This window comes from Carcharhinus amblyrhynchos, chromosome 28, assembly GCF_965287045.1.
Source record: "Carcharhinus amblyrhynchos chromosome 28, sCarAmb.v2.hapA, whole genome shotgun sequence".
Taxonomy (NCBI): domain Eukaryota; kingdom Metazoa; phylum Chordata; class Chondrichthyes; order Carcharhiniformes; family Carcharhinidae; genus Carcharhinus; species Carcharhinus amblyrhynchos.
In genome coordinates, this window is record NC_137351.1 from 22,469,434 (window position 1) to 22,530,381 (window position 60,948).

The window sequence follows — 60,948 nt, forward strand, 5'->3', positions numbered from 1 at the left end:
CAATAGAAAATGCGTAGGTTAATAGTACAAGTAAAGAAACAAGTGTAGTGGGAGGGAGTTTACAGCCTCACTTGGGTGAGAATGGAAATTCCCACCGGAGGTTAATGGAGATTTCCGATGTCAGACCCTTGCCTGTGCTGGTTCCATGGTGGGCGAGGTTGTAGAGTTCTGGTCGGCAACTCTAAATGTTACTCTAGCTGTGAACATTTTAAGTTGAATTCAGGCCTTCTCTAGAGCTGAAGAGACATATATCTCTCAAAACGTGAACTCTGTTTCACTCTGCAATGCCGCTGTCAGTCACACTGGGTGGGATTTTCTATCCACCCTCGCCATAAACCAGAATATTCCACCCAAGGCCAATGGACCTTTGCATCGTCTGTCCCCCCTCATCCCCTTTCCCCACCCCCCCGCCCTGCTATGACTCCCATGGTGGGTGGGACAGGAAAATTCTTCCCACTGCCTTTTTCCAGCAGTTAGTGACTCCCCTTCCCCAACTGCCTGCAGCCTTGACGAAGACATGGAGGGTTGTACAATGTTATCACTCCCACAGAAGTTTCCAGAATAGATTTTTAGGTTAATTTGAGGAAGGGCGTTGTTGAGGACAGGGTGGTTGGGTGGGGGTGGGGGGGGAGGTGGCGGGGAGCGAGGAAGAGGGTTAATGGGCGAGGATTGGCAGGATTTAGATACGTAAAAATGTGAAACTCCATCTCCACCCACAGCAAACACATCCACTTCCAGTTTAACCAGGGCATTTGGGGCTTTGTAAGAAACTTGCTCCAGGGAGAAGTGTCAGTGATTCTAACATTTCAATGAGGCTTTATGTTTCAGATTTTTGCAAAATGCACACCCTGTGAAGCAGCATGGGCAAGATTAGTCACTAATTTAACTGGCCAGTTAAATGTTTTGAATATAGAAACATACCTTTAAGGAGACTCCAGCCAGTTGTAGGTGAAGCATTCTTTGCTTACAGATAGTGAGGAGGATTGTCAGTGGATACAGCAAGGTATAGATAGGCTGGAGACTTGGGCGGAGAGATGGCAGATGGAATTTAATCCGGATGAAGGTGAGGTGATGCATTTTGGAAGGTCTATTGCAGGAGTGAAGTATATGGCAAAACCCTTATAAGTATTAACATAAAGAGGGATCTGGACATTCACAGTTCCCTGAAAGTGGCAACACAAGTGGATAAGGTGGTCAAGAAGACATATGGCATGCTGGTCTTCATCGGTCAGGAGATAGGGTATAAAAATTGGTAAGTCATGTTGCAGCTGTACAGAACTTTAGTTAGAGCACATCTGGAATATTGCGTACAGTTCTGGTCACAACGCTACCAGAAGAATGCGGAGGCCTTGGAGAGGGTACAGAAAAGGTTCACCAGGATGTTGCCTAGTTTGGAGGGAATCGGCTATGAGAAGAGATTGATCAAACTTGGTTTGTTTTCACTTGAATGTCAGAGACTGAGGGGTGATCTGAAAGAAATTTATAAAATTATGAGATGCATAGCTAGAATGGATAGTCAGGGTGTTTTTCCCAGGGCAGAAGTGTCAATTATAATGGGGACATAAGTTTAAGGTAAACGGGGGAAAGTTTAAAGGAGATGTGAGAGGGAAGTTTTTTTTTTACATAGGGTGGTAAGTGCCTGGAATTGAGCTGCCAAAGGAGGTGGTAGAAGTAGATACAACAGCAATGTTTAAGAGGCATCTTGACAGATACATGAATAGGTAGGGAATAGAGGGATATGGACCACGTAGAGGCAAAAAGTCTTTACTTTAGAAAGGCATCAAGTGTCAGCGCAAGCTTGGTAGAGCCTGTGCTGCACTGTTCTTTGTTCTGTAAATGCAAATGTACACAAAGGTACAGTAGCATGATTTTTTACAGAAGATTATTCTGTCCCTTTTAAGTAAAACATATTCACTTTTGAACGTTGATTGGCCTGAATCCTTAAGAATGCAAATTAATAGAATCTGGACTCGAACCCTCTTTCTGTCACTTTAAATTAAACATATTTACTTCTCAGACCTAAATTTTGATCCTTATGAATGCAAATTTATATATTTTGGATTCAAAATAGGTTTCAAAATGATGACTGTGGTAATTTAACAGAATTTTCTGCTATTTGCAAATAACAGCTGCCTAAATTCCCAGTTCGAACATTCCTGTCAAGTCTTTTTGCCTCTCATCTTGAACAGCTGCTGGATTAGCCAGATTATTTTGGCATTGAATAAAAGTGAATTCCTCCACCGAACTCGGAACAAATCCATCCTGCGTTTGAGGGAGCCAGATGTTTCACACACCCATTAGATCGTTTGAGAAAAGTAAATACCGGAAGTGAGACTGTCGCCAGAACTCTACCACCTCGTCCAGCACGGGTTTGGAGCAAGTGAAAGTCCGACAATGGAAATCTCTGTTGACCTCGGATGGAAATTTCCTGTTCTGCTCGAGCGAGGCCGTTAAATCCCACCTTGAATCTCCAAATGACTGCTATTATTGTGAGAAATTTGGGTATTGGTAAGACCATGCAGATGTTATTTGATAAGCAGGACAAATCCCAGAGGGAAGCCTGATTCACGGATCATAAACCCTGTTACTTGTATTCTGGAAACAAGCAGAACCCTACTCACCGCTGTGTCTGCAACAGAATAGGAAGGGGTGAATGGAAATGTCTGTTGATCTCGGGCGGTGTTTTCCAGTCTCGCTGAACCGGGGCAGTAAAATCCCCCACACTGATCTTAGCAGCATAGAGTTCCAGTAACACTCCTAAGATTTTGAAATTGAAAGATGCATTCACAAGAAGAGTTTGTGAGACCCCACCTGAGGTCAATGAACCTTTGCACAGCCTTGTCTCCCAAAGCAGGCGGATCAGGAATATCCTGCCCCCCAGAATCCCAAACTGTATTAAAGAGTTGGGACTACTTGGGATGGGAAATAGAAATTGGGACTGTTTTTGTGTCATGAACACACTCCTGGGCGTGAGGAGTTTGGGGGGGGGGGGTGGTGCAACAGACACAGGCCTCAATTTTCAGAGGGGTATTCATGCTCCCCAATTAAGGATAGGAGATGGAGTGGGAGGGTCAATCTGAGTGGAGAGGCGCAGCAGATTACAACAGAGGGTAAGGATGCTTTAGGATGAGGATGCTGCAGTACTGTGTGTCACTTTAGTATCCTTATCTGAGGAAGGGCATCCTTGTTATGGAGGGAGTACAGCAAAGTTTAACCAGGCTGATTCCTGGGATGGCAAGGTCTGTCACATGAGGAGAGACTAAGTGGGTTAGGATTATACTCTCTGGAGTTTTGAAGAGTGAGAGGGGATCACATAGAAACTTATAAAATTCTAACAGGATTAGACAGGGTAGATTCAGAAAGATGGTGAGGGAGTCCAGAACTGGAGGGGGGCGGGGGGGGATCATAGTTTAAGGTTAAGGGGTTAGGACTGAGGTGAGGAGAAATGTCTTCATCCAGAGAGTGGTGAATGTGTGGAATTCACTACCACAATAAGTAGTTGAGGCCAAAACGTTGTCTGATTTCAAGAAGAAATTAGATACAGCTCTTGGGGCTAAAGGGATCAAGAGACATGGGGGGAAGGAGGAATCAGGATATTGAATTTGATTATCAAAATAAATGGTGCAGCAGGTTTGAAGGGCCAAATGGCCTCATCCTATTCCTGCTCCTATTTTCTTTTCTCGATGTAACAATTTTCAACTTCAGTTAAAAAATGGATCTTGCAGCCAAGTAATGATTGAGGTGGTGGGGGGTGGTGACAGGATGTGAGGGTGGGTGGTGGGGTGGGAGGGGGCCTCTATTAGGCAGCCTGCAACTGCTGCCCTACCCAGGAAGGCATGGGAGGGCCTCAGGGTCAGTCTCCTTAAAGGCCATCACTTGACATTGAAATAGACTCCTGCTGCCTGCGGATATAGGAATAGTCAGCCCCCTTTAACTGGTCTCAATCCCCCCATCCCCATTCACCCTAATGGTTGGCATGGTGGCACAGTGGCTAGCATTGCTGCCTCACAGCGCCAGGGACCCTGGTTCAATTCCGGCCTCGGGTCACTGTGTGGACTTTACACGTTCCCCCCCCCGTGTCTGTGTAGGTTTTCTCCGGGCGCTCCCATTTCCTCCCACAGTCCAAAGATGTGCGGGTTGGCCATGCTAAATTGCCCCATAGTGTCATGGGGGTTAGCAGGGTAGATAGATAGGGTTGGAGGATAGGGCCTGGTTGGGACTGTTCTTGCTGCAGGCCCGATGGGTCAAATGGCCTCTTCCTGCAGTGTAGCGATCCTAATTCTAAATGACCATGAGCCGTGGGCACGTCACACTGGCTGGCAGGACTAATCTTAAGTCCCACCCACCTTTGCCCCTGTCTCTGACAGAAACTCAAAACCCTGTCACCGGTGCACAAGGGGGAAATTTTGTTAAAGAATAAAACATCAAGTGTAGAGGATAGGTATAATCTACAAAATAATACCAATGGGATGGTGCAGTGGGTGGTAAAGTGGCAGATGGGTTCTAACATAGAGGAGTGTGAGATAATGCAGTTTGGGATATCATACAGCTACAGGAAATGCGCAATAAATGGGAATATGGGAATAAGTGGGAACGCTAAATGTATTTAAGTCACGGGTAGATAGGTTTCTGATACACAGGGGAATTAAGGGTTATGGAGAGAAAGTGGGAAAGTGGAACTGATCCACTTCAGATCAGCCATGATCTTATTGAATGGCGGGGCAGGCTCGAAGGGCTAGATGGCCTACTCCTGCTCCTATTTCTTATGTTCTTATGTTCTTATATACTAAGAGGCATAGACGACGTGGGAAATTTTGACATACAAGTGCACAGGTCCCTAAGATCAAGTCAGCACAGTTGTAAAGAAGGCATACAGAATGTCTTTCATTGACAGACATATAGAACATAAAGGAAGGATATCGGTCGAATTCTACCACCTCACCTGCCACAGAATCGGCACGGGCGAGGGTCCAACAACGGAAATCTCCGTTGACCTCAGGCAGGAATTTCTGGTCTTGCCCAAGCGAGGCTGTAAAATCCCACCCTGAATGTTGGAATTGTGTAAACCACTGGTGAGGCTACAGCTGGAGTATTGTGTGCAGTTCTGGCCACCATATTACAGGAAGGATGTAATTGCTCTGGGGAGAGTGTAGAGGACATTTACAAGAACGTTACCAGAGTTAATAAAGTGTAGCAATGAGGAGAGGTTGGATATTTCCCAAGAAACAAAGAAGCCTGGGGGTGGGGGGGGCGTGGTGGAGATGACTTGATAGAAGTGTACAATGTTATGAGGGGTGGCACTGCTGTTTCATAGCTCCAGGGACCTCGGTTCGATTCCCAGCTCGGGTCACTGTCTGTGTGGAGTTTTGATGTGGAGATGCTGGTGTTGGACTGGGGTAAAACAGAAAGAAACCCCACAACACCCGCTTAAAGTCCAAACAGGTTTATTTGTAGCAAAAGCCACAAGCTTTTGGGACAGGCTGTCCCTTCGTCATGTGGCTGGGAGTTCTGTTTGGAGTTTGCACATTCTCCTCGTGTCCACGTGGGTTTACTCCAGGTGCTCTGGTTTCCTCCCATAGTCCAAAGATGTGCAGGTTAGGTTGATTGGCCATACTGAAATTGCCTCTTAGTGTCTGGAAATGTGTAGGTTAGAGGGGTTAGAAGGTGGATACATGGATAGGGCCTGGGTGGGATTGTGGTCGGTGCAGACTCAATGGGCCAGATATCCTCTTTCTCCACTGTAGGGTTTCTGTGACTGACAGGAATGCTTTCTCCTATCTGACCTTGGTGGAGAATTCTAGAACCAGGACACAGAGATTCTAGATAAGTGGCAGTCAGTGTTGCGGGGACATGAGGAAGAACTTATTTTACACGGAGGGCGGTGGATATCTGGATTTCCGAGCTGGTGGCAGAGACCCGCAACTCTTTTATAAAGTACCTGGATCTGCACCTTGTGTGCTGTAAGCTACAGGGCAATGGGCTGGGTGCAGGAAGGTGGGATTGGAAAGGGTGTCCTCAGGCTGGCATGGATAAGATGGGCCAAATGGCCCCCATTTTTTTGCTGCAACTTTACTGTCATTCTAACTGTCTTACCTGCTGGAGATTCATTGGGAATTGCAATGTCTTTCGTAAAAGGGCTGGGGATTGAGTGGGAAGATAACTGGAAAATCTGCAGCATAAAACCAAGCAAACCCTGACCGTTATTTGATCAAGTAAATATATGGAATTGTATCTTCCTCTGTGTGTGACATCAGGCATTCAATCAATCCTTCTCTCTGTCTCTCCAATACAGGATAGATCAATGTACTGTTGAACGTTGGTTCCTTAGCTCCAGTTTGTTACTGGGTCACCGGACACACAGTGCTTTCCACCGATAATCAAGAGCCGGCCATGCGAATAATCCACAGGAGAGGGAACATAATCTCCCGTCGAGAAGAAACAATTATAGCAACATGCTGGGGAGCTGGATTTATCAGTCATCATGGTTGTAGATAAAGGCTATAAGAGGCGATCCACAAATATTAATTGATGCAAAGAAGTTATTCGACTGGATTCTGAGCACGATGAACAATTTCAAGCAAGACAAACTGGGCTACTCCACGGGGAGTTAGCATGAACATGATGGGCTGAATGGTGCCTTTTATGACTCTACTCAACGACACTAGTCAACAAACTTCACACAGGGCGGCACGGTGGCACAGTGGGGTTAGTGCCGCTGCCTCACAGCGCCAGGGACTTGGGTTCAATTCCGGCCTCGGGTGACTGTCTGTCTGTGTGGAGTTGCACATTTTCCCCGTGTCTTTCCTCCGGATGCTCCAGTTTCCTCCTCACATTACAAAGGTGTGCAGATTAAGTTGATTTAGGTTGTCTCTTTAGCAAAGTAAATATTTGCAGTTACAGGGATAGGTGGGATTGTTGTCAGTACAGGCTCAATGGGCTGAATGGCCTACTGTGGGGATTCTATGATGCTAGGACTCGACTAAATAGGATTTCCACTTCAGTGGTGTTGGTTGCAGAAAGTATGTGCTAAAAAAGTGTTTGTTGCCTTCTGTATACTATCACAAGTCCTTATTAGCTACTTCTTAGTATATAAAACTATACAGTAAGAGGCACAGACTTGGTGCTTTCTATATCCTTGGTCTCACACATCTCTAGTTAACACCACACTGATCATAGACCTTGATCACGTGCATTCTTACATCACTGTGTGAGCAATGCAATATTCAGTCCCACTTTAACCCTGTATGCATCAGATCCTTCTACTCCACCCAGACTACCACTCACTCACTGTGAGTATGTGCAGTGGGGCTACCTCTGCACACTCAGGGTGTTTCATGCTTTTCAAAGTGAAATGGTTCAATATCAAACCCAACAGATGAACACAAGATGCTGTGGATGCTGGAATCTGAAAGAAAAACAGAAAAATACTGGTCTGACAGAATCTGTGGAGAGAGAATAGAGCCAATGTTTTGAATCCAGAGTGGATCAATATCAAACTTGATTCCTGTTTTTGGCTCCCAAGTGGAAGGCATGGTCTTTTTCAAACCTGCTGACAAAATGGAAAGCGCTGTCCACTTTTTAAAAAATTCATTCAAGGCATGTGGGCATCGCTGGCTAGGTCAGTATTTATTGACCATCCTTAATTGCCCCTGAAAAGGGGGTGATAAGCTGCCTTCTTGAACTGCTGCAAGTCCATGTGGCGTAGGTACACTCACAGTGCAGTTAGGGAGCGAGCTTCAGGTTTTGTTCCACTGACAGCGAAGGAAGAGCGATATATGAGTGGCCTGGAGGGAACTTTCACATTGCTGTATTCATATTTGTCTGCTGCCCTTGTCTTTCTAGACAGGAGTGGGTTTGGAAGGTGCTGACTCAGAATTCTTGGGGAGTTCCCACAATGCATCTTGTAGAAGTACAGTTGGCTGCCACTGTGCATAGGTGGTGGACGGAGTGAATGTTTGTGGCTGGGGTGCCAATTAAATGGGGCTACTTTGTCCTGGGTAGTGTTGAGCTTCTTGGTTGTCGTTGGAGCTGCATTAATCCAGGCAAGTGGAGAGTTTTCCATTACACTGCTGACCTGTGCTTTGTAGATGGTGGACAGGCTTTAGGGAGTCAGGAGGTAAGTTACTTATCGCAGGATTCCTACTTTTGTAGTCATTTTATTTATGTGGCTAGTCCAGTTCAGTTTCTGTTCAATGTTAACTCCCAGCACGTTGATACAGGGGAGTTTGGCCACGTTAATGTCATTGAATGTCAAGGAGCGATGATTAGATTCTCTCTTGTTGGAGATAATCATTGCCTGGCACTTGTCTCGCTCAAACATTACTTGTCACTTGTCAGCAGATATGCATTTGAACATGGACTGCTTTGGTCTGTGAGGAGCCGTGAATGGTGTTAACATTGTGCAAGCATTAGCAAACATTCCCACTTCTGACCTTATGATGGATGAAAGGTCACTGAAGAAGCAGCTGAAGAAGGTTGGGCCTAGGACACTACCCTGAGGAACTCCTACAATGATGCCCTGGAGCTGAGATGATTGGCCTCCAATAAACACAACCATCTTCTGTTGTGCCAGTTTTGGCAGCAGTGAGCTTTCCCCCGATTCCTATTAACTCCAGATTCCTCGGTGCCAAACTCTGTAAAATACAGTCTTGATGTCAAGGGCAGTCACTCTCACCTCACCTCTGCAATTCAGCTCTTTGGACCCAAGGCTGAGCTGAGTGGCCCTGGCAGAACCCAAACTGAGCGTCAGTGAGCATGTTATTGATAAGTAAGTGCTGCTTGATTGCGCTGTTAATGACCTTTTCCATCGTCTTACTGATGATCAAGAGTAGACTCTCGGTGATTGGCTGGGTTGGATTTGTCCTGCTTTTTGTGCACAGGACATACCTGGGCAATTTTCCACATTGCCAGGTAGATGCCAGTGTGGTACAGGAACAGCTTGGCTAGGAGCACGGCAAGTTCTGGAACACAAATCTTCAGTATTATTGCTGGAATATTGTCAGGAACTCATTTATCACATGATAATAGGTCGATTCCACAATTAACTATCCAACTGAAAATTTTATAATATTCTTCTTTTTTTGCTTTGACTTTTGTTTTTTTTAATAGTGCCTAATAATTAATTTATAGTCTAAGGCTGGAATGTTATGCCCTCTGCACCTGGGAAGAAGCTGGCATGTAAAATCAGATGTCAAGGCAGAGGTGCTGGATCCATTGCCCACTTGCCACATTGGCAAGGCTACCAGGTATAGCTTGTGCCCCATGCAGGGCCTCCCAGAGGAAAGGACCACTCTTACTGGAAGATTTCCCTGCACTCTGAATGAACAATACCACCAACCCCCTACCAGGGCCTGCTGACTGTCTCTGATAAACCCGCCCAACCCACCTTACTTCCTATTGCAGCCAACGATGCTTCTGGTCCAGGGCCTACTGCATTCTGGAGTGACCAAAATCCACTGAGAGTGACATTAGTAATCAATGATAGCTTGCAAGCCTTCGAAATGGAGATAGTCAGGTCAGGCAACTTGATCTGAGGTCAAAGGATTTATTTCCAAACATTTGTTCCTATAAATCTGAATTCATGCTCTTTAGGTGTGTTTTTCCCCCAAAATAATTGCAGTGTTTAATGAAGTTTATCTCCAACACAAAAAAAAACATTTTTCACAGGGTTAGAAGCAATATTCTGAATAGTAACAAATGGTTGTGCCCTTTGTAGGCCATTCTTAGCACCTTTTTTAACGAAGCCAGGAATCCATAAATGGATTGACAACTGTTAAGATAACAAATATTGAAATTGTGGGTGGCACAGTGGCACAATGGTTAGCACTGCTGCCTCACAGCACCAGGGACACAGGTTCGATTCCAGCCTTGGGCGACTGTCAATGTGGAGTTTGCATGTCCTCCGGGTGCTCTGGTTTCATCCAACATTCTAAAGATGTGCGGGTTAGGTGCATTGGCCAACACTAAATTGCCCCTTGGTGTCCCAAGATGTGTAGGTTAGGGAGATTAGTGGTTACAGGGATTGGGCCTGGGTGAGACGCCCTTTTGCAGAGTTGGTACAGACTCGATGGGCCAAATGGTCTCCTTCTGCACTGTAGGGATTCTACGAATAGTCAACTCTCATTCAAATCTATCAGTTGTGCATCTGCCATTATTTTGAAATGTTTGAGATGTGACGGAGTTTAATCAGCAGCCAAAATAAAATGCTGGCTAACATGTCTGTGCGTCTCTTTCTCAGAACTTTGTCCTGGGTTTTTACTTTGAGCATTGGGCCTTATCCCTCCTGATGCCAAGGACTGAATATTTCTAACACTCCTCAGCAGGTCTGGCAGCATCTAGAGAGAGACAGAGATTTAAAAATCATGTTGATTTAAAAATAGTCGAATCAGCCTTTTACCAATTCAGTTGGAGACAGTTGACTCCAATTCCTTGGAGAGCATCCAGGACAGAAACATATTTAAAGGCAACTTAACTTCACCACAGGTTGTGATTATTGTCGGCCAGGCTGCAGCTCGCAAATTAACGTAAGGAAATAAGAAATCAGAACAGGAGTAAATCATAAGATCATATAACTCCTCAAATTTCCATGACTAATCTGCTTCCTCATCTCCAGCTTCCTCTCATTCCTCTTGTCCACCTATCGATGGGGCGGCACAGTGGTTAGCATTGCTGCCTCACAGTGCCCAGGTTCAATTCCTCGGGTCAGGTTATGTGGAGTTTGCACATTCTCCCCATGTCTGCATGGGTTTCCTCCCACAGTCCAAAGATGTGCAAGTTAGGTTGATTGGCCATGCTAAATTGACCATAGTGTCAGGGAGATTAGCAGGGGTAATTATGTGGGGTTACGGGAGTAAGACCTGGGTGGAATTGTGGTTGGTGCAGTCTTGATGGGCCAAATGGCTTCCTTCTGCATTGTAGGGATTCTATGATAGTGGAAGCAGATATGGTAGTGACTTTTAAGGCTGTCCGGACAAATACATGAATAGGATGGGAATAGAGGGATATAGTCCCTGAAAGGATAAGGGGTTTTAATTCAGTCGGGCAGCATGGTTGATGCAGGTTTGGAGGGCCGAAGGGCCTGTTCCTGTGCCGCAATTTTCTTTGTTCTTTATTCTTTGTTCTTTGAAACCATTATTTGCTATTTATATTGGGAGGTGGCGCAATGGTTAACATTGCTGCTTCACAGTACCAGGCACCTAGGTTCAAGTCTGGCCTTGGATCACTGTCTGTGTGGAATTTGTACATTCTCCCCGTGTCTGTATGGGTTTCCTCCAGTTTTCTCCCACATCCAAAGATGTGCAGGTTAGGTTGATTGGCCATGCTCAATTGCCCCTTGGTGTCAGGGGATTAGCTGGATACATACTTGGGATTACGGAGCTAGGGCCTGGTGGGATTGTAGTCAGTGCAGGCTTGATGGGCCAAATGGCCTCTCTCTGTACTGTGGTGATTCCATTCTATGCAAGGGAACTAGAAATGACAAGAGCCCTTTACGATTTCCTTGTGTGGAGTTGCTCCGCACACCCCCTGCAGATGGCTGGGCTGAATATGTGATGGGATCATCTTGCGCCTTCACTATCTAAATGGAGCTGTCTCACGATCTCGGCAGGGGGGTGATTACATACCCCATGGATTTTCCTTTTCATTCAACTGGATCACTAAGGCTCCTAAAACAGGTTTTGTTGAAGAACATTATAGGATGCGGACTGTTAGAAAGAGTTTGACTCCTGTTTGTTTTGTAACCAGAGTAGCTTTGAACATTGATGGAAGATATCAAAGCACCCTCTGTCTACCTCCTTTGTCCAGGCAGACTCATGCCATGTATACCATTGTGAGGATTAGTCTCAACAACATGTAACTTGGGTCTTGGACAAGAAAAGTGATCGAAACTGAATGTATCCCTAAATACTTGGATTAAAGGACAGAAGGAATATTAAATCCCGGCCAACAAAAATTGTAAAAAATCACTTGCTATGATTACCCCGGACATTCTCTCTTCCACCTTCTTCTGCCGGGAAAAAGATATAAAAGTCTGAGGTCACGTACCAACCAACTCAAGAGCAGCTTCTTCCCTGCTGCCATCAGACTTTTGAATGGACCTACCTTGCACTAAATTGATCTTTCTCTACACCCTGGCGATGACAGTAACACTACACTCTGCACTCTCCCTTTTCCTTCTCTATGAATGGTATGCTTTGTCTGTATATTGCACAAGAAACAATACTTTTCACTGTTTTAGTAATACACGTGACAATAATAAATCAAATCAAATCTAGTGTCTGCTGTACAGGATTGTGGCAGCAGATTACGCTTGTGCTGTCTCAGATATCACACCATAGCCCATAGCCCGTCTCCTGGGAAACGATCTGCTAAGCCGATAATATTAGCAGCTTCGCAGTGGATTCCAGGAAGTGTGCCAAGCAACTGAAATCACTGAGTTACCAGCAGTGCTGCATTAATGGTAATTTAATTTTAAAGAAATTGAAGTTGCAGCAGAAAAGCTGGTGCCAACACAGCAGCTTATCAGAACTCTGAAAATATGAGGCGTTGAAAGTTCTGACTATTCCTGATCAAGATTATAACATACAGAAGCAGAATTAGGCCATTTGGCCCTTCGAGTCTGCTCCACCATTCAATCATGGCTGAGAAATTTCTTAACTCCCATCTTTTCCCCATGATCTTTGATCCCTTCAGTGATCAAGGGCCTAAGTATCTCTGTCTTAAATACATTCAATGATCTGTTCTCCACAGCCTTCCATAGATTCACTATCCCCTGGCTGAAGAAATTCCTCCTCATCTCAGTTCTAAAGGATTGTCCCTTTATTCTGAGGCTGTGCCCTTGGGATCCTCGTCTTTCCTACTAAGGGAAACATCTTCCACACATCCACTCTCTCCGGATCTTTCAACATTCTTGAAAGGGTGCCTATGTAGAGGGTGCAGGGGAAGCAGCATAGATATTGAGATCATGAGTATCAGATTCATGTATCTGGATTTACATCCCCATTAGCATTCATCAAAAAGAGCAATCGATCTGGTTAAATCTTACAGTAGTGTCACAGACAGGAGTGGGATCAATTTAACCTACCCTGATTTCCCCATTTCCTACCAGTCTGCTGTGAACAAAGATTTCTTTAATTCCGATTTCCCCCTTGATAAATGGTGCCATATTTTCTCCAACCCTTGTATTTGTAATATCCCAAATTCTCTATGAATAACTCACAGGAAAACATGAGATAAGATGAAATCAAAAGGGTTGGTTTATTTAACACACACCCACACATACGCCAGAAGGTTTTTGCAGCTTTCACCCTTTTAGCACTCACACAATAAATGGGAGATAAGAAAAAAAGAGAGTTCAGAGCACGGCCAGCTCAGAAAGGACAGTAGGATTAGGGGGCACAGCCTCAAGATAAGGGGGGGGGAGCAGTTTAGAACGGAGTTGAGGAGGAACTTCTTCACTCAAAGGGTGGTGAATCTCTGGAATTCTCTGCCCGTTGAAGTGGTGGAGGCTACCTCGCTAAATATATTTACGACACGGGTAGATAGGTTTTTGACAGACAAGGGAATTAAGGGTTATGGGGAGAAAGTGGGAAAGTGGAACTGAGCCACTTCAGATCAGCCATGATCTTATTGAATGGCGGGGCAGGCTCGAAGGGCTAGATGGCCTACTCCTGCTCCTATTTCTTATGTTCTTAAAATATACTTTACAATTTTACATGCATCCAGCGTCCAGAATCAGAAGTCCACTGGAATGTTCCTTACGATGGGAGATTGGCTGATTGTAGAGTGATCCGTCTTTCCAGAGCGAGTCTTCCACGATGGGGGAAGGCATGTAGTGCGGGTCAATCTGGAGGCAAGTGTTCCTAAGTTCCAGCACTTGGCAGGTTTAATGAGTTCCTTCTGCTGCTTCTGGCCTGATGGCAGACAGCACAAGCCATTGCCTGGAGCTCTGTTCACATTGGAGGTCAAACAGTAACCGCGGCAGTTTGGTTCCACTGGGCAATATTACAGTGCAGTCTGGGGGGAGGTCATGCAACATACCTCCTCAATTTTGGACAAAGGATGCATGCTCCCATGGCTGGAATCTTGAGATGTTTGCTTGGAGTCAGGATTTATTTGGTTTTCAGTCACCTAAACAAAACCCTCTTCTCAAAACCATTGTTTTGGAACAGTTAATGGTTCGGCCATTAGCATCCAACATTGGCCAGAATAAACCCACAATTGTTCCTTTCAAACTGCTGGAAGACATTATGTGACCAGCAGGAGACATTCTTCTCATCTCAGTAATGATCCATGTTGAAAAGCGCAGAAAAAACTTTATAATTAGCCCAGCTGACAAATACATATATATTCATAGAATCATAGAATTCCTACAATGCAGAGGCATGCCATTTGGCCCATTGAGTCTGCACCAACTCTCCGATGGAGCATCCCACCCACACCCTATCCCCATAACCCCACGTGTTTCTCCCACTAATTCCCCCTAACTTAGCATAGCCAACTTGCACATCTCAGGAGCTTTTCAGCTGTTCATGCCAGCGGGATTCTCCAGCCCCGCTGCAGAGTACGGAGATTTGGTCCAGCGCCAAATTCTCCATCCTCGCTGGCAGCAGCAGTGGGGCGTGAGTGGCGGAAAATTCCAGCCATATTCTTTCGCGTCTGAATGGTAACAATACAGTTACACGAAACCTGCTTCAATTTTTGCCCTGCTTTTTCTCTGCCTCAAGTGAATCCAAAGGAAAGTTAATAAATGACCAACCTCCAAATATTCTGAAGCTTTTGAGCTTTTTTTAAATGCCTTACTTTGAGGCTTTTGTGTTGACTCCAGCTATGAGCTTCTGTGGTGCTGTATGGATTTTTCTTTTCCATTTATGCTATTTTTGAAAAAATGATATTTAAGATTTTTTTCTCTCCTGCGCTCGACAGTACTTGCTATTTGTGTGGAGCTAAAAATAGCCAAGGCCCGCCTGCTGAATTCACTAGGATACTGGCTGAGGTTATGCAATTTCTATAACCCGTGACAGGGTAGGAAAGGGCTGAAGGAAAAAGGGGAGGTCAAGAAAAGGAATTCTCATGGTGCATTTTCAGGGGAGATGAAGCAACACGGAGGAATCAGATAAAGAGTCCCCTAAGAACATAAGAAGTAGGAGCAGGAGAAGGCCATCTAGCCTTTCGAGCCTGCCCCGCCATTCAATAAGATCATGGCTGATCTGAAGTGGATCAGTTCCACTTCCTGGCCTTCTCCCCATAACCCTTAATTCACTTGTCTATCAGAAATTTATCTACCCGTGACTTAAATATATTCAACAAGGTAGCCTCCAACACTTCAATGTGCAGAGAATTCCAGAGATTCACCACCCTTTGAGTGAAGAAGTTCCTCCTCAACTCTGTTCTAAACTGCAACCCCCCCCAACCTTATTTTGAGGCTGTGCCCCCTAGTTCTGTTTTCCTTTCTAAGTGGAAAGAATCTCTCTACCTCTACCCTATCGAGCCCCTTCATTATCTTGTAAGTCTCTATTAGATCCCCCCTCAGCCTTCTAAACTCCAACGAGTACAGGCCCAGCCTATCCAATCTATCCTCATAAGCTAACCCCCTCATCTCTGGTCTCATGTGGCAAGCTGACTCAAGATAATGAATAATGTAGGTTGGGTTTGAAGCCAATGCAGTTCCACTTCCCCAAGGTGGGGGAACCATTCCTGGCAGCATACGGTCATCTTACAGCTCACCCCTGTGAGTCAGTGAGTCACCACAGTGTCGTTCACCTAGTTTGTGTTACCAGAATTCAAGGTGTGATGATGAGTGTGCCTGCAATATCAGTGGGAGATGGATAATGAATACACTCTCTGCTGGAGTACAGGCATATGTGTTAAAGCAGCAATGAAGCTAGCTTAAGAACACTTATAATTCTTCAAAATAACCCAAACCACGTCACTTTGAGTGACTTATTTTTGAAGTTCATTAACTATTATTAAGCAGAAGAATGCACTGTGGCAAATGAGATGAATTATCAGTTGAATAGTATTCCTTTGGCTAAGAAAGTTTTACAAGAGAACTCCCTTTCCTTCTTTAAATTGTACCACAGTTCACTAATATCCTTAAGGGAAGGAAATCTGCCATCCCTATCTGGAAAGTTCTTTCCACACGCCTGATGAAGGAACGGTGTTTTCGAAAGCTTGTGGGTTTACTATCAAATAAACTGGATGGACTTCAACCTGGTGTTGTGAGACTTCTTATAATAAATGCTGGCCAGCCTGCGACACCTATGTTTCATGAATGAATAAAAAGTGACATCTTTTATGTCTTTTATTTGCACGGTGGGACAATGGTTAGCTCTGCTGTCTCACAGCATCAGGGACCCGGGTTCAATTCTGAACTGAGCTGACTGTCTGTGTGGAGTTTGCACATTCTCCCTGTGTCTGTGTGGGTTTCCTCCCACAGTCTGAAAGATGTGTGGGCTAGCTGGTTTGGCCATGTTAAATTGCCTCTGAGTGTCAGGGGGACTAATGGTAAATATGTGAGGTTATGGGGATAGGGCCTGGATGGGATTGTTGTCGGTGCAGGCTCAATGGGCCAAATGGCCTCCTTTTGCACCGTAGGGATTCTATGAAAACTGGCAGTTGAGAACTTAGCTTGACATTTTAACTGAAACAAGCTCCTCTGACAAAGTAGCACTCTCCTTTTCCAGCGTGGAGCTAACAGCGGAGATTATGTGCACAAATCCAGAAGTAAACCTTAAACCAACAAACTTTTTGGCTCAGGTAAGTGTGCTACCAACTTATTCAAGGCAGTTTGTGTCTTGTTTTTATGTTCCAGAATGACCAATGTTAATATTGTGAACTAATTTTATTAAGAACAGAATATGGTCATATATTGTAAGGCCCATGCAGCCTGGCTTCAACTTTCATTGGCTATCTGACCTTCAACTTCCAGGTCAGGTGACCCCATGAAGTACAGAGGGCACGTATTACATCTAATACTGAAATCCACTACGACAATCACCTTAATATCATGACATTTGGCAGGCTTGGTACGGGTTACCAGTTAATGTGAGCCCGAATTCTCTGGTCTTGTACTCCAGACTCACAACAATGTGGTTGACTTTTAAATGCCCTCTGAAATAGCTTTGCAAACAAGTTCAAGGGGCAATTAAGGATGGGCAATGAATGTGGGCCTTGCAATGAATGTGGCCCAAATCTGATGAAAGAATAAAGAAAGTACCTCAATGTCACCAGTCTTGAGACTTTGGATGATTAGGCACTGCACCTTTTGCCCATTTCTTCCATTCATTGGACATGGGTATTGCTGGCTGGCTAACATTTGTTGCCCATCCCTATTTGCCCAGGGGGCAGTGGAGAGTCAACCACATCGCTGCGGCTCTGGAGTCACATGTAGGCCAGACCAGGCAAGGACAGCAGATTTCCTTCTCTAAAGGAATTAGTGAACCAGATGGGTTTTTCTGACAATTGACAATGGTTCCATGGTCATCAGTAGATTCTTAATTCCAGAATGTTTTAATTGAAGTCAAATTCCACCATCTGCCTTTGCCGGATTTGAACCAAGAACATTAGCTGAGTTTCTGCATGATTGGCATCATAGAATTCTATACTACAGAAAGAGGCCATTTGGCCCATTGAGTCTGCACCAGCACAATTCCACCCAGGCCCTATCCCCCATAACCCTGTGCATTTAACCCAGCAACACTAAAGTGCAATTTAACATGATGATAATACCACAAGGCTGTTGCCTCCCCACATTTCAGTATGATTTTGCCAGACCTCTTCTTTGTAAAGGATGAAAAAGACTTGAAAGAAATGTCTAGCTTTGACAGCTCCACAAAATGCCCCCAATCCCTTTAACTTTAACGAGAATTCTTTAAGAGATGTTTTGTACAATTTCTCATCTTTCCTTTTGTGAGCTTCCTGCTGCTAAGTTGCCCCCTTCCTTTTAAAGCTCATGAACCCTTGCTGAATTGAGAGAGCTGGTGCACGGGGTGTAATAAATTCATCTTTGATCTACCCACATGATTTGATATGATGAGACGCACTTGTGTAATTCACACCATTGCGTGCCCTGTTCAAAATGGCAGAAGGGACTGCTTGTTTATACGGTTTGGTGAGTATCACAGGGCCTCCCTTTTCTGAAGACCTGCAGTAAAACTAATCTTCAAAATGTTCAAGTAAAAATATCATAGTGTCCACTGTTCTGGGCTTGCAGCCTCATGATAGAGAACAACCAGACTACAAAGGACAAGAAGTTGGCAATCCAGTGACTAAGACACCATAGCACCTGCTTCCTAACCAGATGGTGATAAGTTCACAAGCTTGAGTCAGCCAGGTACTGATCCTCATCCGTTGCTGTTTGGCAGGAAATCTACCAGCTCTCTGATGAGCTGAAAGATGGAGAAGGACTATCTGTCATAGCTAGTTTGTTCCGCGGTGGAAGAACCAATTGATGAGTTACAGAGCAGAATGGCAGTGGCTTTGACATGGACCATCCTCGACTCTCTCCCCCGAAGAAAGCTTTGTGATGTAGCTCTGATGGGAAAACCAGGGTGAAATATCTCGTCTGCTCTAATGAAGGGTCATCCACACTCGAAACATTGGCTCTATTCTCTCTCCAGACGCTGTCAGGCCTGCTGAGATTTTCCAGAATTTTCTGCCTTTGGGTTAAATACCCGTCGAGCTCTCCTAATTGCCCCTCGTAACTTTGTAGAAAGATCCGCAGAAATCCTGGAGAAATGGCATTCCACTCTTACCCTGGACCTTAGGCTAAAATTATTGTGTTGGAATACATGAATAAGTAGGTAGAATTTATATGTATTGAGAACATTGTGCTTCAGAATTGAGAGAGTGGACACAGATTTATAGCCATTTTCACCCACAAGCCTTAAAGCATTTACATGGGGTGAGATTTTCCAGTGCTGCCTGCTGCAGGAATCCCAACAGGCAGGACAGAAATTTGGGTGGAACATTTAAAGGTCTGTTGACCTTGAGTGAGAATTTCCGGTCTTGGGGCGCATGTGGCTGGAAACTTGCACTTATTGACAGTTCTGTTTCAACGGGTCTTAAAGAGACCCGTGCCGCACGATTTCAAGTCCTCTTCATGCTGAGGAAAGATAGGGAAAAAGTCCTGAAGTCATTTTCAAAGGAACTTTAGAAACATTTATGATGGCATTGTCTCTCTGTCTATTCAAATTCTTAGAATTTACCTTGGCAAATTTGAAAAACAGACTGCAATAAGCCCTCAGAGGCGGAGGTCCATTCACCAGAATTTCTTTATTTATAAGATCCTACACTACACCGAGTGCTCTCAGTATACCTTATACATCCGGTGTGCCAGAGGAACTGACAATCGTGTTTAAGTACAGAGCATGGAGCTCCCTGATTGACCCTTCATCAGGGGGTTCATATCCATATAGGACAACCTCAATTGCCTGATTAAAGTCATTACACAGACTTTAATAATCTATATTCCTCTATTAAAAGCTTAGAATGCCTACAGTGCAGGTGAAGCCATTTGGCCCATTGGATCTGCAGCAACTCTCTACTAGAGCATCTTACCCAGGCCCCCTTCTTCACCCTATCCCCTTAATCCCACACGTTTAGCATGGTCAACCCACATAACCTGCATTTCTTTGGACTAGAATCAGAGAGCACAACCTTAAAACAGAGATGAGGAGGAACTTCTTCAACCAGAGAGTGGTGAATCTGTGGAATTCTTTGCTGCAGAAGGCTGTGGAGGCCAGGTCATTGAGTGTCTTTAAGACAGAGATAGATAGGTCTTTGATTAATAAGGGGAGCAGGGGTTATGGGGAATAGGGATGAGAAAAGTATCAGCAGGGATTGAATGGCGGAGCAGACTCGATGGGCCAAGTGGCCTAATTCTGTTCCTTTGTCTTATCGTCTAACGTGCGCACAGACAACTTAAAATTACTTTTGTTAAAAAATACAAACAATTGGGGGTAAATAGAATGGATAATAAGGACACATTTAAGCACCTGATGAGCAGATATCAAGCTCAGAGTGTGGATAATAGAACCACTTTAACAACTGAATAATAATGAATAATAAAGACAAATAAAGACACATATAAAGGGAGGAGTTGATCAAAGAAGCAAACTCCTTTATGCTAAAGAATGATGTTATCTGGTGTGGGAGGATATTATTATTCCAATTTCCTTTTAGAAAATCATAAATATTGTATTCCATTTCTTCAGGATTTTTGCGGATTTTTCTACAAAGTTACGAGGGGTGATCTGGAGAACTTGACAGATATTTAACCCAAAAACAGAAAACGCTAGAAAATCTCAGCAGGCCTGAAACTTCCTTAATATTTCGCAGGGTGTTGAGGGACTGGATATCATAAAGCAATCAGTTTTTGTTTGCAAAAACAAGTTTCATTTGTGGATTCAGATGCATTTACTATGAATACTGATGGGTATTCTGAAATTGATATTAGTTGTGGCACTGTATTTTTAAAGTTTCATTGAATTCTGTATTAGAACTAAAACTATGGTTGTGATTATCCCAAACAAATTCTTAGTGCCAAATTTGCAGAAAAACTGGAGTAACTCCCGTTGGGTTTTACAGCGGGATTTTTCAAAATGAATCTCCCACACTCTGGGCATCACAGAGTGCCTCAGGGAGATTCACACCGAAAATCAGGAGGTGGGGCCCATTCCTGCTGGAGAGGCCGGCAGCATAGTGCTGAGTGGGCCATTGCACATGCGCAGCAGCTCCACATTGCCGGTGACCCGATCGCGAGCCAGCCCGATCAGTGTCAGCCCCCCCAATCCTGCATCACTGCCCCTCCGATCCTCCCACCCCCCTGATCGCTGGACTCCTGAACGTATAAAGAGAACCTTGATTTCGTTAAAAACACAGTTCACAAATCATTTGTCCTGTTTGTACAAGACTTGATATTTTGAGACAGTTGTTAACCTGAATGTTGATTGTTTCTCTCCACAGATGCTAAAGTTAAAGTTTATTTATTAGTGTCACAAGTAGGCTTACATTAACACTGCAATGAAGTTACTGTGAAAATTCCCTGGTCGCCACACTCTGGGACCTGTTTGGGTACACTGAGGGAGAATTCAGCATGGCCAATGCACCTAACCAGCACGCCTTTTAGGACTGTGGGAGGAAACTGAAGCAGTTGGAGGAACTCATGCAGACATGGGGAGAATATGCAAACTCCAGACAGACAGTGACCCAAGCCGGGAATCGAATCCAGGTCCCTGTGAGGCAGCAGTGCTAACCATGTGCCACTGTGTCACCCATACCCTAGCTATGGGATCCATAGTTTGAATTATAAATGTATGAACAACTACAATCTCATGATTGTTATTTCATGAACTGCACCCTGGAGTTGCTGAGAACTGTATCGGTCACGGTTCAGTGGGTAACACTCTTGACTCCATTAGAAACCCTCTTCCTTGAGTACCAAATCTAAGCTGACTCTCCGGCATGGTACTGCGGGGACGCGACACCGTCAGGGATGTTGGGTGGGATTTTCCACCCTCACCCACATCACGTTTCGCTGCAGCGGGGGCAGCCCACCATTGGCGGTGGTGGGAATCTTCCAGTCCCACTGCTGTCAACAGGGCTTCTCATTGTTCACATCCCCCACTGAAAGGGGACCCATGACGGGTTGGATTACCATCAGCAAGACTGGAAAGTGAATGCTGCATTTCCTCAGCCCACTGTCTTCTGATGCAATTAATGCGACAAAGACTCCCATGACAGAGTGGGACTCCTGAGTAACACCAAGTGATGCTTGACAAAGAGTTGACCACCAGGCTGCAAAATAATACCTCACAAGGTGGAAGATTGTCACCGTTCTACAGTGTAGCATATGGAATGGAACAAAATGTTAAATCAAACCCAGCTGGAAAGCTCTTGTCTGTGCAGAGGGATCTGGGTGCCTTGTGCATGGGTCTCTGAAAGTGGGTATGCAAGTGCAGAATGTTATAAGGAAGGCAAATAGAACCTTAGCATTTATTGCAAAGAGTCTAGAGTATAAAAGTAGAGAAGTTTTGTTGCAATTGTATAAGGCATTGGTGAGACCACACTTAGAGTATTGTGTTCAGTTTTGGTCACCTTCTTTGAGGAAGGATGTGGTGGCACTGGAGACAGTTCAGAAGAAGTTCACTAGATTGATTCCAGGTTTGAAGGAGAAGTCATATCAGGAGTGGTTGAGTATCTTGGGCTTGTACTTGCTGGAGTTCAGAGGAATGAGGGGGATTTGATTAAAGTACATAAAATATTAACAGGATTGATAAAGCAAATGTTCCCCCTTTTAGAACAGTCTTGGACAAGAGGTCATAGTTGTATGGGGGAGGTTCAAGAGAGACAAGGAGAAGCTACTTCTCAGAAGGTTGTGAATCTAAGAAATTCACTGCTCCAGAGTGCAGTGGATACAGAATTAATCAATGGATTCAAGACAGAGATAGATAAATATTTGATCAAAAGCAGGATAAAAATCTGTGGGGAAAAGGCAGGGAAGTGGAGTTAGGATGAGATGGAGATCAGCCATGATCATATAGAATGGCAGAGCAGGCTTGAAGGCTTAATTGCTTACTCTTGCTCCTAATTCCTATGTTTCTATGTTCCTAAATAGATGATACATTAGCGAGACAAAGTTTGACATCAGAAGCTAGCGATAATTGTCTCAAGAGGCTGTTTGGCTGCCAGTATGTTAATGCTCTCAATGGGTTCGGAGATTTTATTTTGTGCAGACATTAGACTTTCATCAAATGGTGCAATGGATCTTTTGACAAAAGAGGATTTTTAATCAGCAATGTTTTCCTTAAAAAGGCATTTTTATTGCCTCTTGCTGTCTCATGATTTATAAAAGTGTACAGCACTGAATAAATGTATATAGTTCCCATACTATTGTAAAAACCCGATAAATACAAACTCTATTCAAGAGTTAAAGGTGCAGTCATTGAGTTGCTCCTGAGAGAAGGCACACTGGGTGGAGGACTCCACACTGCGTGGGCTTCCTAACATGGGGAGGTGGTGGCCTAGTGGTATTATCACTAAACTATTAATCCAGAAACACAGCTATTGTTCTGGAGACCCGGGTTTGAATCCTGCCATGGCAGATGGTAGAATTTGAATTCAACGAAATCTGAAATTAAGAATCTACTGATGACCATGTAACCATTGTCGATTGTTGGAAAAACCCATCGCTAATGCCCTTTAGGGAAGGAAAGCTGTCGTCCTTACCTGGACTGGTCCACATGTGACTCCAGAGCCACAACAATGTTGTTGACTCTCAACTGCCCTCCTAGGGCAACTGGAGATGGGCAATAAATGCTGGCCAGCCACGTCCCATGAATGATTAAAAAAAAAATTCGGCCAACTCTCTCATTCCAGGAACTAATATAGCGAACTTTCACTGCACTGTCTCTAAGGTAAGTAAATCATCCCTTGGATGTGGAAACCAAAAACCCATACAGTTATCCAGGTATGGTCGCAACAAAGTCTTGTACAATTGGACCAAGACTTCCTTGTTGTTGTACAACTACCCAATTGAATAAAGACCAACATGGCTTTCGCCTTCCTGGGTGCTTGCTGTACCTGCAGGTGACATTGCTTCCCCAACTTAGCCTGTCACAGGTTATGGAGATAGTTGGATAGAACATGGATGTTGTGTGGAGGTCACACATCATTCGGATATCAAATGTTGTGATTGGATGGATGGTTGCGGGCAGCAAAGTGGTTGCCATTTTGCCCATGGGCCTTTTTGTACATGTGCAGGGGCAGTTTTGAATTTGATAGGAGACAGGTAAACATTATTTTGCGCTCATGATATTCGCTGAAACTCTGGAGTGATCTTTTTTTAGAAAGCAGATGGTAAACGGGATTGTCCTTTGGTGCTTTGTTCATTGCTAAAGGAATATTAGGAGGAGGGTGCAATATGCATTGATAGTGGTTCAGTCTGGGACTTGGATTCATTATCTATTGGGAAGGAATTCTTGACCTTCGGCTTGGCACCTGCTGGGGTACTGGTGGGACCTGAGAGTCAGAGTTGAACATGGTCGGACACCCCATACAAGGGGGTTGGGGGGAAGTGGGGTGCGTATTTTGTGAGAATATAGGGCTGAATTTTCCAGTCGCGCTGGTCTAAAAGCCGGAAATTCCTGTCTGACCGTCAATGGGCCTTCATATTGTCCACAACCTGCAGTGATGGGTGGGGTGGAAGAATTCCAGCCATGGTCTTTGGATTATTTTAGCTTGGAAGGAAGCTTGCTATTTCTGTGTAGTGAGCCTGAAAATCATTTAGGAAACAATATAAGTTAGGGTTTATATTAGAATGTACGACAAACATTTATTAATGCTGACAATTTTCACATTATAAGGCAAGCCTCAACAACTTAACAATGATCAAGAATTATATAGTCAGCAGGAGGAGCTGAAGTACAGAGGCAACCCCCATTGCTGTTGGGGTCATGTTATTTAGTTCTGTGGGGTAAAAAGATACAGGCTCTATGCTCAGAAAATCAGAAGGATTGAGAAGTATTATTTATTTATTGGTGTCACAAATGGACTTACATTAACACTGCAATGAAGTTACTGTGAAAATCCCATAGTCACTACACTCCGGTGCCTGTTCGGAGACACTGAGGGAGAATTTAGCATGGCCATTGCACCTAACCAGCATATCTTTTGGACTGTGGGAGGAAACCAGAGCACCTGGAGGAAACCCATGCAGACACGGGGAGAATGCGTGGCATCTGCACAGACAGTGACCCAAGTCTGTCAGAGGACTAAGATTGTATTTCCATCTTAACATTGCACTGTGCTTATCCACTTTTCTTCTTTCAGACTTTTCTTCCATCTGTGGCTTAAAGAGGATTGTGGGGTACATTTTATAATTGAACACACAGAAACAATGAACACAATTAGTGCAAAAGTGGTCAGTGCAGACTTGATGGACCAAATGGCCTCCTTCTGCACTGTAGGGATTCCGTGATGATTCTATGATGATGATAAAGATTCATCTTGGTGTGGTTAGGATGGCCCTCGTGTGTCTACCCCCAATTTGCCATCAACCACCCTCCCTGTCCCTACTACTGCTACCAACACCCCTCACTCTCCCACTTCATTTCATCCTATCACACCCACCCTCAGTTCACACCCCAGGAAGCAGACATTGGCCAAATTTACCCTGCTGCAGGAATTGTAGATGGCAGGACAGAAAATTAGATGATCCATTGAAAGGTCTGTTGATCTTGACGATACTTTTCACTGTAGACTCCAACATGTGACAATCATAAATCAGATCAAATCTTGGGCAGGAATTTCTGGTCCTGGAGTGTGTGCAGCTGGAAAATCCAGCCTGTGATTCCGCAAATACCTCTCCTGCAGGCTGACCTGGGCATTCCCCCTCTGCCCATACTCCTTTATCCTCATTCACTCCTTCCTCTCCTCTTCCTCTTTCACTCTCCCTCGTCCCAGGGAAGGATTTACAATGAAATGCGCAGTGCACAAACACTACCCATTCTCCCCTTCACTCCCCACACCCCTTCACTTCCCATCCCCCCTCAGTGTGTGCGTGTATGAGAGAGTGTGTGTATGCTAAAGTGTATATGTGTGTGTGTGTGAGAGAGAGAGTGTGCATGTGTTTGTGAGTATGTATATGTAAGAGTGTTTGTGCGCGCGCACGTGTGTGTGTATGTGTGTGTGTGTGTGTGTGTGTGTGTGTGTGCGTGTGTGTGTGTATGTTTGTGTGTGTCTGTGACCCGTTTGTATCCAGGCTCCTCCAACAGTGAGCCAGTTGATCCTGACAGTGTCTTCCACCGGGGGTGTTGCTGCCTTTGTGCTGCCATTGGCTACTGGAAGTGTTGAAGAGACAGCGCCATTGCAGTTGGATGTGGGGTACAGGAGAGTGCCACTAGCCCACTGGGAGACAGAGGCACATTCTGCAGGTAAATCCCTCGCCCTAGCACTGGGGCGAGACCGAGTGAGTCCACTTCAGGCCTGCAGCCCCTCAGAGAGAACAGTATATTCTGCTTTTCGATTTACTTCCTTTTTTCGCAAGCAGGAGTGAATTAGGGCAATGGCCTCCAATATAGAATCTCAGCATTGGAGCTGCAATATCTTTAGGCTTCCCAAACTCATAAATATTTTATAAGGGTCAAGACTTGGGTTATGTAAAATCCAATTCTTCAATGTTGCGGTACCTTTAGACTCCAGAAGGTTTGTCAATCACTTTATCTATTCTGTTTAAAACATAACCACCAATACCTAAAATTAGCTATGTATATGATGAAACATTGTTGATTGGTCAGAGTATAGGCTGTGCTCCCTTATTCAGTAGATAGTATGGCAGGGAAAAGATAGCTGGGGATGCAGGCAAGAATTTCTTTCTTACCATAATGGGAGGTAGGCCATAGAATCCCTACAGTGCAGAAGGAAGCCATTCAGCCCATCAAATCTGCACAGACCACAATCCCACTCAGGCCGTATTACTATAACCCCACATATTTACGCTACTAATCGCCTGACACTAAGGGTCAATTTAGCATGGCATCTAACCTGCACATCTTTGGACTGTGGGAGAAATCATAGAACCCTACAGTGCAGAAAGAGGCCCTTCGGTCCATCGACTCTGCACCGAACACAATCCCACCCAGGCCCTACCCCCATATCCCTACATATTATACCCACTAATCCCTCTAACCTAAGCATCCCTGGACACTAAGGGGCAATCTCTTAGCATGGCCAATCAACCTAACCCCGCACATCTTTGGACTGTGGGAGGAAACCGGAGCACCCGGAGGAAACTCACGCAGACACGAGGAGAATGTGCAAACTCCACACAGACTGTGACCCGAGCCAGGAATCGAACCCAAGACCCTGGAGCTGTGAAGCAGCAGTGCTAACCACTATGCTACTGTGCCACCCCATAATGAATTTAATCAATAGCAGAATGCCTGAGGTGATACCTGATTTCTCTGTGAGAACTGTAGATTTTCACAGCACAGGAAGCATTGTAACTGTGTAACTCTCAGATCATCTAGCCACATTCTCCTATTGGCCATACTTCCGTATTTCTTTTAAAGGTTTCAGATATAAAGGCTGGAATTCTCCACCCAATCACGCCGTGCTGCCACTGCCAGCGAGGATGGAGAATTTGGCGCCCCGCTAAATTCTGTTCACTGCAGCGGGACTGGAGAATCTGGCTGGTGAGAATGGCCAGAGAATCCCGCCCAAAATGTTTGATGGGATTCTATTCCACCCCTGTTTCTGCTGGGAACATTCCATGTCCTAACAATCCCTCCAGTAGTAGAGGCAGGTACCATTTTATCTTTTAAAAAGTATTTAGACGGTTACATGGGTAAGATGGGCATCAAGGGGTATGGGCCAAATGCAGGCAATTGGGGCTAGCTTTAAACTAGATAGTGGGGAGGAGGGTTCAGTTGTATGGAGAATTAGAAAATCAAAGTTAAAGGAGAGGGTAGAAGTGCAGGTTAACGAAACGGAGGGCTCAGGAGAGGTTAGTAAAATGGGGTGATCCTGTAAAACAGTGGTGAAGAGGAATTTCTTCAGCCAGAGAATGGTGAATTTGTGAAACTCTTTGCCGCAGAAGACTGCGGAGGCCAGGCTATTGAGTGTCTTTAAGACAGAGATTGATAGGTTCTTGATCAACAAGGGGATCAGGGGTTATGGGGAAAAGGCAGGAGAATGGGGATGAGAAAAGTATCAGCCATGATTGAATGGCAGGGCAGACTCAATGGGCCGAGTGGCCTAATTCTGCTCCTGTGTCTTATGGGGCTTAGTGTGAAAAAAAAGTGTGTCGTGGACAAATTGGGCCGAAGGGCCTGCTTCCATGCAGTAAACCTCTATGACTTTATGACTCTATAATAACCATTGTATCATCATATTTCATTGCTTGAGGAAACTATTGCCACAGACAACCTGGTACCTGCTGTGAGAACTTTCTGATATAAAGAAAGATTTCAATAATGGATATTGGGGTGTGCTGGATGGTGGATATACGCAATAGAGAAGAAAAATGAAGTTATTTACATTCACGGTTAGAAAGTCAGCTCAAAAATAAATATTTCACAAAGTATAAAACATTCAGAAGATTGCATGTATAGGGTATCGGATGCAGCTCAAGTTAACTAAAGTCACAACTGAAAACCAAAAAATACATTATGTAATCAAACCAATCAGCTAGAGTTTCCATGGTAAAGCTTTATTATTGTGTTAATCGCCAGAAAAGACACGTAGGTCCTTTAAAAGATTTAATAAGCTGATGAGGTTTGAGGATGAAAACAAGGCTGAAATGTAAGTATAAATGTTTTGTATTCATTGTCACTATTGAATATCACCCAGCAGCAGACACAACTGCTTTAGATATTGACTCCCTGAATGTAAATGCATAAATGACCTCAGTTTAGTTTGAGGCACTGAAGGTTGGTGAAATTAATAACATTTAACCTTGAATGCTAGGGGATAACCGAGAGCTAATTTGATTTGATGTAATTTATTATTGTCACATGTATTAGTACGCAGTGAAAAGTATCGTTTGTTGAGTGCTATGCAAAGCATACTGCACATAGACAAGGAAATGAGAGAGTGCAGAATGTAGTATTACAGTCATAGCTAGGTTGTGGAGAAAGATCAACTTAGTGTGAGGTAGGTCCATTCAAAAGTCTGATGGCAGGAGGGGAGAAGCTGTTCTTAAGTCTATTGGTACGTGATTTCAGACGGTAACTACTGTGCGAACCATTCATTTAGTTGACTAATTGTTTGTTGAAATCTGGACTGGAATATCTTAACTGAGAAAGGGTTTAATGTGTGAATATTTTCATACATGTGCCAAACCCTATTCACTGATTGGAACAGATGAACAATAGTAGGCCATTTAGCTCTTTGAGTTCTGCTATTATGGCTGATCTGTAGCTTAACTGTATTTACCCACTTTTGTCCCTTATCTTGTCAGTAAAGTTTTATGATTCATGTTTAATCGGTTTGAATTACATAATTAAGTTGCTGCACAATGAATTTCTAGTGATGTTAAACACGAACGATTCAGTTATTAATGGAATGAAATGAAACGCTAACAAGTGCTAAGGTTTCCCACTTAAAAAGTATAATTTACTGATGTTTGGGGACTCAAATAATTAATGCAAAGGAAAACAACATAATGGAATATTGAGAGATTATATGGACAGTATTTGTTGTGTGAAGGGTGGTGGGAGTGTGTGTGAGGAATGGGGGGAGTATGTGTGAGGGGTAGGGGGAGTGTGTGTGAGGGGTGGGGGAGTGTGCGTGTGAAGTGTAGGGAGGAGTGGGTGTGAGAAGTGGGTGGGGAGTGTGTGTGAGGGGTGGGGGAGTGTGTGTGTGTGAGGGGTGGGGGGCGTATGTGTGAGGGGTAGGGGCAGTGTGTGTGTGATGTGGGTGGGGAGTGTGTGTGAGGGGTGGGGGAGTGTGTGTGTGAGGGGTGGGGGGAGTATGTGTGAGGGGTAGGGGCAGTGTGTGTGAGATGTGGGTGGTGAGTGTGTGTGAGGGGTAGGGGGAGTGTGTGTGAGATGTGGGTGGGGAGTGTGTGTGAGGGGTGGGGGAGTGTGTGTGATGTGGGTGGGGAGTGTGTGTGAGGGGTGGGGGGAGTGTGTGTGAGGGGTGGGGGAGTGTGCGTGTGAGGTGTAGGGAGCAGTGGGTGTGAGAAGTGGGTGGGGAGTGTGTGTGATGTGGGTGGGGAGTGTGTGTGAGGGGTGGGGGGAGTGTGTGTGAGGGGTGGGGGAGTGTGCGTGTGAGGTGTAGGGAGCAGTGGGTGTGAGAAGTGGGTGGGGAGTGTGTGTGATGTGGGTGGGGAGTGTGTGTGATGTGGGTGGGGAGTGTGTGTGAGGGGTAGGGGGAGTGTGTGTGAGGGGTGGGGGAGTGTGTGTGAGGGGTGGGGGAGTGTGCGTGTGAGGTGTAGGGAGGAGTGTGTGTGAGAAGTGGGTGGGGAGTGTGTGTGAGGGGTAGGGGGAGTGTGTGTGATGTGGGTGGGGAGTGTGTGTGAGGGGTAGGGGGAGTGTGTGTGATGTGGGTGGGGAGTGTGTGTGAGGGGTAGGGGGAGTGTGTGTGATGTGGGTGGGGAGTGTGTGTGAGGGGTGGGGGAGTGTGTGTGAGGGGTGGGGGAGTGTGTGTGAGGAATGGGGGGAGTATGTGTGAGAAGTGGGTGGGGAGTGTGTGTGAGGGGTGGGGGAGTGTGTGTCTGAGGGGTAGGGGGGAGGGTGTGTGTGAGGAGTAGGAGGGGAATGTGTGTGCGGTTTGGGGGAGTGTGTTGTGAGATGTGGGTGGGGGAGTGTGGGTGAGGGGTGGGGGAGTGTGTGTGTGAGGGGTGGGGGAGTGTGTGTGAGATGTGGGGGAGTGTGTGTGTGAGGGGTGGGGGAGTGTGTGTGTGAGGGGTGGGGGAGTGTGTGTGTGAGGGGTGGGGGAGTGTGTGTGTGAGATGTGGGGGAGTGTGTGTGTGAGGGGTGGGGGAGTGTGTGTGTGAGGGGTGGGGGAGTGTGTGTGTGAGGGGTGGGGGAGTGTGTGTGAGGGGTGGGGGAGTGTGTGTGTGAGGGGTGGGGGAGTGTGTGTGTGAGGGGTGGGGGAGTGTGTGTGTGAGGGGTGGGGGAGTGTGTGTGTGAGGGGTGGGGGAGTGTGTGTGTGAGGGGTGGGGGAGTGTGTGTGTGAGGGGTGGGGGAGTGTGTGTGTGAGGGGTGGGGGAGTGTGGGTGAGGTGTAGGGGGGAGTGTCTGTGAGGGGTGGGGGAGTGTGTGTGTGAGATGTGGGGGAGTGTGTGTGTGAGGGGTGGGGGAGTGTGTGTGTGAGGGGTGGGGGAGTGTGTGTGTGAGGGGTGGGGGAGTGTGGGTGAGGTGTAGGGGGGAGTGTCTGTGAGGGGTGGGGGAGTGTGTGTGAGGTGTAGGGGGGAGTGTCTGTGAGGGGTGGGGGAGTGTGTGTGTGAGGGATGGGGGAGTGTGGGTGAGGGGTGGGGGAGTGTGTGTGTGAGGTGTAGGGGGGAGTGTCTGTGAGGGGTGGGGGAGTGTGTGTGTGAGGGGTAGGGGGAGTGTGTGTGAGATGTGGGTGGGGAGTGTGTGTGAGGGGTGAACTTTTGCCCACAAATCCTGGGTTGGTGAGAGGGGTCCAAAATTAAAGCTAAGCACAGGGCCCCATGAACTGTAAATCCTTCTCTGTTCCTTCAGTCCTCTTCACTCCTTCCCTTACCCCTTCACTCCCCTAAACAGCTTCACTCTTCCGAATTCCCTCAGCCACCCCAAAACACCTCTAACCCGCCTCCCCAGCTTCAGTCTCCTTTCATTGCCCCACCCCTTCAGCACAATCCTACCAGTGTTTGGCAAAGACCCTAAAATTCCGAGGAGGTTGGACAAAGACAGTGAGGAACATGCAAGATGCCACCAGCATTTGGCCAGGATGCTGAAGTTCAGAAGCAAGACCAACATCAGTGAAGCCAAAGATGCCGTGGGGAGAAACCCCCCCCCCCCTGGCAGGCAGTATGGACATGGGGATCCAGCCATCATTCCTACTGATGTGTTCCTCAGGGCTTGGTAGTCTCAGGCCTCTCACCCTCTCCTAGATTGTCTGTGTTGTTGATTGGCATCATTTCCTGCTGCTAGAATGGAAATTTGGGATGTGGAGTGGGTGTGTGTGTGTGTGTTGGCGGGGGGCAGAATGGGGGGGCAGGGGGTTTGGTGGTGGAGGGGGTGGGGTGGTGGGTGGGGTGCAGGGGTTGACTCTGGTTTGGCTTTCACCCGTTAGGATGCAATTCGGTTTCATGCCAGCCTCCAGCAGAGTGACATATAGAAGCAGGATTCCCAATTCACCACGTCGGGATTCCCGATTCCCCAGAGCAAAATTCCTGATTCCCCACAGCAGGATTTCCAATTTGCCGTGGCGAGATTCCCAATTCACCATGATGGGAATACTGATTCACCACAGCAGGATTCCCAGTTCACCATGGCGGGATTCCCAATTCACCACAGCAGGATTCCCGATTCACCTTAGCCGGATTCCTCATTCACCATGACGGGAATACCGGTTCATCGCGGTAGGCACCAGTGGAAGATCCCATTGGAAATTCACGTTGGCGTTAGAATGATGTTTGGATTCCCACCAAGAACCCCCCTCTCCGCCTCACGGACTCCTCACTTGATCCTGCCAACAGGGGCTGTGGTAGAATTCCAACCTATCAGATGGCACTTCCACGTATAGCCTTTGCCTGGCAAATTCCATTCGGAAAGGTGGAAGAAGGACTACACACTTCACAACGCGTGACAGCAATGGCCAACGGCTGATGTATTCATGATGAGTGCTGCCCATTTTCCCATCACCCTTCCCTCACTCACATCAGCCTGGAGCCATCATCCAGAAACTCCAAACCCAAGCCAGGCTGGAACCTACAGGGGGGCAACTGGGAAGCATTGGAAACCATCTTTAACCAGATCCCACACTTCCCTGAAAATTATAACCATTTCACTCAACTTCTCAAATTGGCAACCACTAAATTTGTTCCCCTTCAGAGCCATGGGTGGAATTCTACCAAAAACATTCCAAGTGTCGAATTCACAGGATAACTGGAGTATTTCACGCTGGTTTTTTCAGTGGGAGTTCAGAGTAGAATCTCCCACACCCTGTGTACTACAAAAGCCATCAGCATGAATATTATTAAATTGGGAAGCTGGGAGAATCACCCCCCCCCAAGTTCCTCCCCTGTTGCAGCCTGGAAAGTGACTGACTCCTCCAAGAATACAGGGAAAATGAAGATCTTGATATAACTTTCCTTGATGAAGGACATCTTATAAAACGACGAGAAACAACAGAAAAGATTGGCTTCATGTGCTCAAGCTGAAAGGACTGGAAGCTCCAGCACTGCCTCAGAGCAGTCACAAAACAAGCACACACACCGTCCAAAATCAATGCTGATGCTATTGATCCACAACTCTCAATCAACTCAAGGATTCTGGCCAGGGGGGAAGATAAGTGGACAGCAAAAACAGCCCTAATGCAATCTCTCTCAAATAAAACTGGCCTGACAGGAGAGAGACATCTGAACGCCTAACACACAAGAAAATGTGGACAGTTTTAAGTTTTAGTTTATTTATTAGTGTCACAAGTAGGCTTACATTAACATTGCAATGAAGTTACTGTGAAAATCTCCTATTTGCCACACTCCGGCGCCTGTTTGGGTACAATGAGGGAGAATTTAGCACAGCCAATGCACCTCACCTGCACGTCTTTTGGACTGTGGGAGGAAACCGGAGCACCTGGAGGAAACCCACACAGACACGGGGAGAATGTGCAAACTCCGCACAGACAGTGACTTGAGGCGAGAATTGAACCCAGGTCCCTAGTGCTCTGAGCAGCAATGCTAACCACTGTGTCACCATGTTGCCCAATGTTCTGATGGTAATAAAGTCAGGAAAAGCAGCAGGACTCCATGGGATGGACCCAGAATTCCTGAAAGAACGTTGGATCGCGGGGAAAGGAAGTGGCAAACAAAACTGTTTACCAGGACAGGAAACGTTCCAAACACTCGCTGCCAATGGCCATTGCCAACAGGGGGAAGCCACTCAGTGATTCATGCAGTTACTGCCTCACATCCTGCTCTCCGCCGCTCGTAGAATCTGAACTTCCTCAGAGTGATAATCACCATCAGATTTCCACTTTGATCCCAGTATTTTTAGCTGAACTCCTGCCTTGCCTGTCCTTTGAACTCAGGCTGGACGAGATCAGAGTTGTGCAGTGCACTCCTGGTGGTGAAGGGAAGCTCTGTTGAAGAGATGGAAGCCACTCCCCATTTTCTAATAGTTGCCATAAAACAGGTAAGTTTAAAGGTCTTTTGAATCTTAGTGAAGGAGAAGGAAGTGTATACAGTAAGTGGATAGATTTTAGGGAATTTGGTGTGGGAGCAGAGGTGTGGTTGTGGGTGTTGGACGTTAGCATGGGGAGGGGGATGCAGAATGTTTTCCAGTATGGACTATGGGTGGGGCCAGGCCTCATGGGGTGGTACCCGACCTCATTCCTCAAGTTCCTTGATGAATGACATCTTATAGAACGGCGAGAAATAGCAGAGAAGATTGGTTTCATGCGCTCAAGCCAAAGGGCTGGAAACTCCTGCACTGCCTCGGAGCAGTGACCTTAGGGGATCCTGATCGGAGGGTCCAGACCAGTGGCTATCCATTCACCCATGACCCAACACCAAAGTACCTTGGCATCACGCTTGACACGGTGAGTGATACAATACAACTGGCGACACCTCCAGGACATCAGAGCCAAGGTCAAACAAAACTGGCAGATATTACCTGGGGCAGCAGAGCCAACATTCTACACACTGCTTCACTCACCCTGATTTACCCAACACCACAGTGTTGCTACTCAGCCTAATGCTGGAGCCACCACACAAACAGAATAGATATCTTCCTCTGGGAAGCCATGAGGATTATTTCTGGAGCATTCAGACCAACACAGCTCCATGTGCCTCCAGATTAGACCACAGGGCCATAAGACATAGGAGCAGAATTAAGCCACTCGGCCCATCAAGTTTGCTCTACTGTTCAATCATGGCTGATATTTTTCTCATCCCCATTCTCCTGTCCTTTCTCCATAACCGCTGAACCCCTTATTATTCAAGAACCCATCTATCTCTGTCTTAAAGACACTCAATGACCTGGTCTCCACAGCCATTGTTTGAATATTTCGCAACTTTCTCAAGATGGCGCTGGAATGAGGTGACTTCTTGCAAGCTCTGCCCAGCATACCTTCTAATTCTATCTTTTACTCTCGTTCTATGCTTCTAAAACTTCATTCTAACTCTTTTAAACTCTCGAACAATGCTTTAATTCACTAAGTTGATATTTCTCTACACCCTAGCTATGATGGTAACACTACATTCTGCACTCCCACCTTCCCTTCTCTATGAACGGTATGCTTTGTCTGTATAGCACAAGAAACATGTGCCAATAATAAACCAAATCAAATATTATCACATAACGCATATTGAACCTCCTGATGTTAATAGGAGAAACTTCCTCCTCAAAGAATACCACTGACTGACAGGAGGTAACAAAGCACTCTCGCTGGCACGGGACCTCAGAATAAACCCACACCCTTACCTGAAATCCCACAGTTCCTGCTGGGTGTACTCCACCCCGTACAGACCGATAACAGCCCCGTTTCTCACTGGCACACTTTCTGATTGGCTGCAGATATCAGCATCCGCAGCCTAGTACCTGACCCAAGGGGTGAAGTCCCAGGTTTCAACCTCACACGGAAAACCTGGACAACCTTCAAACAGTTGAGGACAGGACAGTAGAGAATGAAGAACAGCTCAAATTGTGACTAAGACCATCCAAATCACACCATTGCCCACATACTGAACTTCTGCCCTGAGAATCACAGAATCCCTGCAGTGCAGAAGGAGGCCATTTGGCCCATCGAGCCAGCACTGACGCTAATCCCACCCAGGCCCTAACCCTGTAACCCATGCATTTACCCTGGTAATCCCTCTGATACTAAGGGGCAATTAGGGTGGCCAATCCACCTAACCCACACATCTTTGGACTGTGGAAGGAAACTGGAGCACCCAGAGGAAACCCACACAGGCACGGGGAGAGTGTGCAAACTCCACACAGACAGTGACTCAAGGCCGGAATTAAACCCGGGTCCCTGGCGTTGTGGAACAGCAGTGCTAACCACTGTGCCTTTACTTTGATCCAGAACTTAGATTCATAGAATCCCACAGTGCAGAAGGGGGCCATTTGGCCCATTGAGCCTACACTGACGATAATCCTACCCAACCCTGTAACCACATGTAATTACCCTGCTGATCCCCCTGACACTTGGGGGCAATTTAGTGTAGCCAATCAACCAAAACCACATGTCTTTCAGACTATGGAAGGAACCCAGAGCGAACCCACGCAATCACAGAGAGAATGTGCAAACCCCACAGAGTCATCCGAGGCTGGAATCGAACCTGGGTCCCTGGCACTGTGAGGCAGCAGTGCTAACCACTGTGCCACCGCGCTGGCTTATGCTGCTGACTGGCTTGCTAACCTCAAAAATCAAACTTGAACTGCTTCCCCAGCCATGCGAACAAGAAAAAAAAAGCCAAAAAGCTCAAAGATTTCTATGCTAGCTCAGTTCTGTATTGTTTCTGGAGTAAGTGGACATGAGAAGAATCACATTTACATAAATCAATACTCTAAGGTTAGACTCCAGTGATACTCTGAGCCACTTTAAAACTGTTCAGATGTTTACTTTGATTTGTGTAGAGTTACACTCAAGCCATGTATGGAATGCGGGAGTAATTCCTTTCACATTTAAAGGTCATTATTCCAGTCTAGACCTGCTTTCATCGTCCCGCACTCTGTAAATTGTCATTTATTCAGCAGCGGTAAAAAACCAGCTTCTTTCCGACTGGAAGCTGCTCAGCAGTCATGCCGTGTTCCTTGCGTTCTTGGTTATGTGTCTGAGCAGCCGGTTGCCATGGCAACCAGTAATAGTCTGCCACGGGTTATTGTAAACACGAGGTGACAGTTACAGACACACAACCAATCTGCTACCCGAGCCGTATCTCTACCAGAGCAGCTGCTCCCTCTTCACATCCAAGTCAAACTCAAGACTATTCGCTGTCTCACCAGTCTCGGCTGCTCTCCTTAAATAAGATTATGTTTCTCACTCCTCATTTGAAACAATGAGAAAACCATCCCTCTTTCCCCTCTCTTTACAATCTCGTTCCATTTTGTCTTTCCTGTAATATTCCTGTTTTGAGGATTGGACCCCACTGGAGGGATTTGCCACACCACAGCATCAGTGCAGGATTGAGGCAGTGCTGCATTGTACAAGGAGTTGCCTTTTGGTGAGATGCTAAACAGACGCCAGTTCTGTCCAGTCCAGATGGATCTGAAAGTCAGGAAACTGGGAGAAGTCTTCTTGCTACTTTGCTCAATTAGCAAGGTGCATAGCAAAGTAACAAAGAGACTTCTCCCAGTTTCCTGGACAACATTCATCCTTAAACCCATATGTCCAACAAAAACTGGTCATTTATCTCATTGCCATTGAGGGCACCTTGATGTGTACAGATTGGCCATTGCACTCCTCATTGGCTATGAGGTAAATTTCACGCCATGGGAATCATCACAGGCAGGATGGACAATTTGACAGACCGCTTAATGATCCCTTGACATTGGCCGGGAATTTCCTGGGCATGCAGTGGGGTGGCACGGTGGCACAGTGGTTAACACTGCTGCCTCACAGAGTTAGGGACCCAGATTCAATTCCTGCCTTGGGTCACTGTCTGTGTGGAGTTTGTACATTCTCCCCATGTCTGCGTGGGTTACCTCCAGGTGCCCCAGTTTCCTCCCACAGTCCAAAGACATAGGGATTAGGTGGATTGACCATGCTAAATTGCCCCTTAGTGTCAGGGGCTACCTAGGGTAAATGCATGAGGTTAAGGGGATAAGGCCAGGGTGGATAGTGGTCAGTGCAGACTTGATGGATCGAATGGCGTCCTTTTGCAATGTAGGATTCTATGGCCCTGAAATTCTGCTCTCCGTCAAAACAATATCATAATCTCTGTGCCCATCTCAGTTTTTACTGGGTTCCTACTAAATCACCAGCTACCCCCCTAACTCTCTCAGGGACTGAATTCCGTTTCTCTATGTCTAGACCACTTGTGATTGTGAGGGCAGTAAGGGGGTAATTTACTTACATAAAAAAGAATGACGTAGATTGAAACATACAAAATAAAGGAGGTAAAGACAGAAGGACAACCTCAAATGACTTCCAACTTATTACATGGATCTTGATCTTTAATATATTCCCTGACAACGCCATAAGTCAAATTATTTTTACAAGTTGCAGACAACATAAACACCAAGTTGATTCTTTAGATCGAAGTTCCTCTCCTTAAACGCTGGGATTAGATTTTGGATAAGAACGCAGGAACAGGAGGAGGCCATTCAGTCCTCTGAGCCAGTTCCAGTGACATCATGACTGATTTGATTAATTTGATTTATTATTGTCACATGTACTGGGATACAGTGAAAAGTATTGTTTCTTGTGTGCGATACAAAGCATATCTTCATAGAGTGCTGAGGGGAGAAGGAAAGAAGAGAGTGCAGAATGTAGTGTTACAATTATAGCTAGGGTGTAGAGAATGATCAGCTTAATATAAGGTAGATCCATTCAATAGCCTGATGGCAGCAGGGAAGAAGCTGTTCTTGAGTTGGTTGGTACGAGATCACAGACTTTTGTATTTTTTTCCCGATGGAAGAAAGTGAAAGAGGATATGTCCGGGGTGTGTGGGGTCCTTGATTATGCTGTTGCTTTTCTGAGGCAGCGGGAAGTATAAAGTGAATCAATGGATGGGAGGCTGGTTTGTGTGATGGACTGGGCTTTGTTCACAATCGTTTGTAGTTTCTTGCATCTTGGTCAGAGCAGGAGCCATCCCAAGCTGTGATACTTTTGGGAAGGCTTTCTATGGTGTAACTGTAAAAATTGATGAGAGTTGTAGCAGACATGCTGAATTTCCTTAGCCTCCTAAGGTTGCAGAGGCATTGGTGGGCTTTCTTAACTAAAGCGTCAGCGTGGAGGGACCAGGACAGGTTGCTGGTGATTTGGATACCTAGGGCGGAACTTTACCAGCACGTCCGCCTGGGTTTCATACAATCCCACCCGAGGCCAACGAAGATTACTATTCTCCGAGCCTTGCCCGCCCCCGGAATAGGGGCTAGTGTGCCCTAAAACTCTGCATCTTAACCCCACCTCATCAATTTATCAACCTCCAACTTCGAGTTATTAAACTGAGCCAGCGTCCACTCCGTTTCCGTGGGAGCAAGTTCCACTATTCACTTTTTGCACGAGGAGCTGATTTCTAGCTTCTCTCCTCCGCAGTGATCTGGCCGTGAGTTTAAGGTTAGGCCCACCTCCTATCAGCTGGAGGCTTCGTGCTACACTGCAGACACCCCTGGCATTCGAGAGGAAGGAACATGGCTTGCCCCTGAGAGGTGGCTATCAAGTTTGAAAAAGTCAGCCGTCAACTTCCTCTCATCACTCTGCACTTTAGCATCATTGACTCCCGACAGTGATCTGAATGACGCAGCCATTCCTCTGTGGCTGTTAGCGATAAAGATGACAATCAGGAATCAAGTTGCTGACAGTACAATACATAACATTCAGTCTAGTGATCACCTCAGCAATCTGAGAAACTTGCATAAATGCTATGAGGTACAGCTGAATGTGTGCAGAGCCGTGAGATACTTTGCAAATGTTTTGTGATGAATCGCAGTATAGATGGCTACTGAGTAGAACTGCTGAAAATCTTTTAATTACACGGTGAACAAGTCTATTATTAACTCAGAAATTTAGTTTATTCAAACCTGGGGGCAGGACCACACATGCACACATGCACACATGCACACACATATACACAGCACATGCATATGAACACATGCACACAGACGCACGCACACAACACACACGCACATACGCACAGATACATACATGCACATACATGTATGCGCACATACACACACACATACATGCACAGACACACACACACACACATGCATGCCCAACACACACACATTTACACACACATACACACAAACACATACACACACGTATGCACACACACTACAGGGAGATAGAAAAAAGATAAAAGATAAAAAAGAAGGGTGTTTTATAACTGTGGATGGTAAAAGAGCCAAAGAAACAAGTTTTTAGTTCATGTGATTATCCGAGTCGGAGACAAGTTCTTTCACCCGGAGCTGGAATTCCACTGGCTGAATTCTGGAGCAATCGTCCAACACTCAGCCATTTTTTTGGGAGAGTGATGAGTTGCACTCCAGTTCTAGGGTGGGGTAGATGGTGAGGGTGAGGGTGGGGGGGAGCTAAACACGCCAGCGAGCCTGGCTGCCAAGTGGCCCGGGTGTCATCTTGAAAGGGTGCTCTGATCTCACACTGCACTGGGCGATCCCCCTGCAGATATCAGAGACCCCCCACCAAACCCCCACCCTCCAAGGTGACATGTTTCCCCAGATGGGTAATGCTCAGCCATGACCCTGAGCACCCCCTAGTGGAGACCAGTAGTCTTTCACAGCAGGCTTGCGCCAGGCCCAAATGTCGGAAGGTCCAGGTAGCTGGGAGAATCTAAGCTGCAAACTGGTGGTTAAAGGATAAATATTGCCCAGGACACTAGGGAGAGCTTCTTGCTCTGCTTAGTACCATGGGATCTTTAATAGAAACATAGAGAAACAGAACAGTACAGTACAGTACAGGTCCTTTGGCCCTCGATGTTGTGCCGAGCTATGTCCAAACACAAGATCAAGCTATCCCACTCCCTATCATTCCGGTATGCTCCATGTGCCTATCCAATAACCTCTTGAAAGTTCCTAAAGTGTCCGACTCCACTATCACAGCAGGCAGTGCATTCCACACCCCATCCACTCTCTGAGTGAAGAATCTACCTCGGACATCCCTCCTATATCTCCCACCATGAACCTTATAGTTATGCCCCCTAGTAACAGCTACATCTACCCGAGGAAATAGTCTCTGCACATCCACTCTATCTATCCCCCTCATCATCTTATTAAGGGTGCTCTGATCTCACACCTCTATTAAGTCGCCTCTCATCCTCCTCTGCTCTAAAGAGAAAAGCCCCAGCTCCCTCAACCTCTCCTCATAAGACCTACCCTCCAAACCAGGCAGCATCCTGGTAAATCCCCTCTGCACTCTCTCCAATGCTTCCACATCCTTCTTATAGTGAGGTGTTCAGAACTGAACACAATATTCCAAACGTGGTTACACCAAGGTCCGGTATAGTTGCAACATATCCCCACGGCTCTTAAACTCAAACCCCCTGTTAATAAACGCGAACAAACTATAAGCCTTCTTTACTGCTCTATCCACTTGAGTGGCAACCTTCAGAGATCTGTGGATACGAACTCCAAGATCTCTCTGTTCTTCCACATTCTTCAGAATCCTGCTATTGACCCTGTAATCTTCATTCAAGTTTGTCCTACCAAAATGAATCACCTCGCACTTATCAGGGTTAAATTCCATCTGTCACTTTTCTGTACAGCTCTGCATCCTATCAATGTCTCTTTGCAGCCTGCAAGAGCCCTCCACCTCATCCACTACTCCACCAATCTTGGTGTCATCAGCAAATTTACTAACCCACCCTTCAGCCCCCTTTTCCAAGTCATTGATAAAAATCACAAATAGCAGAAGACCCAGCACTGATCCCTGTGGTACACCACTGGTAACTTGCCTCCAGTCTGAAAATTTTCCTTCCACCACCACCCTCTGTCTTATAGAAACACATATATTCATATTAAAGTGCCTTGGATTAAAGATCGGATACCTTCACCAGTGAGGCATGTCCATGGTGCAGCCCTTAAACACCAGCTAGGTCAGAGAATCATAGAATCCCCACAGTGCGGAGGAGGCCATTTGGCCCATTGAGTCCACACCACCCACAATCCCACCCAGGCCTCATCACTGTAACCCCGTGTATTTACTCTGCTAATACCCCTGACACTAAGGGGCAATTTAGCATTGCCACTTAACCTAACCTGCACATCTTTGGAGTGTGGGAAGAAACTGGAGCACCTGGAGGAAACCCACACAGACACAGGGAGAACGTGCAAACCCCACACAAACAATCACCCGAGGCTGGAATTGAACCCAGGTCCCTGGTACTGTGAGGCAGTAGTGCTAACCACTGTACCACCATGCTGCCCAAGTCCCTTGAATTGGGCTTGAATCCATGGGCTTTTGACACAGGGAAGTGTTATCAGTGAGCTAAGGCTGACAAATAGCCCAAATAACAAGATTAAATTTATATTTTCTCCTTCTCTGAGCAGGGAAAATTATCTTATGGACTTGAAAAGGCTCAGACAGTTTGGGTGTTCTCTCCTGGTTGGTGATTCTAGCTCCAAAGTTTTTCTTTATTCTTTGATAGAATGTGGGTATCGCTGGCAAGGCCAGCATTTGTTGCCCATCCCTAATTGCCCCTTAATTGAGTGGCTCACTAGGCCATTTCAGAAGACAATTAGTAATCAGCCACGTTGCTGTGGGTTTGGAGTAGGCCAGACCGGGTAAGGATGGCAGATTTCCTTCCCTTAAGGAACCAGATGGGCTTTTCTGACATTGGATTGCCAAAGATGTGTGGGTGAGGTGGATTGGCCATGCTAAATTGACCCTTGTGGCAGGGAGATGAGTAGGGTAAATGCATGGGGTTAAGGGCATGAGACCTGGGTGGGATTGTGGTTGGTACAGACTGGATGGGCTGAACGGCCTCCTTCTGCACTACAGGGAGTCTATGATTCTCTGACAGCTTCACGGTCACCATTACTAAGATTAGCTTCATCTGCTAGGTTTATTAATTGAATTTAAATCCCATGACATGCTGCCTCAGTGGATTATGTAATGATGTCTGCAGAGAATTAGCCTTGGCCTTCAGATTACTGTCCATTGACCTGACCACTGTCTCTCCCGATTAGTCATATGTAAGAGGCTAATGCGTGTGGTCTGGAGTTTGCCCAGAGTTCTCTTCCCATTCTGTTCCTGAAGCCTTTTCATGTTAACATTTAAAAATTTCCAATCATGAGCAAGAGCTCAGTGAACTGATTAGCGAAGAGCGTTGCTCAGTGGCCCGCTTTAATATTATTATTCACAACAAGAGTCACTAGGCTCAAACCTAAAGTCAGTGGAAGCAAATCCTTGAAGGAAACCTTTGAGTTACGCTGTTCAGGGTAAGAGAAGGAGCATGGCCACATGAATGTAACCTGCTTTAACTGCAAGGTGCAAATGGACTCAGTATAACTGGATCCTTGATGCAACGCCCCTAGACCCTCGTGACGAAAATGTTCATGCCAGGATAAAAATGAGAGTGGAGGTCTAGCTAATTGTCAAGCCCTGTACCTAGGTAAGCACGGTGGCACAGTGGTTAGCACTGCTGTCTCACAGCACCAGGGACAATTCCTTGCTTGGGTCACTGTCTGTGCAGAGTCTGCACGCTCTCCCTGTGTCTGCATGGGCTTTCTCCCACAGTCCAAAAAACGTGCTGGTCAGATGCTGGCCATGCTAAAATCTCCCCCAGTGTACCTGAACAGACACCGGAGTGTGGTGACTTAGGGATTTTCACAGTAACTTAATTGCAGTGTTAATGTAAGCCTACCATAAAAAAACTTTTGTGAAACATGCTGGCTGATTTAATTTGATGCACTAATGCACACAGCTTAATTTCAAAATTTAAATGGCCAAACAGCTATGATTGGTTACAAAGGATAAACTGTGATATTTGACATTGCATTCTGACAGCTCCGATTCTCCCTGGCACCACATTCAGGAGTCACTGAGTGACCGAGTCCCAGTTTCGTAACTCTGACAGGTATTGGCTAATGCTGATCCAAGGCTGAATCGTTCAGGGGATGGATTGCATCAAATACTGTGAGGTTTATCCAGAAAGATTAGCCTGTTACACGCCTGTCCATGGGTCACAATTCTTGAGAGAAACGATAGCTCTTAGAGGGCTGCAGTTCACAATAAAAAGACTAATTATTCACCACATGTGGGCAACAGGATGCAGGCAGTACCTCTCCAAAAGTCACAGAAGTGGCCAGGCTGTTTATAGGGACATATGTGAAGGAGGTTCAAGCACATCTTAAGTGCGAGTCTCAGATAAGAACCCATAATTGCCATTTATAAAAATTGGGAATGGACATGGCCAATGACATTCAAGACCAAGTTCTGCGAACATCTTGGATGCAGATGAGGCACTGCTGGCAACATGAAGACTCACAAAAGGATCGGTACGTACAATCAGAGTATCATAAATGGATTATTGTTCAAAAGCAGTAACCTACTTTATTAAATTAGAAATCTCACTACTCCTGTGTGATAAATCCTCAGAGGCAGAAGTCCCTTCACCAAAATCCCTTTATTAACAAGCCTGCCAGCACCATACAGAATGCTTTCAATTAGCAGTCTACACTCGGTGCCCCAGAGGAACTGACACTCCTAGCTAAATACAAAGCAAGAGGCTCCCTGATTGGCCCTTTAATTTGGCCCTTAATCAGGGAGTTGATATTCAAACGGGCCCACCTCAATTTCCCGATTAAAGTCATATCATCCTGGTACGTTTTCACACCTGTCTTTCTGAACAGCAAATCTCACATCCACCCACAACATTTCCACAATGCGGCAAAATGCATATTGTGTAAAACTCGATGGGCGGGATTTTCCAGCCTCGCTTGTCCTAAAATTGTAAAATCCCACCTGAGGTCAACAGACCTTTCCATGGTCTGTTCCTCGCCCACTCCGATTCCTGTGGCGAGCAGGATAGTAAAATTCCAGCCTACATGACTGAACTGAACAGTGGATTTCGGATAACCGGTGGACCCTGATACGTGGCTAGTGTAATGAGTAGTGTTGAAGAGTCAAAGGGCTCCCATCTGTTCCCTCTCCTCATCTGACTGCAGCAGGATTTTTGTCGAAAAAGGCAGTTTTTGTGTACTTAACAGTTTATGTGTTGTGATTATGAAAAATTAGCTAGACAGATTTTGAGTTTAACAAAGTAAGGTGTTATGTTTATTGCATTAAAACTCTGTATCTCTCACAAGGGAATCCTGTCTTCACCTTTGGAGATCGAAAGTCAAATGGCAACAACAACATCCCATCTCACAGGGTTTCAATCTGGTCTCTTGAGATTCTGTTCCCTTGATTCTCAAACATGCTCTCAAGCGTTAGCTCACAAGCACAACCTTAACTCTTTGGCCATGCCAAGCAAAACATTATTGCTCCAAAGGGGTACCTTTAACACAATGCCACAAATCATAGAGTCACCAACTGTCTGCTTTCTTCTTGGATCTTCAGAACTCCACTTGAGCACTCCTCAATTACCAGGGCTTCTCCTGAACATTCTACTATTACTAAAGCTTCTGAGCCTTCTTCAATTACTAGGACTTCTCCTGAACCCTCTCCAATTATCAGGGGTTCTTCTAAGCCTTCTTCAAGTACTAGAGAGCTTCTCCTCCGCCCTCTTCAATTATCAAGGTTTCTCCTGAACCCCCTTCCCTTAAAGTCTGTTAACTAAAATCTTCTTTCTGTCTTCTTGACTTAACCTCTTCTTGGCCCTATCTGGGACACTTCTTTGTGGTCCTCTCCAATATCCCCGCTCCTGTTTTAGGATCTCTTCCCATCCCATCCCTGGGGCAATTGCGTGCAATGACACTTCGCTCCTGATCACACGATCTGAGATTTTGCGTTGTTTGTCTTCATGCACAGGTGCACTGGGCCCAAAGAACTTAAAAGAAAACAGAATTGTGCATGTGCAGCCTGCTCCCAGTTTGCGCATGTGTGGAAACTCCGAGATGTGTCAGGGCTTGGCGTTCCCAATCTCCTGCTGTCTACCAAGACAAAAGGAGTTTTCACCAGTGTGATTATACATTTCAGGAGTGGGCTGACAGTGTCTCTTTTCTCTTGTAATCTGACAGGTGAGGTCATGACCTAACAGAGGTTTTTAAATGATGTAAGATTTTGATAGAGTGGAGACAGAGAGAATGGATAAATTTTCCAGTCCCACCCACAGTGGGCAGGATGGAAAATGTGGTGGAACATTTAAAGGTCTGTTGACCGCGGGCAGGAATTACTGACCTTGGGGCAGGCGGGACTGGAAAATCCCTCCCAACATTTCTTCATGTGGGGAAGAACAAATCTAGAGACCATCAATACAAGATAGTCACCAAAAAATGCGATAAGAAACTCTGAATGAACTTCTTTACCCAGAGAGAATGTGAAATTTGTTACCACAGGAAATGATTGAAATGGATAGTATCGAGGCACTGAATGGGAGTATATGAGGGAGAAGGGAATAGAGGATTACAATCGTAGGTTAAAGTAAGAAAGGATGGGAGGAGGATCAAGTGGAACATAATCATAAAATCATAGAATGTCTACAGTGCAGAAGTAGGCCATTCAGCCCATCGAGTCTGCACTAACTTCCCAACAGAACTTCTCACCCAGGCCCTAACCCCGTACCCTCATGCATTGACCCGGCTAATCCCCCTAACATCTTGGGACACAAAGTGGTGATCCACCTAACCCAAACATCTTTGGGCTGTGGGAGGAAACCAGAGTACCGGGAGGAACCCATTCTGACACGAGCAGAATGTGCAATCTCCACACTGACAGTCACCCAAGGCCAGAATTGAACCCGGGTCCCCGATGCTGTGAGGCAGCAGTACTAACCACTGTACCACCCATGCCACAGTGCTGTCACAGCTTGAACTGTTTGGGCTGATGGCCTGCCTCTGTGCCATACATATTATGTAATCTGAAAGAAAACCTGTCCTTTTAAAAGTCCTTGACAAAAGCATGTCTTTCTAACACTAGATGGCTTTCAAAGTGTTTTGGAGGCTGACTACACCAGAGACTTACAACATACAGACACTACAAGGCCAGTACGAGACTGATTACACTGTTAGAATGTAAATGGTGATAACATTGGACTTGTTATAATGTGACCAATGGTAACAAGTTGTAAAAGTCAGCTGACTCAGTAAGCCATGTAACCAATGACAGAATGATGTGATGGTCAGCTGATTCAGTATAAATAAGAACCTGTTGGGAATTGTGGAGAATTTGGAATGGCCTAGGGTGAGGCCTTAAGCTTGGAGTAATGAAGTTTCTTTATTAAACCCTTTCTTTGATTTATAGGTTGGAATAAGTTTTGTTCTATTTTATTGTCCACACTGGGAGAGTACCTTCTGGATCAACAGACATTACCAGGTCAACCCATAAGTCAGAAGGCCCGACACAGCCTCAGCTGTCCTGTCAATATGGGAGACCAGCCGCCAAGGGTCAGTTGTTGTATATATGGCCTGCAGTCACTCGATGACCGGAACAGCGAACCAGAGGAGACAACACTGATACTGCATTCCAGGCGGGAATGGTTGCCGCAGAACACTCTAACATTCATTGCAGTCAAAATCTGATGTCAAGTTGACAACTGAAGGAAGTGCATGTGGAGAAAATCATTATACATAAAACAAGTCATTGATGTGTTGGAATTATTGCAATTATAGCTTCTGTTATACCTGAAATGTTACAGCACAAGCAGGCTGTTGCCTCGCAGCCTTTATCAGTCAAAAGATTCAGATAATCTCAGCCACAGCCAATGGAAGGTGTAGTTGTATAATTGGCTTGGCTTTTATTGTATTAATATACAGCAGATTTTGAAGGATTCATCAATTTGAACAATTTTTCCCTTCAGATTTACCATTGCTGGAAGGACCCCAGAGTTTGATGAGGCAGTTCTTTTATTTTGATTCGTTTGTGGGACATGGGCGTCACTGACTGGCCAACACTTATCACCCTTCCCGAGTCACCCTGGGGAAGGTCGGGGTGAGCTGACATTTTGAATTGCTGTGAGTTGACCCACAATGCCGTTAGGGAGGGAATTTCAGGATTTTGACCCAGTGACTATGAAGGAGTGATGATATATTTCCAAGTCAGGATGGTGAGTGGCTTGAAAGGGAACTTACAAGTGGTGGTGTTTCCATGTATTGCTGCCCTTGTCCTTCTAGATAGAAGTGGTCATGGCTTTGGAAGGTGTTGTCTAAGGATCTTTGGTGAATTGCTACAGTGATTCTGTGGACAGCACACGTTGTTGCTACTGAGTGTCGGTGATGGAGGGAGTGGATGTTTGTGGATGTGGTGCCAATCAAGCAGACTCCTTTGTCCTGGATGGTGGCAAGCCTCTTGAGTGTTGTTGAAGCTGCACCCATCCAGGCAAGTGGAGAGTATTCCATCACACTCCTGACTTGTGCCTTGTAGATAGTGGACTGGCTTTGGGGAGTCAGGAGGTGAGTTAGTCGCTACAGTATTCCTAGTCTCTGACCTGCTCTTGTAGCCACTGTGTTTATGTGGTGAGTCCAGATCAATGGTAACCCCAAAGATGTTGACAGTGGGGGATTCAGTGATAGTTACACCATTGAACAACAAGGTGCGGTGTTGTAGGCAATAACATCAGGGGAGGGACAGGGTAGAGGCATGTTGTGGGATGACAGTGCAGGTTAGAATATTTGAATGGCAGCTTGCCTTATTTTTGGGGTAAAGGAACATATGGTGCAAGCTTCATTTACCTCTCAAAAATATATCTGAATAGATCTCTTGCTGCATTCAGCAGTTTTCTATTTGAAAGGGATGGAATAGTGTGTGGGTGGCTGGACCTGGTGAAGTAGGATTGTTAACAGTTGGATGCCATCTTTTCCTTCAGTGCCAGAAAGTTAGTTTTATCTTCCTGCATTGCTTGTCCTGGAGGCCAATTAGCTCAGTGGGTTAGGTAGCCAGTAGATGGTTCAGAATAACACTAACAGTGTTGGTTCACTTCCAGCTCTGGTTGAAGTTGCCTTGGGACCTGCTTCACATTGTCCCAGGAGTAGGTGGCAATAGAAAACCACCATTGACAGAACAGTCCAAGAAAAGTTTTTTTTATTCGTGTCACAAGTCTGCTTACATTACCACTGCAATGAAATTATTATGAAACGCCCCCACTCCGGCGCCTGTTCGGGTACACAGAGGGAGAATTTAGCATGCCCAATGCACCTAACCAGCACGTCTTCAGACTGTGGGAGGAAACTGGAGCACCCGGAGGAAACCCACATGGGGAGAATGTGCAAACTCTGCACAAACAGTAACCCAAGCCGGGAATCGAACCCAGGTCTCTGGCACTGTGAGGCAGCAGTGCTAGCCACTGTGTCACCCCCAAACAGCTCAAGATGAAACATCAGTGGACAATGAACCAAAGACCTGCCTTCAGGCCGAGCTTGAGTGGAATTGAATTGTTTCACGGTTCATTCATTTCTGTTGCTACTTGTGTGGCAAGACTTTTATTTCCAACTCTTCTTTCTTTACAAATATATTGAATCCATCTGCTTTTCTGTTTACTGATTAGAATGTGAAGAAGGGGAATTCTATTCTGCATCTCAATTGGAGGAAGGAAGAAAGACTTTGGAAGGGATTAGGAAGACAGTTATATTCTTAATTCATTTGTATCCATGCTGCCATCCCTATTCTGGGACCCACATTTACTGACCCAGAGTAGACATTTCCTCAGTTCTCTGGCACATGGTGATGCCGTCATCCAGAGGCCAACCAATACATTCTCACTGGGACGTGATGTGGAGATGCCGGCAATGGACTGGGATGAGCACAGTAAGAAATCTCACAACACCAGGTTAAAGCCCAACGGGTTTATTTGGTAGCACAAGCTTTGCGAGAACAGTCCCTTCATCAGGTGAGTCTCACCTGATGGAGAGGCCTGATGGAGAGGCCTGATGACTCATCTGATGAAGGGGCAGTGCTCTGAAAACTTGTGCTACCAAATAAACCTGTTGGACTTTAACCTGGTGCGGTGAGACTTCTTATTGTGCTCATTGGGACAATTCTTCTCTCAGGCATGAAGTTCACTTGTAGTAAATCATTGTAAGCTACGGAATCTTTCCAAATAACTGTCAAATGCCAGATCAGTTCATTTTTTTTATGGAACCCCACAGTGCAGAAGAGAACCCCACAATGCAACTACTTGACAGAGTATTTTACCCGCCCTCTCCCTCACCGTATCCCTGTAACCCTCCACATTTCACATGGCCAATCCATCTAACCTACACACCTTTGGACACTCAGGGGCAATTTAGCATGGCCAAACCACCTAACCTGCACATCTTCGGAGTATGGGAGAAAACCAGAGCACCCAGAGGAAACCCACGCAGACAAGGGGAGAATGTGCAAACTTCACAGACACTGACCCAAGGCTGGAATTGAATGTGGGTCTCTTGGGGGTGGGGGTGGCTAACCACTGTGCCACCCCAACCACTGTGCCGTCCTGCCACCCCAACCACTGTGCCACCATGCCACCTTATTGGTTGTCTAAGTAAGAGCTGTTTTAAGCAAAAGACTGAGGTGTGCAATGTGGAAATGTGTTCAGCATTTCTCTGTGACCAAAGGGAATCAGCGCAACATGATATGGAACTTTTCCAGGGTGGCAGAATCTGAGGGCATTGCACTGTAACAAAGTAGTAACCTGGCCTTTATCTCCTGACAGGCAATGTGCATTCTTGTCCTCAGGGAAGGGTGCCCTGATGTATCAAACAGGGTATCTAATCTTGCACCTGCCTTTAGCAACAAGTGCTCTGTGCCTGACATCCTTTCCCTTCCTTTGTGGCCAACTAATATTCAAAATACTTCAACCTTTGAAAAAGCTAAAGTTACTTTTGTGCCAATTACCTTAATGTGGCCGTAAGCCTTTAAATAGAAGCTGTTGGCCGGATTGTTCACATGTACCATTAAGATAAGCAGAAGACCAAAGTATATCAGGAGCTTGTATTAATTAATCAAATGAATTGACCATTGAGTGGATTGAGCTCAGTGTATTATCAGTTAGCTCCACGCTGGCAGTCAATCATTCCTGGCATACGTTTCACAAGAACAGAATTGGAGTGTCGTCAGTGTATCTAATCACTACTTTAGTTGGAGGACAGGAGGAGAAGGAGCACAGTCAAGATGACAGGCCGAATATAATGGAAGTAGGTGCACAGATTGTAGCAGATTTAATAATCTGGTAACTGGACTATGCAAGTGACCAATATCTCCAGGCAATGCTGGTGGTTGACCAGATGTGGCCATTTAAGAAAAAAATTCTTTCGTGGGACGTGGATATCAATGTTTTTTAAAAAGGTTTTACTCCACTACAAAACCAATGCTCAGAGTGGAAAGGGCAGACCCGAGCCCACCTCCAAAAAACAAATTCCAATTGAATCCAATTCATTGTCCCCACAAGAGAGAGAAACAAGATGCAAGCTGACAAAAAAGGGCATGGCACCCCATCTTGGGCTTCATCCTCTGTTTGATTTGGGCGATGCAGTGGTTAGCACTGCTGGCCTCACAGCGTCAGGGACCTGGGTTCGATTCCAGCCGTGGAGTTTGCACATTCTCCCCGTGTCTGCGTGAGTTTTCTCCGAGTGCTCTGGTTTCTTCCCACACTCGAGTTAGGTTGGTTGGCCATGCTCAATTGCCCCTTAGTGTCACGGAAATTAGCAAGGTAATTATGTGGGGTTACAAGGATAGGGCCAGGGTAAGATTGTTAGTGCCAGCTAGATGGGTCGAATGGTCTCTTTCTGTACTGTAGCGATTCTTTGACTCTATGAAAAGGTTGAGAAGCATAGGTGTCAATGCTCGATGCCCATTTCCAACTGTACTTGAACTGAGTGCCTGGTTAGAGATCACTACAGGCATCCATTAAGAATCAGTCACATTACTGTGGATCACATGTAAAGACAGCAGATTTCCTTCCCTCAAGGATTTTAGTGAAGCAGATGGGTGTTTTACGATCATCGCAGATTGTTTCGTGCTCATCGTCACTGGCTGCTGCTTCCAATTCCAGACTTTATTAATTGAATTTAAATTCCACCATCACCCTATCAGGGCCAGTTGCACAGCAGGTGCCGTGACATTGCCGCTGAGTTTACAGATTTAGTTTAGTTTCGGAAGAAGCTCTAATAGCACCAGACACTACGATAACAGGAGAGAACAACAACAAATTTGTAAAGCAGAGGTGGGAGTCCAGAAGATTAGGAGTAGCTTTAGTTTGACAGATTAAAATGAACAATGCTGTTATAAATATGTACGGCCTAAGATTGCTGAATTATATAATATTCATAGAATCCTTGCAGTGCAGAAGGAGGCCATTCAGCCCATCAAGTCTGCACCGACTCTCCAACAGAGCATCTTACCCAGGCCCCACCCCATAATTCCACATATTTACCCACTAATTCCTTTAACTTACACATCTTGGGATACTAAGGGGCAATTTAGCATGGCTAATACACTTCACCTGCACATCTTGGGGTTGTGGAAGGAAACCAGAGCACCTGGAGGAGGAGAATGTGGAGAATTCTAAATAGAAATGCTAAATTCTCCCTCAGTGTACCTGAACAGGCACCAGAGTGTGATGACTTGGGGATTTTCACACTAATTTCATTGCAGTGTTAATGTAAGCCTACTTGTGACATGAATAAATAAACTTAAATGTGCAAACTCCATACAGACTGTCACCCAAGACTGGAATTGAACCCAGGTTCCTGGCGCTGTGAGGCAGCAGTACTAACCACGGTGCCACCTTTTCCATTTAGAAGTCCACTCGCCTTAAGGGCAACTTAGCAAGTCGAAATAATCACTTTGGGTCTTGGAAGCAATCTGTGCTTCTCCACTTCTTGCTTGATATTCAATGCAATCTGAAGATGGTGTATTCCAACACTAGAGTCAAGAAAAAAGCACCATGTTATAAAAACCACCGGGGCCTGAATCACGCCGAGGATTTTGTCGCAGGACTAACGATCCTTTCTGCTGTGACCCTAACAATGGCAAATCTGCTAACACCAACCAACTGGAATTCAGCAATGGAACCTAATGAGGGAGATCTGTCAGTGAAGCTGGAAGTTCCCCAAGTGGGCTTTTGCTAATTATAATTCTATAAGACATAAGGTGTGTCTTAGCAGGTCAAGCCTACCAGCACTCTGTTTTGGCATGTTTTGTGCCTTTAGTTGGATAATCTCTGATGAGACCTTCTTACACACCCAGTGCTCCTTAATCCTTGTCTCATCTGCCAACTTGCACCTAAATTCCCTGGACTAAGATAAATGTTGCTTTATGAAGAAATAATATCCTTCATATTAACTGGATAAAAAATCTGCAGTCGTATACTTCATAGTTTCGTCTCGGAATCATAGACTCACTACGGTGCAGAAGAGGCCATCTGGCCCATTAAGTCTGCACCAATCCTCTGAATGAGCACCCTATCCAGGCCCAATCCCCCACCCTATTCCCGTAACCCCACCTCCCCCCCCACACATTGATCCAGCCAATTCACCTAACATGCATATATTGGGCACTAAGGGGCAATTTAGCATGGCCAATCCATCTAGCCAGCACATCTTTGGACGGTGGGAGGAAACCAGAGCATCCAGAGGAAACCCACGCAGACACGGGGAGAGCCTGCAGACTCCACGCGGACCATCACCTGGAATTGAATCCAAGCCCTTGGCATTGTGAGGTAGCAGTGCTAACCACCATGCCACCGTATCATAAGATACTGAGAAATATATGATTGCAGACTTTCTATCTGGCTAATATAAAGAAGATATTGGGAAATATGCAGACTGGAATTCTCCAGTCTCACACGTCTCACTATCGCTACTGCTGCCAGTGAGAATGGAGAATTGGCGCTCAGCCAAAACTCTATTCACTGCAGCGGGACTGGAGAATCCCAGCCCTGGGCAAGGTCAGAAAATTCTGGCCGTGATTGCAGACTTTCTGTCTGGCTATTAGAAAGAGTGTACTTTCATCCTGAAATGACACGGTTATGGATTTCTGCATGTATCATGTCAGGCTTCCTGATCAAAATTAATTTATCCTTGTCAAATATTGCAGAATAACATTTTTTCCTGCAGTATCTGTGGTTATAATAACTTAATAGCAATTTTGTTATTGAAGAGAGATGTCAGTATCAATGTACAAAGAGACAGATGGCAGGCACAATGCTGCAATATCAGATTATAAAAATGTTCCAAGTTAACTTATCTATGTCCAGATTTGATTGTAGAAATATTGGCCAGTATTTAATGCAAGCAAAAGTCTTACATAATGGTGGAGAGCCATCATGAGCTTTCCTTTAAGGAATGCATTAAGTGCTAATCTTTGATTTGATTTGATTTATTATTGTCACATGATTAACATACAGTGAAAAGTATTGTTTCTTGGGTGCTATACAGAGAAAGCATACTGTTCATAGCGAAGGAAAGGAGAGAATGCAGAATGTACTGTTACAGTCATAGCTAAGACATAGAGAAAAATCAACTTAGTGCAAGGTAAATCCATTCAAAAGTCTAACTGCAGTAGGGAAGAAGCTATTCTTGAGTCAGTTGGTATGTGACCTCAGGCTTTTGTATCTTTTTCCGGAAGGAAGAAGGTGGAAGAGAGAATGTCCAGGGTGTGTGGGGTCCTTAATTTTGCCGGCTGCTTTGCCAAGGCAGCGGGAAGTGTAGACAAAGTCAATGGATGGGAGATGGTTTCATGGGGCGGCACAGTGGCACAGTAGTTAGCACTACTGCCTCACAGTGCCAGGGACCCAGGTTCGATTCCTGGCTTGGGTCACCGTTTATGTGGAGTTTGCACTCTCCGCACAAACAATGACCCAAACCAGATGGGTTTTTCCATGGATCGACAATGATTTCATGGTCATCAGTAGACTTTTATTTCCAGATTTATTTATTTCACCACAGTGTCACAGTGGTTAGCATTGCTGCCTCACAGCGCCAGGGGCTCAGTTTCAATTTCAGCCTTGGGTCACTGTCTTTATGGAGTCTGCACATTTGCCCCATGTCTGTGTGTGTTTCCTCCAGGTGCTCCTGTTTCCTCCCATAGTCCAAAGGTGTGCAATTTAGGTAGATTGGCCATGCTAAATTGCCCCTCAGTGTCAGGAGGATTAGCAGTGTAAATAATGGGATTATGTTGATAGGGCCTGGATGGGATTGTTGTCGGTGCAGGCTCGATGGACTGAATGGCCTCCTTCTGCATTGGAATCATAGAATCCCACAGTGCAGAAGGAGGCCATTTGGCCCATCAAGTCTTCATTTACCTCAATCCTTCCCAGGCCTTATTCCTGTAACCCCACATATTACCCTGCTAATCCCCTGACACTAGGGTCAATTTAGCATGGTCAATCAACTTAACCCACATATCTTTTGAGCACTATAGGAATACTATGATTCTATCTGCCATGGGATTTGAACCTGGGTCCCCAGAGCATTACTCTGGGTCTCTGGATCACTAGTCCAGTGACAATACCACTGTGCCATTGCCTTCCTTAATGGTAATGTGGAGATGCTGGCATTGGGCTGGGGTAAAAACAGAAAGAAGTCTCACAACACCAGCTTAAAGTCCAACAGGTTTATTTGTAGCAAACGCCACAAGCTTTCGGAACACCTGTCCCTTTGTCAAAGCTACTCTCACCCACCTGCCGAAGGGACAGTCTGTTCCGTTCTGTGGGGTAGAAAGTCTGTCCGCAAGACCTCCCACTATAAACTTAACCAGGGTAGAGGCAGGTCACCCGTTACCCTCTTGCCCAATTAAATGCCCCCAACACCAAACTGCCTCAGGAGAGGGCATTTGCCTTGTGTTTGAAGAAATAATGCAAAACTAATGTAGAATCCCAACAGTGCAGGAGCAGATTATTCAACCTATTGTGTGTACACCGACTTTCTATGATGGAGTATCTGACCCAGACTCTATCCCCATAACACCATGTATTTACCCTACTAATCCTGCTAACCAACACATCTTGGGGTACTAAGGGGCAATTTAGCATGGCCTGCACATCTTTGGACTGTGGGAGGAAACTAGAGCACCAGGAAGAAACCCACGCAGACATGGAGAGAATGTGCAAACTTCACACAGATAATCACCTGAGGACAGAATCGAACCCAGGTCCCTGATGCTGTGAGGCAGCAGTGCAACCCACTGTGCCACCAATGTGCTTGGTAATGGGAAGTTAAATAAACATTACATGCTCTGTGTACAATCAACAGCATTCCTCCTCAGTGATTTTATCAGCAAATTCTGCGTGAGCTGAAATGGAGTATTTTTTTGCCACGAGAAATTTCATTTTTGACATTTGAAGGCAAAAGGAAAAACAGGATTCAAGAAAAGATATCTTTCTAAGATGTCAGTTTTCACAGCTACATGGGATGTAACTCACACACTGAAATATACATGCACTCACAGCCCTGCTGGGAGAAATTTCCAGCGTTTTAAAATGCAAACCACCCTTGAACAAGGAAAGAGGAGTTTACCGACCTGCCTGCGAGAAAAAATATTTAGAAGGAACATTGCTAACTATTACTGAGTGAATGATTTCAAAGCAATTGCTCCTGATTTAATTTTTACTTAAATCTGTCTCCTGAGGACCCGCAACTAAATTGTATTTTCATTTGCCCAGTTACATGATGCAAACTGAGCACCAGGGAATATAATAGGTCAACAACTTAAATTTACACAGAGTCTTTAAATTAGCAAAACGTCTTGAGGTTCTTCACATGAGCGCTGGAAAACACGATATCAGACTGAAATAACTTCTGAGAGGCCTCTTTATCAAAACTGTCTTATTTACAATGGTTTGCAATACTCAGGCAGGTATTCCAGTACAGAATATTTACTCCTAGTGCCGTGAACTGGACATTCCACATTATAGGCAGGATTTTCTGGCTGCGCTCACCCCAAGACTGGGAAGTCTCACCCAAGGTCAACAGACCTTTGCATGGCCCGTGTCCCACCCCCTATGACTCCCGTGGGGAGTAGGACAAGAAAATTCCATCCTATATGTCTCTATAGAGCTCCCTGATTAGGCAGTCTTAACAGGCCTCAGTTAGGGATATCTTTTGTGTTCAACCAAATAAACGAAATCAAACTAACTTAAGGACAACTTAAAAGGGGCAACTCCCTAAAAGGAGCCAAAACAAAAGACAAAGCCAAAACGAAACTTAAAACATCAAATTAAAATGTGATTAAAGGGGTTGATAATGCACCCCAGTCCCTGCGGTGCCCAACGGGCACAGAAGGAGGTCTCTATTAGGGAGCTCATATTCCAGCAGGTCCAACTCATGGACTGCGTTGAAGTCTTTACAGACACCAGCCCAAATATGGAGGTATTTGAAAAGGCCTGGTCAAAGAAGTAGGGCTGACAGTCATCTTGAAAGAGGAAAGAAAGTTAGGGAGGCATAAAGAGAATTCTGTCAGGGTTGAGACGATTAAAGAAAAGGCCAAAAATGATACTTTAAAAAGAGAAAATTGCGCAGAATGCTCCTTCACTAATGTCCACTTGCGTGACCACACAAGACTCCTTTGACCTCGAAAGTGTGGCGATTAAGAGCAGTTTCATTCACTGGATTTTAGGTTTGGTAAAATATAGTGCAGAAAACACATATATTTATGCACAAGCAAATGCAAAAGTACAACAAATCAATTTACTTTCACCAAAGAAAGACGTTGTGAGTTTCCCTCCTAGTGTAGATAATGGGATTAATGGTTAGGCTGCAAGCGATTTATAAAGAGACAAGTTTTATTTTGACACTGACACTGTTTCCATTGTCACTGTCTACACTTCCTGCTGTCTCAGAAAAGCAGCCAGCATAATCAAGGACCCCACACACCCCGGACACACACTCTTCCACCAACTGACTCAAAAATAGCTTCTTCCCTGCTGCTGTCAGACTTTTGAATGGATTTATCTCGCATTAAGTTATCTTTCTTTAACCCTAACTATGACTGTAACATTACATTCTCCATTCTCTCCTTCTCTATGAATGATATGTTTTGTCTGTATAGAGCACAAGAAACAAAGCTTTTCACTGTATACCGATACATGTGACAATAATAAATCACACAAAATCAAAAAAAGTTGAAAGGGATAAAATTAATGTCTGAAAGATGTGCTGGTTTTTGTATTAGCCATGCTAAACTCTCCCTTAATGTACCTGGCGGTGGAGCATGGCAACTCGGGGATTTTCACAGTAACTTCACTGCAGCGTTAATGTAAACCTACTTGTGACATAAATAAATAAATAACAGGCTGGAAATGACTTACAAAGAGACAGTTTTCAAATGTGTTTTAATTTTCAACACTTCACGTTGCTATTGCAGGACTAGCATTGAAGGATGGAGAATGCGATGTAATTGCTACATGTTTAATTGCTACATTTAATGAGTGATGGTTCAATGTTGCTCAATATGAAATAATGGAATTGGTATAGATTACGACCATCTAGTAGATGCTCTATCACATCTCAAATGTAAATATTATTGGTTGCTGTTAGTCTCTGAATCTCATAGAATGGTTACAGCACAGCACTGACTCCCTTATAAAACTGTTACATTAATTCTATATTTACATTGTAAATTTGATAAGAAGCGGGGAATGTTAATCTCGAGGAGCATCTGGATTCGGGTGGGATGGAAACCAGGAAAAATGTGAATGTGCGGGCTCCAACCTGCTAACATTTGTCTTCAATGTGAATTGCATTAGGCTGCTCGCAATAAGCCCCCACAAAAAATAGGATCAACAATTAACATGTACTAATCATTCAATTAAAGCAATGTTTCAGCTGACATCTAAATTTAACACTGTATCTATCCCTTTACTGAGTTTCCTGGAATTTGCCAGTGAAATCAAATAAACAGGACTGAGTTTGGCACTGCTGCCTCATAGCTCCAGCAACCTGGGTTCGATTCCCAGATTGGGTCACTGCCTGTGTGGAGTTTGCACATTTTCCCCATGTCTGCATGGGTTTCCTCCAGCTGCTTTTGATTTCCTCCCATAGTCCAAAGATGTGCAGATTACATTGATTGGCCATGCTGAATTACCCCTTAGTGTCCCGGGATGCGTGGATTAACAGGGTAAATATGTGGGATTACGGGGATAGGGCTTGTGTGGGATTGCGGTCAGTGCAGATTCGATGGGCCGAATGACCTCCTCCTGCACTGTAGGGATTCTTTTCTATGAATGCTGTACAACAGCTGATTTTGTTCATGTGCATGTGTGTTATCAGCTAGCTGAAAAAAATAAAAATTTATTTATTTGTCACAAGTAAGGCTTACACTAACTGCAATGAAGTTACTGTGAAACTCTCCTAGTCACCACACTCCTGTTCAGGTCAATGCACCTAACCAGAACATCTTTCAGATAGAGGAGGAAACTGGAGCACCTAGAGGAAACCCACACAGACAATGGGGAGAAGTGCAAACTCCACACAGACAGTGACCCAAGCTGGGAATTGAACCCAGAAGGACTGCCTTCTCCTCATCTCTTAGTATTAGAACCAATACTGATATCCAGTACCTCCTCCCCTGCAGTTGTGAGTTGCGAGCTCTTTTGAGGACCACCTCATGTTTTCTCTCTCTGTCTCTCTCTCTTCTGATCTGTGCTCTTTTCTGTAATGAGTGAAAGAACAGACAGACCTATGAGTGAGTGTAATGGTATGGGTGCACCTGATGGATACAGTGCATGCGCTGAGCTTTACCACCAAGCAAAAACAATGGTCAGAATTTTCCCATCCCGTCTGTCCACGGGGGAAATCATAATGTGTGGGGCAGAAAGTTTGACGGACCATTTAAAGGTCCGATGAACTCGGGTGAGAATTTCTGGTCTCGGGGCACACACGGCTGGAAAATCCTGCCCGTTAGGTTACGTATGGATGAGGATAACTCTGAATAGTGGATGGATAGATGAGGATGTGCAGAAGTGTATACAAAGAGAAGAAGTGGTGTGTCCACAAGGTAAGTCTTCGTGAGTTGTATTGTTTTAACTTTTTTTATTCATTTGTGGGACACGGACATTGCTGGTTGGCCCGCATTTACTCCCTAGTTGCCCTTGGAGAGCAATTGAAAGTCAACAACAATGCAGTGCTTTTGAAGTCAGTGGTTTGGCAAAATGACAGAGAGAGAGGATGAGAACAGCAGGGTGTAGGTGAATGTACAACTGCCCTGACCTAGTCAGGTCATTAAAATGCTTCTTGCGCTGAATTCTAAGACTAGAGTACAATGTCCCCACTGTTGACCTCTTGGGCCATTTCTGTACTTGTCATTTTGGTGTTGCCATCACTGGGGAAAGGTTTCATCTTCCAGTTCCAGCATTATGTTATGGGAAGCATCATCAAAGTGGACTACTGAACTTCAGCATCCTGATTCGCCGGCAGACTTCACCTAGAGAGCGGATAACGTGTGGAGTTCATTACCAAGAAAGCAGCTAAGGCCAAAGCATTGTGTGAATTTGAGGAGAAGTTAGATCTTGGGGCTAAAAGGATTGGGCGATATGGGAGGGAAAGCAGGATCAAGATATTGAATTTGACAATCAGCCATAATCAAAATGAATGGTGGAACAGGCTCGAAGGGTCTACTCCTGCTTCTCGTTTCTACGTTTCTATTATTAAAAAGGTAGACGCGCTGAACTTGCATCTGGTTTCCCACATGATGTTGGGCTAAACACACTTGCAGACACTCCGTCTCAAAATTAATATCTGGGCTAATTAGACTGAAGCAGAACGTGACCGAGAAATGATTTATGTCTAAGAGAAGAATGACTTCACATCAGGCTCTTGTAATCATTTAGAAATATTAACTTGGGTCCAATTAAAACCTGTAACATTGTGTGCCTCTTTCTGCGTGATTGTCTGTCATCCATAGCCAATCGCTACTCTGACTTATTGTGTTCGGGGCCATAAATGCATAACTAGACACTAAATTAAGATTTTGACTCAACTGCTTGACTGTTTAACAACCTTAATTATTCACCAACCTCCTTGTGATGTTTGAAAAGAGAGTTTCCCATTGAGTCGCACATCGGAAGAGAGTTAAATGCAATCACAGCAACACTGAACATTATATATCTTCACCAGCAAGCTGTGGCCAAAGGCAATGAATATACAGCCATACGACGAGAAAAATGACCCATATAGAAACAAGATGATAATTAACACTCTTCACATCATTGCAAAGTCCACCGTGCAGCTCTTCAACTTTCAATCAAGTGCTTGCAATGAACAAATAGTTTCAGCTCTGGGAATTGCATTGCGAAACCACAAAATTAATTTTAATTGTGTCAGGAGTTGTATCAAATTCTCAAATCTGATCCAATGAATCAGAAATGTCAAAGGCAATTACTGGTTATAAATAGTTGCCGCATGAAACTTGTCTTAGATGCTGAGCTAAAATTAGAATCATTACATTCAGTTACGGAAAGGGCACTGGCGGAATTAACTGAAAATTAAAAGCTAATTGACTGCTGATATGGAATCGTGGAGTTATAAGATGGTTACAACACTGGAGGAGACTATTC

The 60,948-nt window shown here is 45.2% G+C and overlaps 1 long non-coding RNA gene across 1 annotated transcript; it reads right to left on the bottom strand.

Moving 5' to 3' along the window:
• Window positions 1-9,704: 9,704 nt before the first annotated feature.
• On the bottom strand, window positions 9,705-60,614 carry LOC145359670 (uncharacterized). Its single transcript, XR_013889616.1, has 3 exons — window positions 60,409-60,614; window positions 58,954-59,045; window positions 9,705-10,334 (listed from the first exon to the last, which is right to left on the bottom strand). It is a non-coding gene; the product is annotated as an uncharacterized LOC145359670 (long non-coding RNA).
• Window positions 60,615-60,948: the final 334 nt, after the last annotated feature.